The sequence below is a fragment of the Canis lupus genome, chromosome 2 (genome assembly GCF_048164855.1).
Source record: "Canis lupus baileyi chromosome 2, mCanLup2.hap1, whole genome shotgun sequence".
NCBI classification, from domain to species: Eukaryota; Metazoa; Chordata; class Mammalia; order Carnivora; family Canidae; genus Canis; species Canis lupus.
In genome coordinates, this window is record NC_132839.1 from 13522307 (window position 1) to 13594395 (window position 72089).

General features: G+C 34.7%; 1 long non-coding RNA gene and 1 pseudogene across 1 annotated transcript; both read left to right on the forward strand.

The window, feature by feature from the left end:
- The first annotated feature begins 13418 nt into the window (after positions 1 to 13418).
- LOC140612453 (uncharacterized) lies at positions 13419 to 29764 on the forward strand. Its single transcript, XR_012013660.1, has 3 exons — positions 13419 to 13545; positions 20042 to 20093; positions 29498 to 29764. It is a non-coding gene; the product is annotated as an uncharacterized lncRNA (long non-coding RNA).
- On the forward strand, positions 21603 to 23418 carry LOC140610777 (cytochrome b5 pseudogene; annotated as a pseudogene).
- Positions 29765 to 72089: the final 42325 nt, after the last annotated feature.

Below are 72089 nucleotides of genomic sequence, written 5' to 3' on the forward strand. Positions count from 1 at the left end.
CTTCCTTACTCAAGACTAAGTAAATCTTCAACCTCCTCCTTACAGATTGTGCTTCACTAATTACATACTCTCTCCTCCATCCTTTAATTTTCTACTCCTTACTTCACATAAAAGTCCATTTTACAAAACTTTTCTCTGACTTACAGCTGATTCTTTTCCTCTTACTTTCTGTCATCAGGATTCTCAAATCATTCTACTAGTAATTTTCCGAGAATTGCTTTCATCCTCAACCCATGACCACCTGCTTCCAACCCATTTCCAAAGGCGCTGCTTACTAAAGACCTCCTAGTTTCAAAAATAAAGTGAGATGTTCTTCTGTACACAATTTGATATTTCTGTCATATCTGACATTAGTAACTACTGCTTGAAACTCTCCTCTTCCCTGATTTTTATGAACCCAACTATTTTCTGACTTTCATCCTTCCTTTCAGGCCACTTTTCAACAGAATTTTTCTAGGGTCCATCTTCTTTACCCATATCTCTGTAAGTCTGTGCTACCTTTGGCTCTTCCCATTCTTCTTATGCTAGCTATTCTGTGTGGTTGATTTCAATCACATCCTTGGTTTCATCTGGCACACAAACACTGATGACCCCCAAACTATATAACCATCATAGATCCCCATCTCCCTCTTAAGCAGCAGACTTACATATGTGACTGCCTAATGGCTAACCTTCAAATAGTGAATACTATCTATTATGTACTCATCATGCAATTACTTCTTAGTATAGGCACTGTTTCAAATGTTTAAATATATGGATTCATGTATTCTTCACAATAATTCTAAGCAAGTATTGTCATTATCTCTGCTTTATAGATGAGAAAACTGAGACTAAGAGTGGTCACCTCAGTACATATAGCTTAGAAATAAGAAAGCAATCCTAACTACTATACTAAATAGTTTCTAGAGTACCTACAAACACTCAAAGCTGAAAATATTTGAACTTTAGTAAGAATTCCTTACTTATCTCTACTGGTTTGGATGCCCTGCTTCTGTGTTTCCATGGCTCCCTACTTAGTACTCTACGGTAATAGTTGGATTTTTTTTTTCCTTTTCTATCTATCTTACTAGATGATTAGCTGCTTAAGGCCCAGATCATGCCTTTTATTCCTGAACACATAAAACCTAGCATAATGCTTCACATATGATTTAACTTTATTAGTTGAATAAATTAGATTAAAAATATTTACTCTAATATTTTTTCATTGTCTCACTGGCCTCTATAAGAAATTTTCTTAAAAAAAAAAAAGATTTATTTATTTATTTGAGAAAGAGAGAGCATGCTAGCAGCGGGAGGGGCACAGGAAGAGGAAGAAGCAGACTTCCTGCTGGGCAGAGAGCCCAACTCAGGGCTTGATCCCAGGACCCTGGGATCATGACCTGAGCTGAAGATAGATGCCTAACCAACTGAGCCACCTAGGTGCCCCAGAAATTTTCTTAATATGAAATAGAACCAAAAAAGTATTTTTTCATTTTCATTTTCTTTTTCGTTTTTTTTTTTTTTTTCATTTTCTTCCTTAAGACAAACCCTTAGATAATAATACAGGTTTTGCTTGTTTGTTTTGGCTATATATTGAAATCTAGCTTTCTGTTTAATTGATTTAAAACTTTCGATATGCCAAATTCAAAACAGTGTTTCCACCACCACATTTTAGTGGAAAAAATTATGTGAGTGTAAGCACACATATATTACATATGTAGGAGAGAAAGGTGAATGGCAATTCATCTAATTGGCAATGGTAATCATTCCTGGGAAGTAGGACTGGAAGAAATCTATTTCCTACCTTATAAATATTTATACCATTTGCATTTTCCATATGGCACGTATATTCCTTGTATTATAAATTTTATGATATTAAAAAAAGAAATTTTAATGAAAAGCAGAATATCTATTTGCAAAGAGTAAAAGTATTTCATAGTGGAATCTTGCTATAACATGATGAGTATAGTGAAATTCTCCCTTTCAATAAGCAATTAAACTTGCTTAGAGAAACCCAAGATGAACCCACTTTATGTCAAATTCTATGAAAATGCCATAGGCTTCAAATGCATTTATTAAATTTCTGAAAAGGTTACTTCTTTTCACCCTTTGCTCAAAAGCACTAACAAACAATAACTGAAACTAGTATTATAATCCTTTTTTGTGGGGTTGGTGTGGTCATTTAAAAATTGTTAGTGAAAAGCCTCCTTAGGAAGTTTTCTTCCCAGCAATTTCCAGAGAACTTATTCTTAAATCCAAACAGTGGTTTAGGATTGCAAATCAGTTAACAATGTGTGTTTAGACTTAAAAATTAAAATATATTTCAAACTATTTCAAAATCAATTTCATGTTTACTCATCAATTCTTCAGTTTTGAGCTCTGTTTTCCCTGAAACAGTTGACAGTTTTCCTTTTGGGATTAAATAACGTAGATTAGTCTGCCTAAGGGACCATCTGTTCTAGGCCCTGTCATGACAATTCTGAGGACTTCAGAACAGCAACCTGTAGGTAAGAGGAAAAGAAGGGCATTCTCTATCAGGAGCCTAAGCCTCAAAAATGTCTGTTCCAAATGAATCAACACACAGCTCTGATATGTACCAAGCAAGAGAGGATGATTTTGTTTCACTATATGCAAACATTACTTGATGTAAGGGGTTTTTTATTTATTTGTTTTTATTTCATTAGTCTATATTTTATGATACAGATACATTATTAAATGCCTCAAGGGGTTTTCTCCATTTTATTTTATGAGTTACTGCTGATATTCCTGACCAAGCTATAAAACAAAGTCCAATTTATTAAATGTTAACTAATTTTAAGCAATCAGCAATATTTATATCATTTTAAAGCCTCAAAAGAGAAAAGCTGTCTTCCTACCTCAATTTCAAAAGTCCCTTAACAGAGTCTCGAAAAGCTCATGATAATATGAAAGGTACACGCAATGAGGTTGTTACAAATGAGGGTAAACAAATTCCTGCTGATTTAGTATGAATCAGGTTAGTAAGGGAAGGTTAAAGAAACCTTTCCAACAGTCAGGAGTTTTCTACTAAATTGCAAAATAACTTTGTGACATGTATGGCAGAAAGGAATGTGCTGGAAACTATTCCTGGGTCTACTCTGGAACTCCATCTTTTTTAAGAAAAAAACCATATATAGTTAGTTTAAGTAACAGTATGGGGTTTTTTTCGTTTTTTTGTTTTATACTTATTTTTATCTATATGTAATTATTTCATTGCTTCAAAATATAAACCTACTATTAGTATCTTTTTGTCAAATCCTTAAGTATCTATGGTGTATAAGACACATTGATAGGTCATGGGCCATGAAGGTATGGAAAGAGAACAATCATCTACAAGCATCAGAGGGTCAACCAAGATTGAGGATTACCTTCTGAGATACAAAAGAAGACTCAATACGAAAGAGATAAAAATAGTCATCTTCAAAAGTGGCAAACTTTCAAGATTTCTGTAAACGTATTTACAAATGAGACCATAGTAACCTCCAGCCTTGAAGGAGAAGCCCAGGCTGTCTCCAAAATTCAGTCACCTTAACAAATATGCCTTTCAACTTCAACTTAAGTCAACTGATTGATGCAAAGAGCGAATTAAGCAGCTACCAATATTACTATAATGTGCCTGAGATCATTGTCTTATTAAAATAGAAGAGCTGCAAAATCTAGAAAAAAAAAATAGCAAAATAAAAAGTTTGTGTCTATCATGGTCCACATACCCAAAAGATGCAAACTTTGCTTTCCCCAGAAAAACTGTTCAGCTACTAAATAGTTATATTCAATACAGTAAATCACTTCTTTCAAGCTCTCCCCTAGGATGAATGAAACATTTTCCTAAGCCATCACAAATCTTTTGCTCCTATTTTTTAGAGTATCCTTATAATTATTAATTTTATTTCTAATTTCTTTTATGTCTAGAAGGTAATGTCCCAGTTATAAGAGATAGATAGATAGATAGATAGATAGATAGATAGATAGATGATAGATAGATAGATAGATAGAGATAGATAGATATAAAATTAATGTTAGCCCTGCAACTTATAAAACTTTCTGATGAATTCACAGTGTATGACCGACTGATTCAAACACACCCTGGGGAATGTGATCCCTGGGTGGCTCAGCGGTTTAGCACCTGCCTTCAGCCTAGGGCGTGATTCTGGAGTCCCAGGATCAAGTCCTGCATCAGGCTCCCGGCATGAAGCCTGCTCCTCCCTCTACCTGTGTCTCTGCCTCCCTCTGTGTCTCTCACGAATAAATAAATAAAATCATTTAAAACACACACACACACACACACACACACACACACACACACCCAGGAAAAAACAAACAATACTGTTTTCTGATTTTCTGACCTTGAAGTCTGACATCATGAAAGGTAGCCCAAAAGGCCCTGCCTCCACCCCAGGATCTGTGTTTTTATGTCGCCTCTTGATGCCATTTTGCATTCAAAAGTCATCAAGGCAGAGGTCACTTCTCAGAGAGCTCAAACCCTATTACTTAAGGGACTTACGTGTGTATAGTTATTTGCACTGTAACAGAATGATTAGCTTATCGTGTATATTCAAGCACCATGAAAACACCATCAAGGATGAGATAATATTTTACTGAAGGAATAAGAGAAGCTTAATAAAGGAATCAGAAGTCAGTCAAAGAACATTTTTTAGGTAATGTGGCATTCATTGAAAGGAGATTTGTATTTTGACAGAGTGGAAGGGAAGAAAATGCCAAGCTAAAATAAAAAGAGTAAATAAAAATTTACTCATGGGCCATGAGTAAAATGTTGCCCATGCTTAAGTAATTCAGAGATTCAAATTTAACTGATTTTATGATACATAACAAAAGAAGGGGCTATAAAGATAAATTGGGTTTGAATCCTAGTGCAGACCTCGTTTTCTTTGTATACCAAGCTGTTGTCATTATTTTCTAAGTACCTGGAAGAGCAATGGGTTTGAACAGAGATACTACATGCTGGGTCTTCTCTATGCAAAGATCATTCTAGCAGTAAGTAGGAAGAACAGAATTTGTACAGACAAGACAGAAAGCAATGCATTCAGTAGTGAAACTACTGTAATGATTGAGATAGAGGTTAATAAGGACCTGGACTAACATAGTGGCAATACAATAAAAAGAAGGAAAGAGATGGGTCATTATTAAATCTACTTAATAACTCAATTGTTTTACTTTGATGCGCCGTGTGTACTCCAATATTGAAATTAACTACAACTTTGAAAACTGGTTACAAAGAACTGGAAGATAATATCAATCAAAAATAATTTGCTAATGTATGTATATTTTGTAAATTCCATTAACTAGGAACCTCAGAAATACAAGAAAAATCTGTCATCGTGGGTCCTATTATGTACAGATCAGTAATATTACCTGGTTTACAGAGATGTAACTTTAATCACATTAATTTGATTCCCTTTCTTAGTTGAGAAACTTAGTGACACAATTAAATTTCTAGTTAGCTGGAACTGAAGAACAGGAACAACTAACTGTGGTCAATATAAAGATTCCAGGAAGCCTTCTCAGGGCTGTTGAAGAAGAATCTTTCTTTGACAAAAGAGGTGAAATGAGAACATATGCAGTAATCTTCCTAGGAAGATCCATTCATTCACTTATTCATTCACTCACTTGGCCAATATGTAGTGAGCATTCATTATATGCCAAGATAGAATATTGGGTTTTGGGTAAATAGAGATAAAGGAGATAAAGTTGCTGCCTTCAAGGGAGTTCATAGTCTAGTAATGTCAGTGGCCAAAAGAAGTTAAAGCACCTGAGTAATGTGTTACAAATAGAATATAGGGCACATGGAGGCTGTGGACCTGGATGTCAGGAAAGGGAAGATTGGAAGGGGTGGTCAGAAAAGTTTGCCCAGAAAAAAGTATACCTAAATCCTAATGAATGAGAAGTGATAAATTAAGAATGATAAAATATACTCACACTTAGATATTAGGGCTTTGTATGTTTATACTAATAACTAGAGTTATTTTCTCTAAAAGTTTAATATAGGCATATAAGTTAAAGATATTTTAATTTTTCTTTTAATGTAGTCATAAGAAATATGTCTAGCTATTACTTCTAAATTATTATTTCTAAATTAATTGTTTAATTAAAATTTGGTAAAGCACTATTGTAACATTGCATTCTGAAGGGATAAAGATGAAAACATCAGCCTTTTCTATAAAACACTGGTAAATTAAAAATCTGCTTAAAGTCTGTAAAAGGAAAGACTACCGTGGAAAGCCACATACTCTCTAGCCCTCTCCTCCTGGCTCCTAAAATTTATCATGGGCCATTGTTTTCTGGATGGCTATTTAGCAGCAAAGGTGTATTTAATTGAGACTGTTGATATGGAAATTTTCCATAATCAAAATTCTAGTGTTGAAATACTTCTATAGACCATGTAATACAGCCTCCTACTTTTTACGTCTGAAAGTAAATTGAGGCTCAGAGCATTTAAGTGGCCTACAAGTTTATGCATTAAGCTTCTTCAAGAACTAGAAATAAAATCCAGATCTCCTCGAAATACAATTTTCTTTCCCTTTTGTAATTTGCTGATATAATTAGCTGTTATCTTATGGTACAGCTGTTGACTAAAATTTGGCAAGGCTCAGCTATTGCCTGTTCCTCTTTCTGTAGATCCCATCTTGAAAGAAATCATCACCTATCTTGCCAAATATCTGTCATTTTAGGATCCTCTCTCCTATAAATCCAGTTTGTCATCATGTCCTGTTAGTTCTGCTTTTAAATAAGTTTCAGATATGTTCCCTCCTCATTATCCTTCCTACTGTTGATATAATTAGAGCAGTTATTACGTCCAACTCTGACTACATGAATAATTTTCCTACCTTTGGTCTCTGCTCCAATCTAACCTGCTACTTGCACTAGAATAAACTTTTAAGATGGCAATTCTGATCATTTTCTGCCAGTTGGAAGCCCTAGAGTGGCTGCCTACTGCCACAGGACAAAGTCCAAGAGTACCAGATACTACATGACCTGACCCCCAATCATATCTCCCACCATAACCACACTCAAACCCTGCCGGCAGTTTCCTGAAGGTGAAATGCTGTGTCTTGCCTCTATACATGTTGTACCTCTCCTTAGAATACCTGCTTAGCATGTAGCTAACTCATTCGCACCTTTCAAGATATCCTCAAGTGCAACTTTGTCTGGGGAGTCTTTATTGGCATTCCTTCAACGCCTAGAGGTGTTAGGTGTCTCACTTTTAGTTCTCAAAGCATTTTGGGTACAAGTCAATCATAACATTTACCCAACTGCAGTATAACTGTAAATTTACATATCTATCTCTTCCACTAACCTCGAATTTCTTACAGGCAGGGACTCACTTTCATCTCTGCACCACTAGAACCTAGCACAATAATTAACACATAATTTGTACACAATAAATGCTTATTGAATAAGAGAAGAAATTATTAAAACTGAATAAATGAAAGAATGAAAAAGTGAATGTCTATAATGCAAATAAAACAGAATCCATATTTTAAAATATAATTATAGAGATAGGCACCAGAGAAATGATTTTGTTACACAAGTCTTTTTTTTTTTTTTTTTTTAAGATTTTATTTATTTATTCATGATAGTCACAGAGAGAAAGAGAGAGGCAGAGACACAGGCAGAGGGAGAAGCAGGCTCCATGCACCGGGAGCCCGATGTGGGATTCGATCCCGGGTCTCCAGGATCGCGCCCTGGGCCAAAGGCAGGCGCCAAACCGCTGCGCCACCCAGGGATCCCTTGTTACACAAGTCTAATAGATAAAAGAAATATGCAATTTTTAAGTCTATATATTACCTAATGCAAAAAATAAGTATATTTATAGATGAGATTTTTTTTTGTGGGAATATATTCTATAGTTCAACTTCACCTGCATTTTAACTGCTTTAATCTCTTAGCTGAAAGGTCTTTTAAGGGTACTCAAGTCTTCTGTATAAAATTGTTGAGTTTTAAAACTCCTGGTCATGAGATCTTCTTTTTGATCAACTAATGAGATACCACTAGCACCAGATTTCTCATGAATAGACAATGCGGGGGCCTGTCTTCTGTGATTGCTTCCATAGGCTATCATCAGTGCAAGTTCTGTAAAATGTGGGTGCAGAGTATAAACTAATTCTAAATAATAGTAAGAGTACAAATGCAATGGACCTGTACCAAAAGGAAAAGATATATCCCTCACCATTTCAACCTCTGGTTAAATGCCACAACAAGTCTTGCTTTGATCTTTTCTGTGACCTTTTCAAGCACTAATTATTTTTTTAATGATCTATGAATTCAAATACATGTTTGTCATTGCCCTTCCTATGATGCATTACAGGGTATTAGCAAAGCAAAATAAATCTGATATTGAAGGTTTAATTGCACAGCTTTTGCATACACTTTAATAGGTAATGCAAAACCTTCTCAGCAGGTGCACTATGAGATTATGTGATTTTTCATGAATAATTCATTATTTTTTTAAAAGCACTTCTGCTAAGATACAATTTGCAATAATGTTTTTCAAGAGAGATCAGTGAAAATCTGAAGCTGTCATTGCCAATTTGTTTTGGTTCAGATTCAAAAGGTCACCCACTTGACACAATGGAAACTAGAAATGCCCTTTTATTTTTTTATATCAACATGGTATACTTCATATTTTCTATCTAAAATATTTTTGAGATCTGAAACATAAGGACTTAAAAGTACTTATGTACATTGGATATGTACTATCCAATGAAAATTACTTAGAAAACATAAAATTTTATAAAAATTTCCCCATTAAATTAATTTCAATAGAATTCTCTAACAAGGCAGAAATCATCTCAGGATTCGATTTCCTGACATAAAATATGTGGGAGAATTTGAGTAAAAATGCCATCTTACTCTACTATGGACCTGAAAGTCTGTAACTCAAATCATAGCCCTATATAGACTATCATTAAAAATGTCAGTTTTTTTCTCTCAAAAAGAAATAAGCACTTCCCATAATACTATTTCATACCCAATATTATTGTATATAGGAGACAGGTAGATAATAACTTCATTTTTTAAATATTTTATTTATTTATTTGAGAGAGAGAAAGACCAAGCAGGGGAGGAAGGAGGTGCAGAGGGAGAGGGAGAAGCAGACTCCCTACTGAGCAGAGAGCCAGACCTAGGGCTTGATCCCAGGACCCTGATATCATTACCTGAGCCAAAGGTAGATGTTTAACTGACTGAGCCACCCAGAGGCACCCCAATAATTTCATTTTTAAGATGAAAAAAACTGATAGCATGAAAGGTTAAAAGTCATAAAAATTAAACTAAGATTCAGGAATAAAACACTTTTATTAAGTGCTATCATTGCCTAGGATAATAGGAACGTTATTGCCATAGGCATTTTTCTTCATACAAAGCACATTTGAATTATAGGTAATAGACATCATGCTGCATGCAAATGCAATAAGGAATATAGCATATCAAATTTTAGAATTAAAGGACAATATAAATCAGAATTTAAGACAGGTTATAAATACATATTATTATTATTTATCCCCCCAAATAAAATTTGGACGGACTATATTCTTTATCAACATTACACTGTGTTTCTTACCTAACATAAGAATATTTTTCTTAAAAAATACTTTATATCGGGATCCCTGGGTGGCTCAGTGGTTTAGTGCCTGCCTTTGGCCCAAGGCGTGATCCTGGAGTCCCAGGGCCGAATCCCACATCAGGCTCCCTGCATGGAGCCTGCTTCTCCCTCTGCCTGCATCTCTGCCTCTCTCTCTCTCTCTCTCTGTCTCTCTCTGTCTCTCGTGAATAAATAAAATCTTTAAAAAAAAATACTTAAAAAAATACTTTATATCAATACTTTTATCTCCATCATTACTTAAAAACATTTTAAAAATTACCTAAGCTCTATTGCTTTTGGCTAAGCATAGAAGTTAGTATAGGTCACAGATCCAAAAAGGTAAAGAGCCCTTTCTAGGTTTTCAAGAGAGAAAGAGCAGACCTTCATTTTTGTCAGAATTAAAAGAAGAAGGAGGAAGAGGAAGAGGAGGAGGAGGAGAAGGAGAAATAAACTGTTAGAACAGGTTTGGAAATAATGTTTGCTACAACTTTACCTGATTGCTTGATTAAGGCAAGAAATCCCTATGACTCGGAAAAGTTTTCAGAAGCTCTGCTGTTCTAGGGGTTGGGAGGCTGAAGTGGTTGCTAATACTGATAACTGGTGGAAGCAGCAGGGATCGAAACCAGATGTTTTAACCCAAGTTCTGCCTTAATTTCCTGTCATCAGCAACCTCAGATCATAGTGGTTATTTATCTAGGTCCTCCAAGAAGCGTTTCCTCCTCAGCTACCTTTGCTCCAGCTAGACCCCAAGACCTGACCTTTACTGCCCACCTGCTTGTACTTACTTACCTTTGTCTTATATTTTTCCTTAAGCTCTTCTTTCTGGTTTACTCCTTAATTCAGACAAGTGACATCTGAAACCACCCGTCAGGTGAAAATGAATGCCCTGACAAGACCTCCCTCTGGTCCAGACCACCCAGACCATTTGAGCTAAACCCCCAAATTATGCCTGTGCAGATGGACCATGAAGTGGCCCCCCAGAATGGCCAGCAATTACCTTTAGCTCATTATAATATTAATCTCTGCCCAAGGAGGAGCCTCAGTCTCATTTACATAGCATGCTTTGTACATCTAAGGCTTAAGGCACATGTGTGACATTAAGCTGCCTCTATATACGATGACAAGGCTTCCCTATCTAAATATTCATCTTAACCCTAAACAAAAGGTACCCATTCATTTTCCTTCAGGAGTCAAGGCCTTGGACGCTATTCCCAGGGATCTCCCCCCTATTTGCTACAAATAGAGTTGCCTTTGTGGGACAATTCCACAGGGTGTATCTGGAACTCACCACGGAGCAGACTCACGTTGGTTCAGTTACACTTTCATTATCAGGTTCTCTATTTGATAACTTTGCTTTGTTATTCACTTCTCTTACAGCCTCAGAAAGAGAGGGTGCTCTTCCAACACTGACTCCCAAACTCACTGTCCCACTTCTGGGGCACCACGAAAGGTACAATAAATAAACTATGATTTGAAAGCAGGGTCTAGAGTTGTCCCTACCTCTTGTTTTCCAACATCTTCTATTCTGCTCCAGGGTACTCTCTCCTGTGTTTGATTCTTAGGATACATACAAGCAAACAAAAGCAACTACTCAAAAATATATTTGCTAGATCCTCAACTTCCTGTTCATTTACTTCCCTTTTTACCCTTCCTGAATTCAGGCTTCTTGTTAAGAAATCCTTAAAGCTAAGAAAGAGACTTAAAACTCAACAATAAGAAAACAAACAACCCAATTAAAAAATAGACAAAAGAGTTCACCAGAGAAAATAAACAGATGGCAAATAGGCATATGAAAAGATGCTCAACACCATTTTTCATTAGAGAATTACAAACTAAAGCAACAATAATACACCACTAATACTCTATTAGAAGCTAGAATCTTAAAAAGTGACCATACCAAATGCTGCAAGGATGCAGAGCAACAGGGAATTTCATTTGTTGTTAGTGGGAATATAAAATGGGATAGCCTCTTTGGAAGACAGTTTGGCAGTATCTTACAAAGCTGAACGTAGCAACTTTATCACAAAGAAAACAGTCTGATTCAAACATGGCAGAGGATCTGAATAGACATTTTTCCAAAGAAGACGTATAGTATATGAAAAGGTGCTCAACATTACTAAATGTAAGGGAAAGGAAAACCAAACTGCAATGAGATATCACTTCACACCTGTTAGAATGGCTAATATTACAAAGGCAAGAAATAACAAGTATTGATGAGAATGCGGAGGAAAAGGAACCCTCCTGGACTGGTGGTAAGGTTATAAATTGGTGTGGCCACTACAGAAAACAATATGGAAATTCCTCAAAAAATAAAAAAACAGAGTGACAGGGTGGTGCAGTCGGTTAAGCATCCAACTCTTGGTTTCAGCTTAGGTTGTGATTTCAGGGCTGTGAGGTCATCCTCACAGCACAGAGTCCACTAGAAAGTCTCTCTCCCTCTTGCTGCCCTTCTGTGTATATATATACATATTTTTTGAGAGCTACAAAATATATATATTATATATATATATATAAATCTTTTTAGAAAATGAAAAATAGAACTACCACATGATCAAGCAATTCCACTTGATCATCAAAGAAAATGAAAACACTAACTCAAAAAGATATATGCTCTCCTATGTTCATTATGAATAAGGGCCATATTAGGGAAGCAATCTAAGTATCCACTGATGAATACAGAGAATATGGTGTACATACACACACACACACACACACACACACACACACTGAAATATTATACAGGCATAAAAAAGAATGAAATCTTGCCATTTGTGACAACATAGACGGACCTTGAGGGCATTATGCTAAGTGAAATAAGTCAGACAGAGAAAGATAAATACCATATTATTTCACTTATATGTGGAAATCCCTCCACCAAAAAAATTAGCTCAGAGATGCAGAGAACAGATCAGTGGTCACTAGAGGAAGGGGTGGGGGTTGACTAAAATGGGTGAAGGGGGTTAAGAATGCAAATGTCTCGCTATAAAATAAATAAGTTATGGGGATATAATGTACAGTATGGTGAGTATAGTTAATAATACTGTAGCATATATTTGAAAGTTGCTAAGAAAGTAAATCTTAGAAGTCCTTATCACATACACAAAATTTTTTTGTAACTATGTATGGTGATGGATGTTAACTAGACTTATTGTGGTGACCATTTCACAACATATACAGATATCATTATATTGTAAACCTGAAACAAATATAACGTTCTATGCCAATCACAGCTAAACAATTTTTTAAAAAGCTAAACACAGTATTACCACACAATCCAGCAATAACATACCTGGTTACTTACTTAACTGATTTGAAAACACATCCACGCAAAAATGTGCACACAAATGTTTATATCAGTTTATTTCATAATTACTGAAACCTGTAGGTAACCAAGATGCTTTTCATCAAGTGAATGTAAGAAAAACTCTGGTCCATATATACAATAGAATATTACTGAGTAATTTTTTTAAAAAGAGCTAATAAGTCATGAAAAGTCATGGATGAATTTTAAACGTGTGTTGCTATTTGAAAGAAGCCAGTCTGAAAAAGCTACACATATTACAATTTTATTTATGTGACAACATGGGAAAAACAAAATTACAGAGATGATAACCATATCAGTGGTTGCCAGAGGTTCAAGTGGGTGAGGAGCATTAATTAAGTGAAACTACTCAGTATGACATGGTAATGGCGAATACAAGATACTAAGTATTTGTTAAACCTATTTAAACTATTCAGCATAAAAAGTGAACCTTAATATACACAATTTTTTTTGAAAAATCATTTAGGAAGTCAGGCGGTTCCAGAATAGAATGCTGATTGTGACCGAAGAACCTCACTATATTACAAATGTGCGAAAAAAACCTCACTATAAGGGGAAAGAAGAAAGAGGCCAACTGAAGTAACTTTGGAAATGAATGAGTCAGGGAAACCTGGCTCCATTTAGAATGGTAAATTAGAGATAAGCAAGGGGAAGAGTCTAGAATATCCATGTGGCAATGGATTAGAGCCTGAGACAACAGCAGGATCTGGTGTTTAGCTTACTATAGGAATAGATGGTTACACAAAGAAATATTTTATGTGTACATACACAGGTCAGTGCACACACATAAGTATCCTTGCTCTGTCAGTAGAGAGGGCTTAGAAGCAATGATATGCTATTCACCTAGCCTCAGATCTTGCTTCCTAAGAAGTTGATACTACCAACATGTTTTTTTATTTTTAATTATATTTTTGACTTTTTTATTTTAAAATTATATACAGATATGAAAAAAATGAATAACATTTTAAGATAAAATCACTTATAACTACCACCCAGATCATAAAGTAGAATTTTGCAAACCACCCAGAAGCTCCTCCATATAACCCCTCCTCACAAGTTATTTTCCCCCCAAATAAAACCACTATCCTGACATTTATAAAATTACTTCCTTCTGTTTTATTTTTAAAATATATTCTATTATGTATTATGTACATTGTTTATGCTTATTAAAAATATATTTTATCACATACATATTGTTAAATTAATTAAACAAGGAGACCATCAGATCAAAACGACTCGAATGCCAAGGCCTATGAAAGTAGGCAAACCAAAATGCCTAAGTCTGTAAGTGCCTCATGACACTCATGAAATTGAAACCTAAGTACAACCAATCACAACCAACCAGCTATTGAATAATTTCCTTACTTTGCTTCCACCTTTTCTCTATAAAACTCTCACTCCATCACCTATTGATGGATTGCTCTAATTGCTTCCAGTTAAGCAGTGCCCAATTGGAATGGAGTTTTGATCAAATAAATTCTTAAAATTTTTAGTATGTCTCAATTTAACTTTAAATAGTATGTATCCCTATACATCATAGTTTAATCTTGGCCCCCTTTTTAAAAATTTGCTGTGCCTTTTAAGTCTTTTTTAATCTATTGTTCCTCCTTTACCCCTTTCCGCCCTTATAATTTATCTATTAAAAAAACCTGGGGCATTTGACCTGTAGAATATTCCAGTAGGTTCCCTTAGCAGTTTAGTTCTTTCAAGTTTGTTCCTTCAGCTCCCTCAGTGATCCCATGAGGTCCCTGACAACCCTGCATAAATCCTTTTCTGTTTAAACTGGCTAGAGTGAGTCCAAGTGCCTGTAGCTAAGAAGACTGATTACAGTGAGAATAGCATTTTTATTACAAAGTTAATTTCATATATATAATTTTATACTTATGTAAAGTCAAATGTAGGATGAAGATTAAAGTTATCAGTGAGAGAATGCTTATTGAAATTTTTATTACCTTAGGCAAAAACCAAACCCATATCACGAGGAATACTGTTTCATCTCAGTGTGTTAAAGTCGTGTTGACATTTAGATGCCAAATATTTCTAAAGGTGTTTGCCACTTATTAGAACTTCATATAGAAATCTCGGCCAATAGGATTAAAATAAGTAAAGATGTTTGTTAATGTGGATGAAAATTTCCAGACAGAGAAACATGTAATAAGAGACTTGAAGAAAAATTTAGATATATTTCCAACAAAATCCAAATTAGCTCTATCGTTTGAAAATAATATTTAACCTTTAATAGGCATAAACAACATACATAATACTCCCTCTATTAGAGGTAATCATTTATCTTTATATTCAGGTTGAAATTCTTATATAATTTAAATAAAACCAAAACCAAAAGATTCAAAACATGGACAATGTCCTTAACAAAAAGCAAAGTCTGTACGTATGAAATGACTTTAAGTGTAACTACTATTAGATGTAAAGTAGGAACAACCAATCAAGCTTCAGAATTATGACTTGAAGGGAGCCAGGAAACAGCAAGGAAGATTATTTAAAAACATTCACTGTCATTATTCTAATCCAATACCTTTACTGACTATTCTGTAAACATAAAAGAAAAAAATCTGAGGGAAAAAAAAAGCTGGATAATAATTTAATAAACTTACCACATATTTTATATCTTTTCCATTTTACCAGGCAAAGGTCCAGAAGCATAATTACTGTTTTAGTGAAATGTATCTTTGGCATCACCCAGAGTAGTTGAAAGTTCTCCAGGAACAGTGCCTAATAAAAAGATAAGAAAATAGTGCCAAGATATATATAATAGGAATGTATAGGTCATAATATCATGATGACAGAGACATTAGCAGAGATAATGCTAAAAATATATATATTACATACATTATTAATTAACACTAAAAGTGATCTATTCCAAAATACCTTGCTCAAAACAAATAACTATTTGTATCCCAAGTATTTCCTTATTCTGTTATGTTTTACTTAATACCAAAATTCATTTACACACCAACATATGTCTATAAAGCACTAAAAGCCTACAGCAGGAACGGCCAGTGTGTGGCAGGCATGGTACTATTTGTACCAGTCCTATGTTTGTATCAGATATTTCTAATTGATGACAATATACTCTTTCCTGAGGACCTGGGCAAAGACTCGGATTCTTTCTTAACTTAGTGTTCCAGATAGCTACTATTAAAAGAACAAACACAGGTGATCCATGAGATAAAATATATTTGCCCTCCCTGGTCTGGAGTAAATAGGTAAGGAAAAAAGCTTGTATTATTCAGTAAAAGATAAGTCAAGAAACAGCCAGTAATAAATAAGAATATGCATCATTGATAATTTCTAAGAATAATGCTTTATAATGGGAAAAGTTTTTAACTTAGATGTGAAAAGTCATTTCTTCAAGTGGTATGATAGTCAAATGATTTCAGTCCCTTGTCTTTCAAACCATATTGTCTAATCTTCTATACTACAGAGTGCTTATATCCATACTTATAAAAGGGATATTCCATAGAAAGTAATATACTTTGAATATCCTTTACGATGCATGTTTCCAAAGAGAGCACATATATGAAATAGACTAACCATGTTGCATCAAATTTTGATATGTAAATGTATGCTTCTTTGGAAACAAAAAATCAACGTAAAAGATTATTGAACTTCTACTATTGGCAACAGAACTAAAGAAATTACTGTGTAGTGATTCAAAATATGTGCTCTGGAATCTTAACGCTTGGAGTCAAGTCCTGGCCCCACCTCTCACTAGCTGTGTGGTCCTGGGCAAGCAACTTCTCTAAAGTGTGAGTTTCCCCAACTATAAAATAGGGTAGTAGGGGATCCCTGGGTGGCTCAGTGGTTTGGCACCTGCCTTCCACCCAGGGCGTGATCCTGGAGTCCTGGGATCGAGTCCCACATCGGGCTCCCTGCATGGAGCCTGCTTCTCCCTCTGCCTGTGTCTCTACCTCTGTGTGTGTGTGTGTGTGTGTGTGTGTGTGTGTGTGTGTGTCTTATGAATAAATAAATAAAATCTTTAAAAAAAAGTAAGGTAGGGGATCCCTGGGTGGCTCAGCGGTTTAGCACCTGCCCTCGGCCCAGGGCATGATCCTGGAGTCCCGGGATTGAGTCCCATGTCAGGTTCCCTGCATGCAGCCTGCTTCTCCCTCTGCCTGTGTCTCTGCCTCTCTCTCTGTGTGTGCCTATCATGAATAAATAAAGAAAATCTTTTTTAAAAAATAAGGTAAATACATTACCTATGTCACTGTAAGATGTATAAGCTAAAGAAATACAATATTGCAGCACAAACTACAGCATCTACCTCTAGTAAACACTCAACAATATCACTATTATGTTGTTCTTGTTATTATTATAAAAGTTACTATTATTATTATACAAAGACCAATAGGATTCATGATATTCAACTCTTGCTTCAAGAGTCTGGGAGCATGAGTAGGAGGAGTTTGGGAGGTGAAAGGAAGAAGTAGAATACATCTCATAGAATAATACTGGTATAATACATAACAGAATAATATTGGAACATTGATACAAAAACTGTTATATCGATTCCACCTGAATTGTTGGAATACAAGAAAATAGGTAAAAGGATTAAGAAAGGCCTCACTGAGAAGATATAATTTGAGAAAAATCTGGAAAAATAGATGTACATGATTTTAGCAAATAGAAGGATCAACATGAGTAGAACCAGAAAGAAAGCAGAGGATATGTTTGGAGAGTAATGAGCCAAGATAATAGTAGCAAGTAGGGAAAAATGTAGAAAAATAATTTAAAAGACACACTGAGGGGCAGCCCAGGTGGCTCAGTGATTTAGCGCCACCTTCAGCCCAGGGTGTGATCCTGGAGACCTGGGATGGAGTCCCACATTGGGCTCCCTGCATGGAGCCTGCCTCTCCCTCTGCCTGTGTCTCTGCCTCTCTCTCTCTGTGTCTCTCATGAATAATAAATAAAATCTTAAAAAAAAAAAAAAAAGACACTGAGCCATATTTTGAAGGGCCAAGAATGCTGTGCTAAAAGACTGAATTTTGTATTGAAGTATAATCAACATACAATGTTTTATTAGCTTCAGGCATACAATATATTGGTTAAATAATTCTATACATTACTGTAATGTCATTACAATATCATTGACTATATTCCCCACCCTGTACTTTTAATCTCCATAGAAATTAATTTAGAAACTCAGCATGTAATCTGGACCTAGAAATCTGGTGTAATACTAAGCCAAAATCGAGTGCCTTTGTGAGGCAATTATGTCTCCATCCCCAAAACTTAAGAGGTCAATCAAGCATATTTTATTATTTCTTTACTTCAAATTATTTTTTTAAATATTATTTTAATTAACATTTTAGAATTACAGAGAAAGTCTTCTTTCTAATAAATCTAATGTATTTCAGGATTTTCACAATAATACTCAAACCTGCTTTAATTCTCTCTAACCAATAAATACAAGCTATGTAAAAAAAGTTCTCCAAAACTGATATTTTAAGCATATTAACAATACCTGGATAATAACCCATATTAATAGAAACATCTTAAATATAAAAAGATGATCTCCAAATATTTACTTACTTATTATAAAAGTTATTATTGAGCTTTAAATCCTATATTTAGCTAAAAAGCGGTAGGTTTGGTTTTATAACAACTAGAAAATGTGTGTAAAAACTTCTCTCCAAACAAGGTTATCTATTTAAGGAAACAAGATACACATGTTTTACAAAAATAAAATAAACAAGATACACATGTTTTACAAAAATAAAATACCACATTAAGCGGCAAAATAAAGACAAAAGTAGAAGAAGCTAACTTTTTTTGAGAGCTACAAAATATATATCTTATAGCTCATCGAATCCACCCAGCAGGCCTGGTTTTGCAAGTAGAAGTTACCAATAATCCTTGCTCTTGCTAGCACAGAAGGCTGAGACTGGGCTATAGAGCTAGAAGTTCAAATGCTAGTGCTGCCCCTTACAGGCTTTGTGATCTTAGATGATTAAGCCTCTAAGTCTCTCTCTTCATCCATTAAACCAGGAAAGTAACAGCACTTAATACTCAGAGATGTTGTGAAGGAAACCAAGGAAGTACATGTGAAATAATAATGCCCTATGAGAGCATTTATACAAAGTGCTCTCTAAGGAATCCTAGTCCTAGAAAATTGCCTTGACCAGAAAAGTTCTATAGTCTTATATAGACTGATGCTTGAAAAATCCTATATATATAATTTCTACATAAACTATTCTATCATTTGATAGATAATCTCCCAAAACTCACAAGTAGAGAAAAATAGAAATAGATGTACGATATTTAATAAAAGTAGGAGATATCTTCAAACCCAAAATACAATATAAGAAGAAAGTAGACAGTCTAGTAATGCATTTAACAAAATGGTGGCTGTTATATCTCAGAGATTTCCAAAGGTAATAATTGGAAGAGTTTGCTCCACAGATCATGATTATGTTCATGGTTCACCTCACTCAGAGGCGACAGGATTAAATAAGGTGGGGAGGGGTGAATGAAAACAGGAAGATTGGTGGAAAGTCTAAAAAGGAACAGTTAAGTATGGAGGCCCCTACCATTACCTCCGTATCTCTAAGTGAGTAAGTGTAACACCAGCACCGACCACCCTGAGAAACCAGCCTTTTCTGTATCTGTTGAATCAGAGAGGCTAGATTCTGAGACACCAGGCACCATGGTGGATAGAAGGGCCGGGGAGCAAACATGTTGAAAATGGGGTTGCAATATACTACAAATCTCTGAAACAGGAAAAACTGAAATAGCATATTCAAGTTTAAATAAATTTCTCAAGATAATAAACTGAGAACAGTATGAGTACATAATTTTAAAGCATAGAGGTAAATATTTTAAAATAGCTAAGAGTTGAAAGTGTTGCCAACAGGGATTAAAAGAGATGCAACAGAGGACTGCATTTTTAGTTGTACTCCTTTTAACACTATTAGACTTTACTAAGTATCATGCATGTATTTTTTTTTATTTAGAAAGTATTTAAAGATAGGGGGAGATCACAGGAGTCCCCAATCATGTCCTTACTCTCTAGCCTTCGACATTAAAAATTTGATAAAGTGCACTTTCATTTTCTTTCTTTTTTTTAATTGAAGTATAATTGACATATAACATTCTATTACTTTCAGGTGTACGACATAATGATTTGGTATCTGCATATATTGTGAAATGATCACCACAGTAAGTCTAGTTAACATCCATCACCATACGTAGTATAAAAAAAATTTTTTGTGTATGTGATGATGACTTCTAAGAACTACTATCTTAGCAACTTTCAAATATACAATACAGTATTATTAACTATAGTCACCATACTGTACTTTATACCTTCATGACTTATTTATTTTATAACTGGAATTTCATACTTTTTGATCCCCTTTATGCCTTTCACCCACCCCACACTGTCCCACCTCTGGCAACCACCAACCTGTTCTCTGTATCTATGAGCTTGGTTTTTGTACTTGTTTGTTTTGTTTAAATCCCACATACAGCACTTTTATTTTTTTAAGTGGCCCATGAGCACTTTAAGTGACTTCAAATTTAAAATCAGAAAAATACAAACTATGTTAAATATCACTGAACTCCTTAATTATGGCTGGTTTTTGAATACCCACATGTTGCACATTTTACCTACCCACTGTCCAAGTGATGGGCATTCAGGTTTATCTATCTCTACCCGGATAAGAAACATCCAGGGTCCTTCCAACTCAACTCCATGAACATCTCTACAAAGAAAATCCCCATGCATGTCCCCTCAATTCCCCTTAGATATATTCTCAGAAGTAGTATGGTGGTTTTGCACTTACACTTCCTATGAATTAGTCATGCTACATTGTTCTCTAATAACACCAGGAGTCAATAGAGTTCTTATGCCTTTATGTCCCAGTTGCTAGTATCCATCTTTCTAACGTTTGCTAGTCTGGTGATTTAAAGTCATAGCTCAGGGATCCCTGGGTGGCGCAGCGGTTTAGCGCCTGCCTTTGGCCCGGGGCGCGATCCTAGAGACCCGGGATCGAATCCCACGTCGGGCTCCCGGTGCATGGAGCCTGCTTCTCCCTCTGCCTGTGTCTCTGCCTGTATCTATCTCTCTCTCTCTCACTGTGACTATCATAAATAAAATAAAATAAAAATTTAAAAAAAAAAAAATAAAGTCATAGCTCAATGTTGCTTTAATTAGCATTTCTTATATTACTCATTTTCTGTACCATCTTGTCACAGCCTCCTAGTTTTCTAAGTTTGCTCTTCTCTAAATTTTGTGTTAATCTACTTTATCTTTTTTTCTAAGAGTGTATTTTTCTAGTTGATTTGCAAGAGACATTTGCATATTTTCAATATGAAACCCTGGTTATTATTGGATTTTGTAAATATCTTTCCACTTCTCATCAGTTAATTGTCCAAAGAATCACTAAGGAATTATATGCAGCAGCTAGAAGCTACATTAGATGTACAAGTAACAATATGAACAAAAAGAAGACTCAGTTTTAAAAGAAATAGAATGAAAAATATAAGATAATATACTTACATTAATTAAGAATATATGGATATAAAACAATATGCTTTTGGAGGAACATATTCAAAGTAAAATATATAGATTAAAGATATTTAAATAGTTTTCAAAGAGGAGAAAATGAAAGTGCAGTATGAGAGAAAAAAGAGAAAGGAAAGAGAGAGGAAGTGTTGTAAGGACCAATGAAAAAAGTAAGCCATGGACTGAAAAATACAGTTAGTTTAATTAATTGCACTTAAATTTCTAAACAAAGTTGACCCATATAAAATGAAATCCAGAAATCTGATCAAAAGCTACATCAGGGGGCACCTGAGTGGCTCAGTCGTTTAAGCGTCTGTCTCCAGCTCAGGTCATGATCCCAGAGTCTGGAGATGGAGCCCTAATCCCCGAGGGTATTATGCTGGGGCTGCCTGCTCAGCAGGGAGTCTGCTTCTCCTTCTCCCTCTGGTCCTCCCCCTCTCATGCTCTCTCGCTCACTTGCTCGCTCACTCTCTTAAATAAGTAAAATATTTAAAATTTAAAAAAAAAGTCACATCAGTACAAAGGACCAACTCTACCTTAGGATACTTACAGATAAAAATGAAGATCCATAATTACTATAATCAGAATTGAACATTTATTTTCAAATAGATTTTTTATCACTATATGAACACAGATTTCCTTTAAGTGAGTTTTTTAGATTTTTTTCCTTTGTTCAAGGATTTTGAAGAATTATATAATAATTGAATTAGTAGTTCTTAATCCTCTAAGCTTGAAGGACTGGTGAAATTCCACAATTAAATACTTACATGTCTGACGAAGTGTTGCAGACATTTTATTTCATCACATAAGTATATCTTATTAAATCAATGCCAACCACCACCTATTATTACTGTAATTTCTAAATAACAGGACTATGGAAATTTATAGCATTAAGAAAGTATAAACTCAAAATAAAGAATACTTCTTAAATCAAGCACATTCAGATTTTATGCAAAATATACATTATCCTTATTTTTCTCTCTGCATTATGAACTAGTGAAAATGTATTATGGTAGGATGACAATTAGGAAACACTGAGCTAGAAAATATCAATACAATCAAACACTCCAGGAATGTAATTCTACATTATAGTCAGAGAAAGAAGGAAGATATAGCTTGCCTCTGTATTAAGGATTATGCAAAATCCAAAGTATATGCCAAAAACAAATGCTATATCTATCACTAATAATTAAGCAAAATAATCATTAACTTGAATATGTTAGAAAGCAATATAAAGTAAATTGAAATAAAATGAATTGAAATTAATATCTTAATATTTGATCTTCAAAAAATTATTCTGAAATGAAACTTGTCAATATTCTGCTATTCCGCTAAATTGTTCTTTAAAAATGCCAGCAAAATTTCTAGAAAATAGGGCTTTGGGTGTGGGGCCACAGCACAGGGAATGTCCGGGACCCAGCTAGCTGAGATGCATACTGCGCTGCACCAGGCTGGGCTGGTGTCTGCACTGTCTGTGGATTGCTGTGTTCCAAAATGAGTAGTTGGACCAGACTGTCAAGTACTACACCCTGGAAGAGATCTAGAAGCACAACCATAGCAAAAGCACTTGGCTGATCCATACCAATCCAAAATGTACGATTTGACCAAGCTTTTGGAGGAGCATCCTGGCGGGAAGAAGTCTTAAGGGAACAAACTGGAGGGGATGCTACTGAAAACTCTGAGTATGTCGGGCTTCTACAGACACTAGAGAAATGTCCAAAATATAAGTCACTCATCTGGATAGCAGATCGAAGATAAGCAAGCCTTTGGAAACTCTCATTACTGCTATTGATTCTAATTCCAGGTGGTGGACCAGTTGGGTGATCCCAACCATCTCAGCACTGGTGGTTGCACTGATGTATCCCCTCTACACTGTCCAAGACAAACACATTCTTAGAATCCAATGAAAGAAAAGACTGCTTTGGACCAGGGAGAAAGAAGCCAATGTTAACTGTTTCAACGGACAGAAGGAAACGGTCACCTGAAAAATAATTTTAATATTTTTTAAAATTGCGAAACATTCCTTACTATTTAATTCTTTAAAAATTACTTTTGTTGTTAAAGTGAATTGCTGGGAAAAATGCAGCTGTACCACTTATGAAAAAGTCTGTCAGATGGTGCCTAGATGGTACCTAGAATTTATAGTCTTTAACCCCTAGTTATTGACTCATTGGCATAGCCAGATGCAAAGTTTACCAAATGTCAGGCCTCTATAAAATGTGTTAATTCCTGTTTAGTTTCCTGATTATATATAGTTAAAAAAATAACCCTATGTATAACAACCTTAGGTTTTTAGTCACACAAATAGGTGTATGACTATACACATAACAGGCCAAACTTTGGTGTTTATATTTATGTACCTTCGCTAAATGAATATCACAGAAAGTAAATTAAGTTTGTAAAATCATATAGAGTAGAAACTAACTTCTAGGTATTGCCATAAACAATTGTTTCTTATACATAATGGAGAGAACTAGAAGTATGACTTTACTAATATTTTGGACCTTCAATTTTTTTAAAGATTGATTGATTGATTGATTCATGAGAGATTTTAGAATTTAGAATTAAGATTAGGCTTGCCTATGTAGATATATTCTAAAGACAAATATTATAAATAAAAGCATTTAAAAAAAGTTCACAATACCTGATGTTATCAAATTATGCAGATACAGAAAGTGTCTTGGCCTTCTTTGTGGGCAACATTAAAGTGGTTGAAAACTTCTATGCTATGCAGTGCTCATGCGTGATATAAAACACACTCTCAACATTTCAAACTTTTACTTCCTTCTTTTAAGCAGTTTATGGAATTCTCCATCTTTCTTTCCTGGGGATAAACAAAACCTCTTTGCTTCTCTATTTCTTTACTCAGCATACAATGAACTACACTTATTCTTTCTAATGTGTAGGATGGATATTTTAAAAATAATGTTCTGTTTAACACCTGTTCAATTTTATGGATACTGCACATCTAAGGTACTGTATACCTTATAGAAAGCATATTCTGTATCTACTTAGGTGGTTTTTATATTAATATATATATATATATATATTTTGTATTAACAGACTCTTCATCATCAATTATGAGGATTTTGATTTTACTATTTTGCCAAAAAGAAAAAGAAAAAAAGAGAGAGACACACACACAGAAAGAGAGAGAGAGGCAGAGACACAGGCAGAGGGAGAATCAGGCTCCATGAAGGGAGCCCAATGTGGGACTTGATCCCGGGTCTCCAGAGCCAGGCTCTGGAGTGGCGCTAAACTGCTAAGCCACCCGGGCTGCCCTGGACCTTCAATTTTTATTTAAATTCTAGTTAGTTAATATATAGTGTGATGCTGGTTTCAGGAGTAGCATTTAATAATTCATTACTTTCATATAGGACTCAGTGCTCAACACAAGTGCCCTTTTTAATATCCATCACCCACGTAGCCCAACTCCTGCCCACATCCCTCCCTCAATCCTCAGTTTGTTCTTTATAGTTAAAAGTCTCTTATAGTTTACTTGCCTCTCTTTTTTCCCCTTCCCCTATGTTGATCTTTTTGTTTCTTGAATCCCACAAATGCATGAAATCATACATGAAATTTTAATTTCCTTTGACTTATGAAAACAATTTTAATACATGTATTTTTCCTTTTTCCCTACATTAAAACCAAACCAAAAAGACCTCTTCTGTTCTTTCTACTCCTGAACTCTTAGAATATGCCTTTTTGTTCATCAACTTTTTTTGGCGTTCTATCACTACATCATTTACTTATTATAGGTATGATATTTTAGAAATATGTCTGGCTTTTAAAATGCATTTTTAAAAATCTCTAGAAAATGGAATGATAAGGTTAATCATCTTTTAAATTCTGAGTGATCAATGATAGCTTGACAATATTAAAATCTTCTAGCCGGCTAATTCTTAGACTAAATTGACCATTTACTTTGTGTTTTAATTTATTGATGATGATAAATCCCACTGAGAGATTAATCTACTTAATTTCCATTTTGTCTTAAGTAAAGATGAGCTAGATATTCCCCCATTGAAGTCAAAAGGAAAAAAAGTCATTTAAATGGTACTCACAGGTTTTCTGTTTTTTAAAAAACAGTAAATAAATTGTTAAGGCACAAATAATTAATTAAAAACCTTTAAAATGTAAGTCTATTGCTGAAATCTTATTTCTTCTCATAATTATTAAATAATCATTAAGGACAAACTTTATGACAATTTTTTAAGATAGATAGCATATAGATAAACATGATGACAGAGAAAGAAAGAAAGAAAGAAAGAAAGAAAGAAAGAAAGAAAGAAAGAAAGAAAGAAAGAAAAAAGAGAGATACGAATACCTAAGGTATATACATGAATAACAATTTTGTGCAAATATAAATATTGAATTTTGGTCGTTTAAAAATTAGGTTAATGCTTTAAGTCACATTCAAAATTTACATGAAAAGCTATTTTTATTAAAGATTTGAGACACCGATAAACTTTCAATTTGTGTTTTAAATGTTCAAAAATTCCATGTAAAAGTGAAGCTGTCAGAAAAAATATGCAATTAAGTGCGATTGTCAACACAGAAGAGAATTTTTCTTCTACTTTGTATTTCAGGTGTCTTCTTATGAAGTTGAATTTTATAGGTGGCCTACATTCTGCAGTCACCCAGTCTGACTTGTCACAATACAGAATAAAAGTGTTATCCTCATATTTGAGTACTTTATATTCAACATTTATAAGATGAAAGAAATATGCTGCCTAGTATATCTGGCTCAAAAGGAGTGACAACTCAAAGGAAACCTTTTATAAAAATCATGGTATTACATCACTTTGAGTTCCATTTTAACAGGAACTAGTGCCTGGGGCAAAGCTGGCATCCTAGCAAGGAATTCTGAATATACTCTGATCGATATCACATCGTCTCACCTGCAATTGCTTCCCATTTAGCCTTTCTTCATAAATATTTGCCTTCTGTCTATATTCAACATATAACCACAGTAACCAAAACGACATTTGTGAAATCCAAACCAGATATACTTCCTCAGCTTGGAAGTCTGCAGTGATTTCCCATTAGCTTCAGCTAAGATAGTAATGTGTTAGGTTTCATGAAACATGGAAAACAAAAATCCATTTTCTTATTTTCTTTTATCAGTTTTCACAATATAAGAAATCTAACAAACTACAGCATTTCATATGATTACCAATCTTGAGTAATTACTTTCCATGAAAAGGGATATTTGGAAATGTATATCTGAGCTTGGGTTCATTGTGTAATATAATTAATACCCCCAGGGCTGGTCAGATCTGTACTACATTCATTTCACCCAATTTTTCTGTAAAGGATTACAGGACCAGAGTATATTGCAGCAATACATAGACTAAATACTTAATATTCAAAATAGGATTTAACACAGCACAGTTGGTGAAAAGCATCACTACCACTACATATAATAAAATACCTTCTACTAAGTTAAATATGTAAGTATTTTTCATAAAGTCAAGCAATCATACTTCAAATTATAAAACCACATGACATTATGAATTGGACTCTAAAATGAACTTGCTAAATAAGTATTTCAACAGATTAAGAGTAATGAGAATATACAGATTTCAAGGGCCATTGGTTTAGACCAAAATGTCTTAGAAGCAAAAAACAAAAGTCATCACTGGTTGTTCAGGGTCAGTAATTACCCAACTTAAAGTAAAATGTGATATTCCAAATAAACAAACGAAAAAAAAAAAAAAAAAAACAGCCCTCTCTCCTGAGTTACCCTACAGGAAACTTCCTGTCAAGACTACATTTACCTTAAAAAAAAAAAAAAAAATCCCAGTCATACAAAATGAAATATTGTTCATGGTGTAATCACATATATAGACATAGTTTAGTGCCTTAATGTCTAAGTCTATGTTAAGTCTTAGGAGGTCCTAGAAATGTTAATATCGTAAAGATTAGTTCTAATTTACATAGCTCAGACACACTGAGCTCAGGTTGGCTCATATTGTCTCACAAGACCCACCTACACCCATCTCTTCCCATCTCCACTTTCGGTGAGGTCGTATTGGTAACTTCAAATAGGCCATGGAGAAAACTGCCTGGATGGCTTCTATTAAAATGGTGAAATTGATTACATACAATGCAGAAAAATGTTAATAAAGTAAGAAATAGAACCACTGTAGCAACTGAAGTCCACAAGCTATATCCAGTTCATCCATTATAACTCATTTAAAAAATAAAATGCTAATAAATTATGATACTACAAAGTAGGTCCCATATTGGAAACATGTTTTGCAATTTATCTTTCTCTTGCCCACTCCGCTGCTTTATGTAATGGAATCTTCAAACTTTTGGGTGCTTAGGCAAGTAAACTTTGGAATCATCTCTCTCTTTATCTCATGCCCCTATTTCATCTATCAGGAAATTCAGTAGATGTTGCTTCCAAGATATATCCAGAATTCAACTACTTCCCACACTGTCACTGTTAACTGCCCTGGATCAAGCCACTAACAGCTCTTCCTTGCTCTTCCCTGTTCTTAATTCCTGACTAGACTAGCATTCTAGCCCCCTGTTGTCTATTCTTAGGACAGCAGCTCCAGGGACTCATCATTTATGTCATTCCTTTGCTCAAAACCTTGTCATGGTCTCAATCTCATTCCCAGGAAAAGCCAAAATCCTTGCAGTGGCCCACTGATCTGCTTCCATTCTGAACATAGTTTTAGTAACTTCTCCTTTCACTCTCTCTACTGCAGCCACATTGGCTTCTTGGGTGTGTCAGAACTCCCACTTCAGTGCCTTTGAATGAACTGTCTTAGTGGTTAGAATACTCTGCCCCTAAAATCTGTACAACTATCTCTCACTTCCTTCAAGCCTTTGCTTGTCACCTTCTTAATAAGCCCAGTCCTGATCACATTATTTCAAATTTCAATGCCCTTTGTCCATCATCCTTTCCCCCGTCTCAGCATTTCCACTCCCCTTTACTCTCCTCTACTTTCTCTTCACAAAGCACTTAACAACATCCAACATATTTTATTATTTACCTATTTTATGTAGGTAAATATAGATGCTCAAGAAATGTTTGTTAATGAATAAACTAATGGCTATGCCAAACTCTAGAGAATGCTGAATGGCTTCATAATTTCTCCCTTGGTTTTAAAATATTTGACAATGATAACTGGCTCTGAAAGCTACCCAATGGGCTGTGGGTCTGAAAATGTTTTAAATTGCTTAATCATATCTGCAGCTCTGTTCTGTAGACTAAAATCTGTCAGAAATCTAATGCCAGAATCGTTATGGGAATTTTCTTTCTCACTGCACCACTTCCAAGAGCAATTTGAATCATTTCCTGAGACCCTAAAGCCTATAAATATACAATTTGCTTTTAAACTGTAAGGAGACTCTAGATTTGTGAAAAGTTTTTAAGCAGATTTTAGGGAAACAAGGGCTAAACCTTGAGGGCTAAAGCTAACCCCTGGTTTATAGGAGCAGATAAACACATAATTTAAGCACCCAGTGATATTTTATGTTTGTCTACCACATTGCTTTATACCTACACATAAACTACTTTCCATTTTCTCTATAGACTACTAATGAGTGATCAAAGTGTAAATAACAATTCAACATTTAGAAGTGTAAAACTTTTATACCAAAGAACCAATAGAATTAGTGTACTTTGTATTGTTCAATGGTGTAGGTGGGGATGAGAAAATATATCATTATATTTGAATACTGCAATTCCAAAATTTGATGAAATGTTTAAAAATGATATGGACATGAAGCAAATTTCTCAAATGGCCTCCAGATATAATTTCTCCATAGCCACAAAGAGATGTAAGTAACAAAGAGCCTACCTCTGTTTAAGAAAAGGAGTTGCAATGCTATGTATACTTAACAGATGCTTAAAAAGCTTACAGTTCATTACTATGCTACTCACAGCCTTAGCATAAGTTAAAGGAATAGAAAAGAATTTTCACACTAAGTGCAGGAATGGGAAGAGGTAAAAGAAAAACAAATACAAGGGGATACTAACTTCTCCATACCTCTGGAGGTTAAAGAAGTTGTTTGTTTGTTTGTTGCCATCATTTAGAAAGAAAAGCGATGATGCTTGAACCACATTTTCATCTGTCAACTTTTGACAGAAATATCATGATCGATAACCACAGCTATCAGCATTGTACAGTGACGGAAGAAACTGAATAACTGTAGCAACCAAAGTTCATAAGCTCTACCCAGCCCTTCCATATGTAATTCAATGGGTGCTGCTCCCATGGGCAAGATAAGCAGCCTTGGAGAACAAGTGACCACAAGACACAATGGGACCACAGACTTTAAGGTGAATCTTTACTGGTTTGAGAGTTCAAGCTGGAAGCAAGTCAGGTAAAGAGGAAGTATCATTAAGCAATAATGCATATAAATAGCATTGTTTTATTGTTAATTAAGTCCTTAGATATTTATTAAATTTTCTTATTGCTCTATATCCTAGCCTAGGAAAAACATAGACTTCTCTTGCCTCTAGAATCCTTGTTTCACTATGAACAAAATATTTAGGTACATATTTAGATATGGAAATTTTCCATTTTTGCCTTATCTTTCAATTAAGTAACAGATATTTAGTGACCATCTACACTTACAACAATAAATAAAACAGGTAATGTCTGAGATATGTTACAGAGCATAAGCATGTGGCCTTCAATCTTGAACCAGATCGGTCAGTGTATACATTCATGCCTTTATAGACAAAAAAGAACTCAAGTATATTTAAAGCCAGCTACTACTATGAAAGCAGAGCTCAGGAAAGCAAATACCCTAAAGTTTTGCCATAAAAGATAGCAAAAGATAAGGGAAAGACAGGCAAAAATACCCATTGCATATTACACTCAATGCCTCAGGATAATATTTATTTCCACAATAAATTGCAATTAAATCTCATTTTCTGTCCTTTTACTCTCCCACCAACACATCAAATAATCTAACTTAGGAATTCATTGTTCCAATATACTTGTACATGTGTGTAAATGTGTAAATACAAAGATGTTTATTAATATATTATTTGTAATTTTTAAATTACAGAAACAATTTAAATACCTAAAAAGGTGAGAGTAAATAATTATTTGTATAATGGGATATTAGTTAGCTATTAAGAATGTGTCTAATTCACATATACAAGCATAGAACAGTGCCTTGAAGCTTTGGGGTTTGTTTGTTTTTTTAAGATTTTATTTATTTACTTATTTATTTGAGAGAGAGTGAGCAAGAGAGAGAGAGCACACAGAGGGAAAGGGAGAAGCAGACTCCCTGCTGAGTAAAGAGCCTGACACCGTGAGATCCCATGACCCTGACCATGGCCTGAGTCAAAGGTAGGTACTTAACTGACTGAGCCACACAGGGACCCCAGTGCCTCGAAGCGAAAAAAACACAAGAAGCAAATGATGGTCATAGTTACAATGCATCTATGGTTTTCAAAGTATATGCACATAAACATTTATATATAAATAAAATCTATTAGGTAGTATCCAAACTGTTAACGTGGCAGGCAACAGTTTTAAATGTGTACATTTGGTTACTATTTAAAACATTTAAGTGAACATATATTGCTTTTTTAATAAAAGATAATTTTTCATTAGGTAGGTCTCTCTCTTCTTTGTCAATCACCTAATTACTAAGAAATGGCTGTAAACCTAGTAAAATGAACTTAGAAAAATACCAATTATAGAATAAAACCAAACAGAAAATACAGAAAGAATATCTTCCTTGACATAAATCTGAACTCATAGGCCTGTGTCCTACATATCACACAGATACTATTTACAAAGTGCACACACACACACACACACCAGCATGGCATTGCCAGTCTGAATGCACAGGTTGGCCTACTAATAAATAGGGAAATTGGTTCCCAAATTATAAAAACTAATCAGGAAGTGCCTTTAGCAGAAAATTTTCGTCATCTCCCGGTCCACCATGAGAATGACAGCATCATGATGGTACCACAAAATCCAGGCATTCACTATAGCCTGAAGTCTAGTCAAGAACTTGACATTCTTTATCTCTTGTAAGTCTCTTGACAATGACTATGAGGGCAGGGCCTAAGTTTGGGGGGTCTGTCAAAATTATTAAAATGGTCTCCCTAAAGAAGCTGGTTAGAATCACCAGTTCAAAAATTAAATCTGCATATGACCTCACCAACCAGGAATAAGTTTCTCATTTCCCTTAATTGGGTCAAACACTAACCCATCATGATAATAGTACAGAGACAAGAGAGAATGACTGAGTAGACCAGTTCACAGGGACTACTTGGACCCTTCCTTTAACCAGTCTGAAGAATATATGTATGTGTGCCACCTCTTTTTAGGTGAAAAATGGCTGAAAATTTTATTTTTGCTTTCAGCATAACTAAAATTAAAAAAAAGTCACCCTAAATTATCCGATGAGGGGGAAATAAGTCAAATACCAAGACTAGGACTTAATTCCTAAGCAGTCAGTCCGGTGCTAGTAAAGGAGGCCTATGCTTCTCAATATGGACCTCAAATAGATACCTTACAGACTCAGCTTTCAATTCTGTATGAAAAACATTATCAAAATTATTTTCATAAATATATGACATCCTAATTTATTTGGCTGTTATTTATTTAACAAATATTTATTGAGCAACTATTCTGTGCCAAGAATATTCTAGACAGATAAAATACTCTAGACAGGATCTCACTTCAGTGGGACTGTCAAGTAAGCAATATATAAACAAACAGCTGTGAAGGGAATCTTGTCACCTCCCTACACATGCATGGATTTCGTTCTAAAGATTGGAGTACCCCAGAATGCGGTACTTGGATCTGTTTTCTTTTCTATCCACACTCACTTCCAGGGTTTACTTCTCTAGTCTTGTGACCTCACAATTTATACCTCAAGCCTAGAGTTCTTTTTGAACCCCAGATCAACATATCTAACTACTGACTTAACATTTTCATTTGACATGTAGTAGACATCCCTGACCCAACAAACCTGATCTTCCCTCTCAAACCCGAAACTCCATTCATCTATCCAAAAACCTGGGCATCCCTGATGCTCTGCCTACTGTCTGTCACTCAGCTGCCCACCCTACCTCCCCCAATGAATTTTTAGAATATCTTGTTTTCTCTACCTGTAATACAAACTCAGAATTAAACTACTTCTTACCACCTCCACTGCTACCTCCTTATTTCAAGCTATCCTCTTTCAACCTATTCTCCTTCACTGGTGTCCTTGCTTTTACCTTTGCTCCACTCTACCTGTGGCAGATAAAGAGACCAGTAAAAATTTAAGTCAGATAATACCACTCCTGTGCTGAAAACGCTCCTCCTCTCCCCACATTAGGCAACTCAGTGTTCCTTAAATATGGCAGCTCTGCCTTCACCTCAGATTGTTTGTACTCTATTCTCTCTCCCTGGAATGTTCCTTCCCCAAATAACAGCATGACTAGCTCTCATCTCCTTCAAATATTTGCTCAGATGACAGCTTCTTAATGAGGCCTATCCCAGATAACCTTTTGAAAATTGCTAAATACACCCTATCCCTTCACTCTACCCTTTCTTTCTATAGCATTTATCCCTTTTAACTTCCTTTATACAATTATATATTGTATCTTATGTTGATTGCCTGTCTTATACTACTAGAAGAAAAGCCCCTTGCAGGCAGGTATTTTTATGTCTTTTGTTTACCCAAGTATCTACAATGGTGCCTGGCACATAATAAACACTCAAAATTTATTTGTTGAATGAATGCATTAAGTAATGAATTATCCTCTCATCTTCTACAAAACCAATTTTTTTACTGGATTATTTTATCTACAAACTAAACTGGCAAGAGGCGTTGAATTTTTGTACTAAATGTAATGGAAAATCATTGAAGTATTTTAAATATGGGCATGCCATGAGCTTAGCTAAGTTTTAAATAGATTACTCTTGCTTCCTTATAGAGATGAGATTATAAGAAGCCTAGAATAGAAACAGAAAGATGACATTCAGAAGCCATTATTAAATAAGCAGCAGAATTACATGCATAAAACCAAAAATCACTTAGAAAATATATTGATAAAATATATGGTATAGGAAATGTAACTAGTTGCTTTATTGGTATTTAATATCATATCATGTCTTTAACCATGCTCAACAATAATGATACCACAACATTAACACTTGCATTCGGCTATTTCTCATTGTAAATGACCTCAGATACACTCTTCTATGTATTTCTCACCAGAAAGCAAATTATTTCCATAGATACAACTAAAAATGGGGCATATGTTATTCTCATAGTTAGTGATAGCAAAATGTTTTCTAATATTCATAGTGGTGGCATATTCCATGCTTATATGCCTTATTCCATTTAAGCAGGGAAAAAAAGTCCCAATTTAATGAAATGATCATCTATTTTTTTTTAATTTAAGCTTTTGTAAAAGTTAAAAAGATTTTATTTGTTTATTTGAGTGAGAGAAAAAGAGAAAGTGCATAAGTGGGCAAGAGGAGCAGAGGGAGAGGGAGAAGCAGGCTCCCCACTGAGCAGGGAGGCTAATCCTGGGCTCAATCCCACTGGGATCATGATCTGAGCCAAAGGCAGATGCTTAACCAACCAACCCGGTGCCCCTACAATTTCCAAGCTTTTAAAATGTTGAAAATATGAGAAATAGACAAAGCACATTACATTTTATTTCATAACAAAAATTCATGAATCTACTCCCTCAAAAGGAACATGTAAATACTTTATACATTTACCTCAGGGCTGCTTTACAAGTCAGTCTTAATATTTATTTTATTTAAAAATAAAATTTCAATATGGAGAAACTATTTTAAAAATTAAATTATCCTACCTCTCCAAAAGCTTGTATTTAAAAAAAAAAAAAGATCTTTAATGTTGCTATAGCTGATGTCAGAGAAATTACTGCCTATGCTCTCTTCTAGGATTTTTATGGTTTCATGTCTTACACTTAGGTCTTTAATCCATTTTGGTTTTATTTTTGTGTATGGTGTTAGAAAGAGGTCCCATTTCATTCTTTTGCATGAAGCTGTCCAGTTTTCCAAATGCCATTTGTTGAAGAGACAATCTTTTTCCTTTTGCATCTTCTTGTCTCTTTTGTCAAAGATTAGCTGACCATATAATCATGGTTTTTTTTCTGAATTTTCTATCCTATTCTACTGATCTATATGTTTTCTTTTGTACCAGTACCATAGTGCTTTTACTGCTACAGTTTTATAGTATAACCTGAAATGTGGTGTTGTGATACTTCCAGATTTTTTTCTTTTTCAAGGTTGTTTTGGCTATTCCCAGTCTTTTGTGGTTCCATACAAATTTTAGGATTATTTGTTCTAATTCTGTGAAAATGCTGTTAGTATTTTGACAGGCATTGCATTACATCTGTAGATTGCTTTGGGTAACATGAACATTTTAACAATATTTGTTCTCCTAATCCATGAGCATGGAGTATCTTTCCATTTGTTTGTATCATCTTCAATTTCTTGCATCAGTGTTTTATTGTTTACAGAGTACAGATCTTTCCCCTCTTTGGTTAGATTTATTCCTAGGTATCTTATTGTTTTTGGTGCAATTGTAAATGGAATTGCTTTCTTTATTTCTCTTTCTGTTGCTCCATTATTAATGCATAGAAATGTAGCAGATTTTTGTATATTGATTTTGTATCCTATAACCTTACTGAATTTACTTATCAGTTCCAGTAGTTTTTGGTGAAGTCTTTAGGGTTTTCTATGTAAAGTATCATGTCTTCTTCAGTGAAAGTTTTAGTTTTTCTTCACCAATTTGGGTGATTATATAATCACTTTTATTCCTTTTTCTTGTCTGATTGCTCTAAGATTTTAAGCACTATTTTGAATAAAAATGGTAAGAGTGAACATCCTTGTCTTGTTCCTGATCTTAGAAGGAAAGTCCTTGATTTTTTACTATTGAGTATGTTACTCGTGTGTTTTTCATAAATGGACTTTATTATGCTGAGGTATGTTTCTTCCAAACCTACTTTGTTGAGGGTTTTTATCATGAATGGATTTGTACTTTGTCGAATGCTTTTTCTACATTTATTGAAATGATCACAAGGTTTTTATCCTTTTTCTTTTGACATGGTATATAATGTTGATTGATTTGTGAATATTGAACCACCCTTGCATCCCATATGATGCGATGGTGAATGATTTTTTGATGTATTGTTGGATTCACTTTGATAATATTTTGTTGCAGATTTTGCATGTTTGTTCATCAGAGACAGAGGCCTATAGTTTTCTTTTTTTGTAGTATCTTTATCTGGTTTTGGAATCAGGGTAATACAGGCCTCATAATATAAAGTTGGAAGTTTTTATCCCTCCTCTATTTTTTTGGAATAGTTTGAGAAGAACAGATCTTAACTCTTCTTTAAATGTTTGGTAGAGGGGCATCTGGATGACTCAGGGCATGATCTCAGGGTCCTGGGACTGAGTCCCACATAGAACCTTGTGTTGGGTTCCACATTCAGCGGGGAGTCTACTTGTCCCTCTCCCTCTGCCTTTGCTTGTGCGCTCTCTCTCTCTCTCTCAAGCTCTTGCTCTCTTTCTCGCTCTCTCTCTCTTTCTCTCTCTCAAATAAATATATATATAGACAAAATATTTATAAATAAATAATTAATTAATTTTAAAAATTAATGGTAGAATTTACCTGTGAAGTCATCTAGCTCTGGATTTTCATTTGTTAAGAGTTTTTAAATTACTGATTCAACTTCATATATCTCTAGAACCAAGAGAAACAAAAGTAAACTATTAAGACTACATCAAAATAAAAAGTTTCTGCACAGTAAAGGAAACAATCAACAAAACTATAAAGCAATCTATGGAATGAGAGATACTTGCAAACCAAATACCTGATAAAGGGTTAGTATCCAAAATATATAAATAATTTATACAACTCAAATCCAAAAAACTAATAATCCAATTTAAAAATGGGCAGAAGACATGAACATTACTCCAAAGAAGATATACAGGTGGCCAAAAGACACATAAAATACTCAGCATCATTGATCATCAAGGAAATGCAAATCAAAACTGGAGTGAGATATTACCTCACACCTGTCAGGTTAGCCAAAGTAAAAAACACAAGAGACAACAAATGTTGGCAAGGATGTGGAGAAAAATGAATCCTTGTGCACTGGTGGTGGGATGCAGACTGGCGCAGTATGGAGATTCCTCAAAAAATTAAAAATATAACTACCCTATGATCCAGTAATCCTATTACTGGGTATCTATCCCAAAGAATACAAAAATACTAATTCAAAGAGATATATACACCTCTATGTTTCGACTTTAAACTTACCTTAAAAAAAAAAAAAAACTTTATTGCAGGATTATTTACAAAAGCCAAATTATGGAAGGAGCCCAAGTGTCTATTAGTAGATGAATGGATAAAAAAAAGTGGCACACACACACACACACACACACACACACACACTGGAATATTATTCAGGCATTAAAAAAGAATGAACTCCTGCCATTTGCAACAACATGGATAGAACTAGAGAGTACAATGCTAAGCAAAATTAGTCAGAAGACGACCAAATATCATGATTTCACTGGTATGGAATGTAGGAAACAAAACAAAGCATAAAAAAAGAGACAGAGACAAACCAAGAAAGCGACTCTTTTTTTTTTTTTTTTTCTTTTTGAAATAGACTCTTAATAAGAACTGTTGGTTACCAAAGGGAAGGTTGGTGGGAGATGGGTGAAATAGGTGTTGGGGATTTCACTATATTATACACCTGAAACTAATATAACACTGTATGTTAACTATATTGGAATTAACATTTTAAAACCTTATAAATAAATAAATAGCATCTTTTAAAAAGTCTTTAAGTGTGGAAACAAAAGAGTAAAAAAATCAATGCATTTTCTTTAGTTTCTTCCTTATTTTACCTTTTTTGCAGATTGCAGACTTGAATAGGTATTTTAACATTTTTAATGATTCTGGTATAAAATGATCAATACCATTTTTTTCACAGCTGCTAACTATAAAATGATGGTAAGGAATAATATATACACAGGGAATTTGAATTTTCTATTTCAGTATCAAAATATTTCCATAAAATGTGGGGTTTCACATATTATTGTGTATTTTTCCTCATTCATTTACTTCATTGATCTATACTCAAAACCAATGGCAAGAGGAAACAAAGGCAAAAACAGCCCTAGGGACATAGGCAGTCTTAAAATTAAACTGCTGAATGGTCTTTTAGATATGACAGAAACTTTCAAGTTACAAACACATAGAGAATAACAAAACACTCCCTTTGTAACTATATTATTTAGCTGCAGATACACATATGACTAACTCACCTGAGAAAAGAAGGCAGAGTACTTGGAAGGAAAGGTTGATTGGAGCCAGTTGTAAAGGAAGTACCCACAGAGGAGGTCCAACTAGGATATACAAAATTTAAGGTGAAATCTGAATATTGTTATGTGATTAATATTACTATTTTACTAAAAAAAACAATAGTCACTATATAAATCATACATACTGGAAACATACCGAATATACACAAGTCATTTTCTGCCATAATTTACACAGATGTGAGTGTAATATCATTTTTAATTAGGCTCATTTAAAATGGATAAAAAGGCAACCAAGCTATGTTTTTATATTTTTTTAACCCATGCATAGGGAATTTCTTTATACAATAGCACTTTCCCTTGAAACTTAGAGGGGTTAAGAAGGAGTTAACCTAAAATCTTGTCTACAACAAAGGACTTTGTCATGTGCTTATTTTTGTGACTTTGTTTTCTGATTTTGTTTATAAAAATTCATTATGCAACAATTTTTCTAGCAAAGGTAAGATGCACTTTCAAAAGAGTGACAACATTAGGAAGCACAGTTTCACATCTAGGATTACAACTAATTATTGTCCGTCCTGGAAGAAAAAGATGTTCTTGTTGTCTCTTGCCTGGGTGTTCCAAAGCCACCTTATTGATTCCCCTGACTTTGATCTTTTATCTTTCCAATTCATATTTCATAGTATCCTTCTGGGCCAGTTCACTCATAATAATCAAAAAGTATTAAGGGACCCCTGAGTGGCTCAACGGTTTAGCTCCTGCCTTCAACCCAGGGCTTGATCCTGGAATCCCGGAATCGAGTCCCACATCGGGCTCCCTGCATGGAGCCTGCTTCTCCCTTTGCCTGTGTCTCTGCCTCTGTGTGTGTGTGTGTGTGTGTGTGTGTGTGTGTGTGTGTGTGTCTCATGAATAAATAAAATCTTTTTTAAAAAAGTATTAAAATTCTGCCCCTCAACGCTGCCAAATTTCACTGAGCCTCATTCTGAAGGACATTGGAATTTGATTGCCTTGAAAATGTTGGGGGAAAATTAGTATATCATCACAGCCACGAGATTAGCAGCAAATGAACACATGAAAAGAAAACAAGAAACTCGATAGGATTTTTAACAATGTATATTTAAAGGAAAAATATAAATTAAAATAAATTTTCTTTCTAGGTCATCAATTATTGTTCATACATATTCCACAAAATATGTGATGTGTAGCCCTGAAGTAAAGCATCAATATCAAGCATTCCCAGAGCTAATCAATCTTTACTAGGCTTGCCTTCAATTAAAAGGAAACTGTTAAGAGAAAGTTTGACTTATCCAAAATGTATGTTGGTATGTGTTTTTTTCTACAGAAATATTTCATCTTAATATAGCTTAGTAATCCCTATTATATCATCAAGATAGCTTAGTAAAATTGTTACTGGATAAATACACAGTTCTACCCATTTTTATAATTTATTCCTAAGTAGTCTATTTCCTATCTGATTATTTGCTTTCCAAGTGTAATATATCAGCCAATGTATACCTATACTTCACCCAGTAATTACCTCAACATTTATTTTCATTCAGGAAGGAGGACTAAGTAAAAAATGCCATCCTAGCTGTGCTTCTAAATGAAATGAAACAGTTTAATGTGGATCTTTCCTTCTTTCTAGATCACAAAGTCATTTTAAAGATAATGTGGAAAATAAAAAGAAAAATAGAATATATGGTTCAACATAGAAACTTCTATTTGTTAATCTTGTTAAAATTAATTTTCTTATAGTGATACTGGAGTATTATTATAAATCTTTTAGTCATCAAGCTATGTAGAAATTATTACACCCACAAAACAGAGGATTATTTTTAAATGAGCTGCTTCTTACTAAATAATGTCTGATTCCAATCATTTCACTCCAAAATCTACAAAGATAGTGATTTATATGTTTCTTCTATTTCATCCATTTACTTCATTTATCCACACCCACATTCAGTACTTCTCAGTTGAGATATGTAACAAGCCTTAACTCTTTTTATAAAATCTCTCTCCTTTCTAATACATTTCACCCTGAGGTTTAATTAAATATCAAGCATGTCTTGTATTGAGCAAATCTGCTGATTATGTCCCTCTCCCCAAATTCATATGTTAAACCTTAATCCCCAGTGTGATGGTATTTAGAGGTAGGGCCTTTGGGGGTGATTAGGTTGGGAGGGTGGAACCATCATCAGTGGGATTAGTGCCTTTATAACGTAGGCCCTGACAGCTCCCTTGTCCCTGCCACCATATGAGGACAGAGTGAGAAGATGGCCACCTATGAACCAGAAAGTGGGTTCTCACCAGATACCAAATCTGCTGGCACCCTGATCTTGGGCTTCCAGCCTCCAGAAGTGAAAGAAATAAATTTCTGTTCTTTAAAAGCCACCCAGTCTAAGCTTTTCCATTATGGCCACCAAACAGACTTGGACAATACTATTCCCACATTCAAATCAACTTCTATGTTCCTCAGTATCTTTAAAACAAAAGTCTAAATTTCGTAAGGTATACAAATCCCATGCAAATTTATTCTGACTCAGTTTCCAGCCATATTCCTCTTACGAAATCTCTGAACTCAGATCAGGCCAGACAGACCATTTCCCAAACACATCTTTGCCTATTTTTGTACAGTGCTTTCATTTGTATAATGTGCCTGGCTGCTTTTACTATAATGCCATATACTCTAGCCCATTTAAGCCTTTAACCTAAAATGCCACCTTTCCTAAGAAGGATAACCCAATCTGGATTAATCTTTCCTTCTATGTTACCAAACATTCTTCTTCTCCAAATCCATGCCATATTCAAAGCTTGTTTTGCAATAAAAATAACTGTTTTTCAAAAATAGATTCTCAACACGTTTGTGAATTAATTATGCATACCGGCAATGGTTCATAGATTCTAAAAAAAAAAAAAAAGTGTCCAACCAAAATTTTAGTAAAACAAAGCCTGATGATTCTAATAAAAATACAACCCTCACTTCTCATTTTTTGACATTCCATATCAAAAGCCTAGTAGAAAGTTAATTTGATTCTATTTCAATTTTAACTTAAAAATTGGATTTAAATAAGCATAAAAATACTTTCATATGAAATTATATCCATGTATTGTATTGAACAAACACAAGTGGTAATAAAAACACTATCTTTTTGTTTATTTTTATTTTTAAGAATATTTTCTTAAAATTTTCAAATACATATAAAAGCAGAGAGAGAATTATAATGAACACCCAGGTACTCACCACCCATATCCACTAGTTATCAAGATTTTGCCAGGCTTTCTTGGACTATTCCTTTTCCTTCCCTTTCAAAATGTATTCAGCGGAAATAATATTGCCTATCCCTGGATGAAACTATAGCAAACTCCTGGAGTCTTCAGCTCATTCCTAAGCAATGGACAATTCTGTAGTTGCAAACAATCTCAGTGAGTCTCAATTTAGAAAATAGGTCAGGTCAAGGTTTTAATCAATTGTACCTAAGATCTCCTCTTTCCTGGCTCTATTCTGTTTCAGAGCGAGATGTACAGAAGGGAATGTTCCTTTCCATTCCCCCTCCCCCCACCAGTCTACATTCCCAGCTGGACAACCACTTTTGCAGTCCCTCTCTGGTAGCAAGTGGAAAGAGAAACTAATACTACCTTAGGCTAGTTTTGCATTCCCTGGAAACTGGTGGATAAAAACCTTTTTGTATCATGTGATGCTTTCAGAAGCTTGCCTGAAGTGTCTTGCAGGACCCCTTTTTCTTAAGTAACCTGCAACCATGCAGAAACACCTCTATGACAGGTGGTCATGTACTACTCCATCTTCAGTCTCCAGACAGTAACCTCCCAGCTTTTTCTGGCTGCAGTAGTCCTTCTACCACACGAGGAAAACCTGGATGACTGTATATGTTCTCTCCTGCAAGACCCATGTCAGCTCTATATGACCATTCTTGTATGTCTTGACTGGACAAACTCTCAAAGTAGGAACAGATCCCAACAAGCAGCACTCTCCAGGCTTGACTCCTGAAGCAGTTTGCCATCCCAACTTCACCTTTCAGGTTTCCAGGCAGAGTCAGTCCCCAGCACACCAGTTATAGGAGTGACATCTTCAAATCTCCACTTAGCCTTTTGAAAAGATTCTTCTAAAAGTTAGGAGTTAGAATTAATCTCATTCTCCAGGGATGGGAACTCAAAGAAAGGCATCAGCTATCTATAAGAAAAAAAAAAAATCCCATTCTTTCTCCTCCACTTACTCACAGGTGACTTTGAGTGAAGTAGTTCAAAGGCCATGAGGCATTTCCTTTCAATATCACAAATTGTTTCATCTCACTTCTTAATTTCACATCTATTGTATTTTAATACATAATTGAAACTTTTAATTTCCTTCAATATAAATATCTTGTCACAAACACACATACACACACACACACACACACACACCACACACAAACAGGATTAACTATGAATGTGGTCATCCATAGTTTACATCATCCAGAGAAGACAACAATTCATTTACTGAAGGGAAACTATTGGAAAATATTAAATTTTTGTACAAGGTAGATACTGATAGAAATTTCTTTGGAGGATATAGGATTCCATGATAAGCTGAAATGAATTCCAGTCATATTTAGTAATTATTAATGTTCCTACACAATCTATTTTGCCTATTTAATAACATTTAATGAATAACATTTATATTGGCTGAGTACCATCAGTATATTAGGTTTTATAGTGAACATACAGAAGACTAAGTCCCATTTTTGTATCTATTTAATAAATATTGACTTCTTGTTTAGAAATTTGACAAGATTTATTGACATGGCAATTCCATATTTTCTGAGAAAGATTAAAATTTTTATTAGGCCCCAAAAGTAGAAGGTAATGTCAATACTGGTCTAGGTTACATGCATTTATCATGACATTCATTCAAACACAGATTGAGGTTTCCATAAAATTGTTAACCCTGTTTCTTTTTTCACATAATTAGGAAAGACAGAGCCATTCAAACATCCCTTTTCAAACCGGGAATGAACAAAGGGCCCCCAAGACTAGATGCAATGCTGAATCTAATAATAGTGCCCCTGAAACTAATCAGACTCCTCAAAAGAGTGAAGGTGAGAAAAGGAAGGCACATCAGTAGTGCAGTCACTGTACAGTCAAGTGAGAATAAGAACCATCATCACTGTCTAGCCCACTGTTATATTATCAAGGAGGAAAATACTAAATTGATTTGCATATTTAAAGATGTTCTCTGGACTTTCATGAGATTCTCATTTAAGGAATAATAAAGGACACTATTAAGGAATTTTTTTAGTTTATTTGTTTTTAATCTCCCACTTAACATAGAACAAAAGGAAAAAAATCTAAGAAAGCCTTGAAATATAATGTCAAACAATAACTAACAACTGGATTGCCAAGAGAAAATAAGGGTCTAAAGATAAGTGTACCTGAAAACAATGGAATCACCTTGGACTTTTGCTTATTTGTTTGAGATGATATATGCAAAGTTTTTAAATGGTGCCCAGCACATATTAAATATTTAATAAATGACAACAGTCATTATTATCACTTATATTATTATAACTAATTTCTAGCAAAGAGATACTTACAAAGCAAATACTCTTGATAAAGGCATTATAAGCAAGAACGTTCCGAGAAAAAGTGACTTTTCCTCATTGAAACAGTTTTTATAATTTTCTGTTATTGAAAGGGAAGAGAAAGATGGGAGACAAATCATATGACTAGAATAATATATTATGTATATAGTATAAACTTGGATTAAGCTAGAAATAACCTGGCAATTTTTATTATTTAATAATTATAGGCTTTACCAATGCCAGTACTAAATATTAAGTAATATACACATAATTTATAAATATAAAATGACATATATTATATACAAACTTCATATATATTACATATAGATATGTTTGACTTTATATGCTCCAGATTTCCATTATCATTCAATTCAGAAACTAAAAATAGATATAATTATTATGTAGTCAGCAATTCCATCATGGCCTTAATCTCAGAAAGATAAATCTTACAGACAACTCAAAAGCAAGTAGTTTGATTCTCCTGTTACCAAACCCAACAGGTACTTTTATATACACAAACAAAATAATGACTTACCAGTAGAGAGTAACTGCTAAGTAAATATTTGTCAAAATATTGAATAAGCCATGGGAATAACATAATTGCATTTTGCCAATGATCGATTAATATATTCTTTTTTGCCAGGAATAATTCTGTTTAAATGTAAAAGCTGTGAAGCCAGTCAATGAGAAGATCCTAATATAGTTTCTAGAAGACACTAACCTTGAGAAATCAGATGGTATTTAACTCTGGTTTGTTTTGTGATATGAACAGAAGAATTAAAACAACTTTACAAAACTCTCCATGAGAACACCATTGGCTCATTTCCTTCTCACCAAATCAAGTCTTAATTCATGCTGTCACTAAGATCACTTTTTGTATTGTGGAAAATTTTACATAAACACTTACAGGAAAGGTGACATGGTTAAATGCTTAATCCTGAAAACTACTCAAAAGACACCACCCTTGAAAAACATAGCTAGTGAAAAAGATTGCTTTCATTCAGTTCACTATCTGTGTGTCAGCCCAAGGAAAATAGATTTTTAGGTGTTTGAGGGAAAATGCTATTTGCTTACAAAGGTATTTTTCAGATGATAAGTTATGTTAAAATTTAAATTTTTTTCCAAACTCTGTCATTTACTCACTTGAAAAATTCACTTGAAATCTAGGTTGCCATTTTCTACAAATAAAATAAGGTTAACACTTACCTATGTCAGTGTGACATATCAAAAACTTAACAATCCTCAGAATATGACAATGTAAGTATATATAATTTAACTGGAAGAATACATTAGCAAGTAATTCAGAGCAATTTAAAATCTAAATGGTGGTTTTAGGTTAGATAAATGAAAAGAATCAAGCTTATTTTTTCTTCAAAAATATCTTTAATGTCTTTAGTGAGGTCAAATCCATTTCACATAGATAATCTATCATTCAAATTATAGAGTGATAATTTTGGCCTGAAGAAAATAGAAATTTGAATTTGAAAAGCATGTCCCTTTTCTGGAAGAACTGCTTCTATGTCTCTTTTAAGAGAAAGACAAATATACCAAGATCAGATAAAAAAATCTTAAGGTCATTACAAAACAACATACATCCAAGATTACTTTCTCTTAAGAGAGTTAGAAACTAAATCATAAGAATAAAATCCCTTATATTTGAATTTCACCTAGAAGAAAATATATCAGAATCTCCAGAAGAGGAAAAGGGGGGTTATTTTGAAAATATTCTCTAAGTGATACTGATAAATTCTCCAACGAATTGGCTGATAAGACCAACCAACTAACCTCATAATCCTATACAGTCACAAAAAAATAATGATAATAATAGTCTTTTCATAATTCATTTGGGTATCAGGTATTTCCATCTCAATGTCTAGTCATGGTCTTAAAATGCACATATTAAGCTATTTTCTTCCTTTCCCATCATTAGTCTATTCTTCCTCATATACTTTTATCAGAGTTAACAGCAGTCTTTCTCAAAGACACCTTTCCCCAAAAACCTTTCTCATACTGGTATGTCCTTTTACTTCTATCCCTAAAATTACTCTAATATCAGACTGACCTTTTGGACTCCATATTTACTTAAAATTGCTTCATCATATCTCAATGAGACTAATACAATAGTCTCCTAAGTGCTGTTCCTGCCAGCTCTTGCTTCCACTTTGCTCCCAAATGCTCCCATAATTCCCTTTATTAGAAATAATTTATTATATAATCACGTCTCTTCGTTTAAAAACTTCTTCAGGTCACTATGGTCTTCAAGAAAAGATTTCAAAATCTTTAGCATGTCACACATTATTCTTCAAATCCAATTCAATTTTTATTTCCTCTGAGAAATTTTCCCCAGTTCTTTCAGCATGGGACACTTTACAGAGTTTCCACTAAAAGAAAGAAGTTCACTATGAAAAAAGACATGGGATTGTAGAGACAGGGGAATTAAAATTCAAGAGAAGCGAAAGAAATTCCTAGGCAAATGATGAAAGGAATTTCCTGGAAGACATTTACACAGTAAGTTGGGAGAACAACCAACCATCTAGAAAACAGAAAGATGGACATTCTGAGAAGGCAAAAGAAAAGAATTTCCAGGTGTTTTGACCTAATGAGGAATATTTCACAGGTTTTTTTTTTTTTTTTTTAGAGAATTTGCAAGAGATAGTGATCAGTGATAAACATCTAGATTCCTCCCCCCCAAATGAGACTATTGTTTCCATTAAGATAAATTAAAACCTGTATAAGAAAGACAATGTGATCAATTTCTATGTGACTGAGCTCTGAACAATAATTACTAAATAAAGGAATATAATCTCTAAATCTTGAATAAGCCAGAATTTGTGATATATTTAAATTGGTCAACTTTTGTATGAATTTTAGTCTTCATCTTCCATAAGGAGGTTCAATAATAATTAAATCTGAAAAATCAAGAAATAGATATATAAACTTATTCTTTAGATATATAGAGGCAAAGGCCAGAAGAAATTGCAAAAGTGTTGAAATTACTTGCTCTTAGAATCGATGAAGGCGTGTGTTCCTCAACTACTGGGGCAACACTATGTGCCTTGTGAGTGGTGCCCAAGACCTGACAGAAAAAAACAAGCAAGAACTAGACTCCCAGCATTCAATACAATTGAAGGTAGTATGACCAAAGTGTAGTGTATAGGTCCAATATTAGAGATACTATAAAACAAAAACAATAAGTAAAATTAGAAGAAACAAAAAGATGGAAACAGTTAACTTTTAAAATTTTGTTTGTATGAGTAGTCAGAAAGTAGGATGAAAATAATCTAATAGCTTTCAAACAAGAATAGAAATTATAAGCTAGATATGCTATAAAAATTATCAAAGGGTTTGTGATATGCAGAGGACAGAGTTAATGTGCCAAAATAAGCTATCCTTCCCTAATATTCATTTTATTTAGTCATTTTAATACAATGAGAAGTTTAAAGTCAGAAATTTAATTTTGTTTTAACAAAATAAGGCATAGTTTAAGGGAATTTTCATTGCACTGAAAAAAGATTTTTTTTTTGAAATCTACTACAGTATTATGTAATTCTAAAAGTGAATTTATACACATGAATATTTTTAAGTCATAATATATGTATAAATATATATACTATGAGCAACTCTCCAACAAACACTAAATACTAAATTTTAATAAATGATTTTTAAAACTACTTTTCTTCATATGTTTTCATTTTCTCCATGTAAAATAAAGTTCAAGAGAATCAATGAGTAAAGTATTATAGCTATAATACAAATCCATCCAAGCTGGCACAAAAATCACTATGTTGTTGTTATTATTATTATTATTATTATTCTAAAGCAGAAATAGTGCATTAGAAAATGTAATATTAGTTTATGCAACACATTTTGAGAGCATACCATGTATCAGGTTCTATCTGTATAATAGAATACAGCACTGACTAGAGAGAGAAAAATATCTGCCTTCTTGAAGCTTACACTATACTTAAAAAACAGAAATAACAGTAATAATAGGAAAAAGAAAATGTCTAATTCACCATAGCAACAAAACTATGAAGTACCTAGCAATAGACAAAAAAAAAAGTAAGAAGTCTATAGAGAAAATTATGAAAAAAATTGAAAAGTATAACTCCTAAATAAATGGGGAAATATACCATGTTCATGGATTGAGACAGTATCATAAATGTCACTTGTTCTGTAAATAATATAAATTGAATACAATTTGGATTAAAATTAAAATACAATAATTCTTTGGGGAAAAGGGCTTTTAAAATTCATGTGGAATATTTGAAATAGCCAAAAAATAAAACTGTTTTAAGAACAAAGGAGATGGGCAGCCCCGGTGCCTCAGCGGTTTAGCGCCGCCTTCAGCTCAGGGTGTGATCCTGGAGTCTCAGGATTGAGTCCCATGTCGGGCTCCCTGCATGGAGCCTGCTTCCCCCTCTGCCGGAGTCTCTGCCTCTCTCTCTCTCTATCTCTCTCTCTCTCATGAATAAACAAATACAATCTTTAAAAAAAAAAAAAAAAAGAACAAAGGAGGTAAGCCAACGGAAACCAAACTTTATAGTTAAAAAGACAAAAAGCGTTGCAGTAGTCAGGGATTAAAAGAAAGTAAATCAATAGAGTAAATCAATAGAGAATAGAAAGCTGAGAGATAAACTCATGCATACTTAATATATGACTCAGGTTATATAAAAATCAGTGGCAGGAGGATTCGGTATTCAATAAATGGATCCAGGTGAAATAAACTCACTATATGGAAAAATATATATATAAGTCATATTTTTATGATCTGGGTGTAGGAAAAGATTTCTCATACAAAATACTAATTAAGTACACACAACAAAATATTTGATACTCTTCATTAAAATTACAAATTTGAGCACATTATAAAAAGGTAAAGAAAAAAAGAAATAAAGTCTACCTGCTGTGAAAAATCATTTAAAGTGCACACAATCTTTAAATCCTTAGCATGCAGGAAACTTTAAGTACTCCCACAAGTCAAATAATAGACCATCTTATGAGAAAATGAGCAGATGTAAAGAGATCATTTTCAGAAGAATATGAATATTCTTAGAATATTCATATTGGAATATGGATATTCCAAGAAATGGAATATGGTGAAATAGACATTTTCTATGAATCTTGGAATTTCCTTTCCAATAAAAGGAAAAATGTTCATATTCACTAGTAGAGGAACTCAAAAGAAAATAATTCATCAGGTTGACAACAACAAAAAAATTTAAGTATATCAATATTAAGTGCTGGTGAGGATATGAAGCAATAGAAATCTCCATAGTATGTGGTTGGAGTATATATTTTTTTAATTACTTTGCAGAGAAATTTGATATTATCTAGTAATGCTAAAAATCTTCATCACCCAAAACTTCTAATTCTAAATTTAGAAACTAGGAAAACGGGCAGCTCTGGTGGCTCAGCGGTTTAGTGCGCCTTTGGCCAGGGACCTGATCCTGGAGACCCGGATCCAGTCCCACACGTCGGGCTCCCTGCATGGAGCCTGCTTCTCCCTCTGCCTGTGTCTCTGCCGCGCGCGCTCTCTCTCTCTCTCTGAAAGAAAGAAAGAAAGAAAGAAAGAAAGAAAGAAAGAAAGAAAGAAAGAAATTAAAAGAAACTAAGAAAACTGTCACAGAGGATATAAGGAAATATGTATAAGAATCATCAATTCACCATTGTTTATTTTCTTTTACAAACTTAGCTCACTTGAAAAGTTTAAGTTTAGGTATCCCAATCCAACAAGTGTATGAAATTCATTAAGATTAAATTTTCAAGCTTTTGAAATGTGTCATTTGAGGTAAGAGATTTTGATTAGAGATTACTTGATGCCAGTAGTAATAATATGTTCAAAAAAATATAAACAGGAATAAGGAGCACCCGGATGGCTCCGTCAGTTAAGCATCTGCCTTTAGCTCAAGTGATGATCCCAGGGTCCTGGGATGGAGCCCTGAGTCAGGATCCCTGCTCAGCAGGGAGTCTGCTTCTCCCTCCATCTCTGCCCCTGCCTTCCTGCCGTCCCCCAGCTCATGCTCTTCTTGCTTTCTCTCAAATAAATAAATAAAAACTTTAAAAAAAGAAGAAGAAAAATTTTTCAGGAATAAATAATAAAGAATTTTTACATAGTTTTGATAATTAAATCTTCATTTTAAAATAAAGTTCTCAAAATAAAATTGATCAGAACTTTAATCACTGCAGCCACCAAGTGGAAAAAGCTTCATATTACATCATAAACTGTCAAAACTATTTACTCCAGTACTCAAATATTGTAAACAGACATGACCAAATGATGTATAAGTCTTGAAAACTAAAAAATTAAAAGAAGATTTAAATGAGACAAAAACTCATCCTAATTAAGTAACATGCCATTTGTTTCCACTATTCAAAATATTTGCTCATTTCACTTTCTTAACCCAAACTAGCTCAGGACTCTCTCAATTTTAGATTAATGAGGTTAGTCTGCCTGTGGCATGCGGAATATAGCTGCTAATACATCCTTATCTATTCCAAAAGAGCACTGATAAACTGTTCAAGATACCATTTTCTTCTTAGCTATCTTCCCACCATCTAGAGGGCCTTTTTTTTCCTCTCCTCTCTTTGGAATTAACTTAAAAAAAAAAAAAAAAAGTAAGTCATTTATTTAAGAGAGTGAGCATGTGGACAAGAGGAGGGACAGAAGGAAAGGGAGAGAGAATCTCAAGCAAACTCATGCTGAGCCTGACATGAAGCTGATCTCCCCCCACCCTGAGATCATGACCTGAGTTGAAACCAGGAGTCTGATGCTTAACCTGCTGTGCCACCCAGGTACCCCTCCTTGGAATTAACTTTTAAAATGAATGCTCTTAAGGCTGGTCAACTTTGTTCCTAATAACTCTAGTATGGGTCTCACTCCAAATGGTCAATAGGCATGTACCACCTAGTTCTTTTAAGGGCATGAGACATCTAAACTTTCTCTCACTTTAAAATCATAGAGCATACAAAAATTTGAGTTTAAAAAAAATTAAAAGGATTTCTTATTTCACTATACACGTATTTCTGTTAAAGTTAAGCTTTAACCAAAAAGTCATACAATCTTAAGACAAGTCTCAAAGTTTAGATTAGGAGATTGTATAAAAATGCTGTATCTCATCAACTTTACAATGACTTTTTTCACATTTTAACAATTCAAAATTAGGATGAGACTTTCAAACTAAGGTATGTCATGGTTTACCTGGTGATGTTTTTTCTTACTTGGAGGTACATAAATTAATAGTGAAATTTATAATCCATAACATGTTAGATTTAATCAAATATAGTAGCATTAAGCATCTTTATATTTCCCTATTCTTTGTACAAAAAAAGTTTATTTCAAAAATAAAACCCCCACAATATCAATAAAGAAAAGAAGTATCTGACCGTTTCTTTGCAGTTTACTTTGTAGGCCCCAGTACATTTCAACACTTTTTTTACTTCAGATAAGGCAACAGGAATTTCACAAGTTGGGTTTTTCTAGCCAATGAAGAATTTCTTTTTGTAAAATAGGTAGAAAGACATTACATTCTCAGCATAATGTGTACTTCAAAGGTTAAGCTAGTAACTATAAAACAATGTTTTCTGAGCAATTTAATTAGAAGGAGAATAAATTTCAAAATGATAAAGCTCTGTTTTGCTTTAGATAAAACTCAGCTTTGGGACCTCTGGGTGGCTTAGTGGTTGAGTATCTGCCTTCAGCTCAGGGGTCCTGCAATCAAGTCCTGCATCAGGCTTCCCAGAGGGAGCCTGCTTCTCTCTCTGCCTGTGTCTACCTCTCTCTGTGTGTCTCTCATGAATAAATAAAGTTTGAAAAAAAAAAAAAAAAACCTCAGCTTTTAAGTTCCTTTCTGAATGTTTCCTAAAACAACAAAATATTGATGACAAACCTATATTAAGTAAAAACTATAAATTTCAGGTGGCTTAAATTAAGTCAAGTCATTTGAGTTAAAAATTAAATAAGAACAATTTAACACATTTTAGAAATAGAAGCTTACAGACCTTATGAAATAATTTTCTAAGATTGGTTGTATAAGTTTACATCTTTAACAAGTATGTATACATAGCTCTGCTATTAAAAAAACTCTTCAAGTATAAAAGCTTCAGAAACCACATGTCTCTCTGAAAACTGAGGTCCATCTGGGGATAGGCAAATAAAGTGGAATTTTATCTCCACTTAGGTACAATGACTGTTATAATTCTGCACTGAAAAGTGGAATACATCATCTTTTCCAAAATTTCTACCTATTTTTTAGTAAGGAAGTCTCAAGCAATTCATAATAGAGGCGCCTATATTCTTAAAATCTTTTGTGTGGGACTTTCCAGTTCAACCTAAAATGTACAGAAATACATTGGAAAACCAACCTAACATTATTGCAGTGAATTCGCTCTATACACATAGCTAATGCCAGATTCTCTAATGATTTGGCAAATACATTTCATTTCCATTAATGTAGAAAGGGTGAGCATCTCTTAAAGTATACAGAATTTGGAAGAAACTAAAACAATGTAAGAATAAAAGTTCTCAACCCTCTCCAGAATTTACCCTTTTAATGCAGTTCTAGTTAAACTAGAGATGATTTAAGGTGGCAGAAACTGTAAATATTTTGGAACAAAGGATTTTCAAACATGTAAATATCCTCTTAATGAAGAAAAATTGTATGCTGTAAAATAAACAAATGAATTTTCTCCTGGTCAGTATCAAAGCAAGAATTTGGCTATTGTGGTAATAAATAAAGTAGGCAAAAATGAGATGAAGCACTTAGAAATTTGGAGGAGTGAGTACTCCATGCAAAATAAGGTCATTATTCCAATCTGTCCAGTACAGATTAGGACTTTTCAGAAGAAAGCAAGTTGGATAATGCTCTGACACAGGGATAAGAATGATCAAATGGTTCAAGACCTAAGAAGATAGGATAAAAGAGCTTTTTTTGTTCAGTGATGAATGAATATCAAGAGATTCTATTCACTACACACTTTATATGAATTACTTGAACAAGACATTTGTTTGGAAAAGGTGTCATTGAACTACATATTCTTTCTCAATACATACACTTATAAAAAGTAAGTGGGAATATGCTAAAGTTTAAAGATACATTTCTATTTGTTGTAAAGGAAGGAATAATGGAATTTTCTGTGTATCAATTTAGAGACTACAAACTGTTTAAAAGTAAAAGCATCTTGGGGTACTTGGGTAGCTATGTCAGTTGAGTGTCCAACTCTTGATTTTAGCTCAGGTCATGGTCTCAGGGTCATGGAATCTGGTACCACATGGAGCTCCACACTGGGCATGGAGCCTGCTTGAGATTCTGTCTCTCCCTCTCCCCCAACCTCTCTCTCTGCTTGCACTCTCTCTATTTCTCTCTTTCTAAAATAAATAAATAAAATCTTAAAAATAAAAAAGTATAAGCATCTTACAAATTGTAAGACATAAAGGACATAGGATATAAATAATACTAATTTTTAAGGTTTATATATGAGTTTTTATTCAGTAACCACGTGATGATATCTGATTATTCATCTTACTCTAAAATAGATTGATTTCTAGAACTATTTATTTTCTCTCCATCTATGTCACAAATGGAACGCTTTGGCAAAAATAATTTTACTTAAAGAATCTTATCTATATAAGTTGTAATTTATACTTAACTCCTCAGCTGAATTTAGTCATAGAGAGAGAATATTTAGAAGAGGACAGTAAATCATATTAGATTAAGTTACACAATTTTTCCAAGCATGTTTTTAAATTTTCTGTTACTAGCCTACTGAATGAAGAAATGTGTATTTCTATTTCTAAATTGCTTACTAAATGTATTAATGAACATAGTGAAAGTTGGAAAAGTTTAGTTTTTGGAAATGCAGAGCTTCAGTGCAATAATCTCAGAAAAGTTTATTAGATCTTAGTTGAGATAATGTACCATAATAAATGTGCAATATATTAACCAAAGTATCTGGGTTGATGTCTAGGTTACCAATGAGAAAGGAGCTGCAATAATCCTTATATGTAGAAAACTCTTTTAGTCTCTTAGGGGGAATATGCTTTCATGAAGAAGGCTCTGTTACTTTGTGGTTAAAAGCAGGAGTCAAAGAGTTAGATGTCAAATCTTGCATTCATTCCTTTCCAGAAAATGTAATGTTTCTGGACTTCAAATGTGTTGGCTACAAAATAGAATAATAGAAACTTCCTCATATTTTTGTGAGAATTAAATGAGATAACATTCACATAATTCACTTAGCACAGTGTTTAGTATATAGTAAACAATTAGTGTTAGCTAATAATTTACAATGAAACAATTACTATAATTATTGATAAGCCTTTAGTGGAGAGTACTTTTTTCTATGCTGTCATTTTTTTCTTATTTTATTAAAGTGCAAATTATACTTTAATAATATTGTTAATGACACAATTTATTTATATGTTCACGTCTGAACAACAGCACTTTCCCCTCTACTTGTACTAGTCAGGTAAAGCTTCATAAAGAAAGAAGTTGATCTGGGAGTTGAGAGCTAAGAATAGAGGAAACCAGCCAAGTAGTAAGAACTATGTGAGGTAAAAGCACAGTAGTGGGAATGGTGGGAATGAGGCAGGCATGTTCATAGAATAGTGAGTGAAAAGACCAATTTAACTAAAAAAGACCAATGTAATGGTGTCTGGTGGGATAACGCTGGATACATTGAAATGATGTTAGGTAAGCCGTAAATAATGTTGGCTACATGAATTGATGGAGATCCTTGTGTTGAATTACACAAAGAGATCAGGTCTTTCCAGGGAACCCAAATGAAAGTAACCATAGAGTCTTTTCTTCATGTTTATGATGAAAATAGTACTGCAAGATAATTGGTCTGATGGTGGGACACAGATTTCATTGGAAGAAGTAAAAATTTAGAGTAAAAGAAACCAGCTAGCCTCTGTGCTATCCATGATAGCAGCCACTAGTTATATGTAGCTATTGAGCACTGGAAATGTGCTAGTCTCACTTGAGATGTACTCTAAGTATAAAACACAAACTGGATTCCAAAGAAGAGGAAAAATACATTAAAAATCTCATAAATAATTTTTATGTTAATCACATTTTGAAATGCTATTTTGGATATAATGGGATAAATAAAATATATTGATAAATTTCACTTTTTCATGTTGTTAAATGCTACAACCAGACAATTTAAAATTATATATATGGGGGCACCCGGGTCAGTTGGTTAAGTGTTCAACTCTTGATTTTGGCTCAGGTCATGATCTCAGGGTTGTGAGATGGGCCCAGTGTTGGGCTCTGAGCTCAATGGGGAGTCTGCTTGAGATTCTCTCTCTTCCTCTCCCTCTGTTCCTCATCTCACCACATTCTCTCTCTCTCTTTCTCTCTAAAATAAATAAATAAATATTTTTTTAAAATATGTGTCTCGGGATCCCTGGGTGGCGCAGCGGTTTGGCGCCTGTCTTTGGCCCAGGGCGCGATCCTGGAGACCCAGGATCAAATCCCACGTCGGGCTCCCGGTGCATGGAGCTTGCTTCTCCCTCTGCCTGTGTCTCTGCCTCTCTCTCTCTCTCTCTGTATGACTATCATAAAAAAAAAAAAAAAAGTACACTTAAAAAAAAAATAAAATAAAATAAAATATGTGTCTCATATTTCATTAGACAACTAGAAGTTTATTGCAAATATACATCAGTGAAACGACTAGGGTGATAACTGTGCATATGGTACAGAATGAAAGTAAATATTGCAAACGAAAAACCAAATAGATCAGTGGATAAGGAAAGGGATCATAAACTCAAGGATCTGAGATTGGGTTACTAGTTCTACAATTGGTAGAAAGAAGTTCATAGGTGGAATATTGATGTGAAAAGAATATAAGAGTATTTAGTTTTAGACACGCTGAGTTTGAGATGATGGTAGGATATGCAAAAGGAGAGAGAGAGTAAGGAAAATACAAAAAAGAAAGGCACTGAATATAGCAAGAAGTATACGTGGATATGGTAAGTAAATAATTTCAGTAAAATTATGAAGACAAGAGCCAGATTATAAAGGGTTGAGGAATAAAGAAAAGCAATGGAGTATATATCACTTTTTTAGAGATTGTCACTGAACTTAAAATAAAATTAGAACAACAGCCAAGAGTAAGCATTGTCAAGGAATGGACTTTGGTTTTGGTTTCCAAGAGGGAATGGAATCTGCATGCTTATCTTTTCATTCAGTCTGTCAGTTAGTTAATCAGTCTTTCAGAAACCACATGATAAAACAACTCAAGTATTAAGCACCCAAGTCCTTCAAGCTCTATGATGGAAGTTGGAACACGCACAAAGAAAGAAATGGTAATGGAAAAAGATGTTCAAGAAGTGGAATAAACAAAGGTGCAAAAATAACCCAGCCTTTTAGCGGAAGGGAAAGCACCTGGATGGCAGAAGCAAGGACCAAGAGTTCTGGATGGAGAAGGCAGAGAAACCAGCCCAGAGAGAAACTCTTCCACAGTGAAAATATTTGCACTTCATTCTCAGAATCAGGGTGAGCCATTAAAGAGTTTTAAATAAGGAATGACATGACCAGGCCTGTACTTTTTTAATGACTTTGCCAACAGATTGTGGGCTAGACTGCAGAAGGCAGAAAGCAGAAATACCAGTTAGGAAACTATCCCAGTCGTCCTCATGCAAGATAATGAAAGCCTTAATTTGCCTTGGGAGGAGTTTCTTCCCAGTCAGAACTTCATCAGCTTGTTCTAGCCAGCCATGGTCACTCCCTTACTCTTCGTAAGTCAAAAGGATGCAGAAAAGGTTTGTATATATAAAGAAACTGAAGCATAGAGTGATCTCAGCCATACCAAATTAACCCCTTGAGTCAGATTCTTAAATTTTAAAGAATATGATGAAACAGGCATGGAATGTACAAATACAAGTCATTTTGAAAACTGCTTTAGGTAGACCCAGAAGCCTGTCAATGCATTTCAATTCAATTCAATTCAATTCAATTCAATTCAATTCAATAACTATGTACTAGGTTCTGTATGGGTGTATTTAGAGCATAGGGTAGGAAAGGGGTGGTAAAAGATAACAGATTGCACAGATGTTTGTAATGAACTTGGACTTCAGCCTAAAGGACGTAGGAGCCACTAAAAGGGTTTTAAGAATAACCTTGTCAGATTCTCATTTTACTATGTAACAAACTGATTAGAACTGTGAACACTACAGACAGAGAATCAATTAGGATATTTTTGGCATAAACCAGGAGAGATATCAGCCCTCTAACCTAAACCGGTTGCAACAGAGATAAAAGGAACACACATATTCTAGAAAATATTTAGAAGGTAGAATTAACAGGCTTTTGTGACTGATAGGAAATGAATGAGTCAAAGGAGTCTAGGAAATCCCCAGATTTCTGGCTTGGCCAGAGGAGTTGACACAGTAAGACAGGAAATGCAGGAGGGGAGTAGTTTGAGAGTTACAAAAAGAGGGTGAACTCAGTGATGATTATTTTGAGATTCTAATGCCTGTGGCACATCAATGGGGGAAAACGTTCAAAAGAGTTCTGGATTGAAGATAATGATTTTGGAGCAAGTATGGAGATGGTAACTGGTGCCATGACAATAAGTAAGATCAGATCATACAGGAAAAGTACAGAATATTAGAAGAAAAAGGAACCTAAGAAAGATTAAAGAAAGGAAAAGATGGAAGGAAGGGAAAAGGAGACAAAGGATAAGCAACCAGATAGGAAGAAAACAAAACAAAACAAAACAAAACAAAGCATGGTACCAAGAAAATGAAGTATTTGGAAAAGGTGGGAATAGTCAACATAGTCCAATGCTGCTGAAAGGCCAAGTAAATAAGAATTGAAAAGTGTCCACTGGACTCTAACTACAGGTATTTAGGCTAATTGAACTTGTCCCACAGTTTGCTGACATTCTGTTTGTTTTCTTGATGTTATTTCATTTCTCTGTGTTCTTGTTTCAAACATTTCAATTGCCATGTTTTCAAATTTTACTAATTTTTTTGTACTGAATGTCTCATCTATTGTTAATCTCTGGGACAGTTAATTTTATGTGTTAACTTTGCTGAGTTCTTTGGTGAAACACCAGTCTAGATATTATTGTGAAGATATTTTTTAGATGTGATTAACATTTAAATTTTTAGACTTTGAGTAAGGCAAAATTTTAGACTTTGAGTGCAATAAAGTATATTACCCTCCATAATGTAAGTGGATCTCATTCCATTAGTTGAAGACCTAAAGAGAAAAAAACTGAATTCCCCCAAGCAGAAAGGAATTCTGTCTCTAGATTGCCTCTGGAGTTAACAATGGAACATCAATTATTACTGGAATTTCCCAGCTGACCGGCCTGTCATGATAATTCAGGTTTGCTAGCCCCCACAATCATGAATAATTCCTTAAAACAAATTATAAATAAATATATTATATAAATATATTATAATTATATACATAATATTATATATTATTATATGTTTTAAATAAATACTATATATATTTACACACATCCTATTGATCCTGTTTCTCAAGAGAACCCTAAAACACCAAATTTTGTGCTTTTCATTAGATATTGTTTTCATCTCTAGAAGTTCTACTAGATCTTTCCTAAACCTTTTATCTACTTAACTTTTTGAATGTATGAAATGCAGTTATACTAATGGTGTTAATGTCCTACTAGTATAATATCTATATCAGTTCTGAACTGGCTTCAGCTGATTGATTTTACTTCTCATTATGCGTCCTCTCTCATTATGCGTCCTCTCTTTCTGTTTCTGTGCATACCTGGTCATCTCTGACTGGATACTACTTTGTGAGTTTTGCCTTGTTGAGCACTTAATATTTGTGTATGCTTATAGATATTGAGTCTTGTTCTGGGATGAGTCTTGTTCTTGTCAGGTTTCTTGGAAATAACTTGATTCTTTCAGGTCTTTTTTTTTTTTAGATTTTATTTATTTATTCATGAAAGACACAGAAAGAGGCAGAGACACAGGCAGAGGGAGAAGTAGGATCCATACAGGAAGCCCGAAGTGGGACTCGATCCTGGAACCCTGGGATCACGCCCTGAGCTGAAGGCAGACACTCAAGTGCTGAGCCACCCAGGTGTCCCATTTTAGGTCTTACTTTTAAGATGTGATAGCTGGGATCAAAGCAATACTCAGTCTAGAAGCAAATATGATGGCATTTGGTAATTGATTTGAATTTGAGACAAGGGAGTAAAAATGGTCACATGACCCTGAAGTTCTAGACAAAAACAAGTGGAAAATAGAAGAGCCAGAAACAGGTTAAGGACCATCATATCGGGGGGGCGGGGGGGGATGGAGTTTAGCTATGATAAAGTGCAACAAGAAAATAGGAAAAAAAATAATAAAATCTGTATGCTTATGATGAAATTGAAAATATCCCTCCTCCTTCCAAGACTCCATAGGTAAACTTTGCTGTTTCTGTTTGGGTCTTTCTGGTAGTTAGTCCCACAATTCTAAATAATATGTGTATTTCTCTTCTTCTTGATTTACCAGATTTAGGTGCCATCCACTGACTTTGGTATGAAAAAAATGCTTTGGCTCACTTACACAAAATCTCTGCCTTCCTGTGTCCCAAAATTTGATAACTACATTATTATTCTTAGCTCTTCCACCAGTTATCTCAGTAACTTTTCAATGAGTCCAATGTAACTACTTCTGGGTTTCTCAAAAGAAAGTGTTCCTAACACCACAGTAAAATGTATTTTCTTTTCTTCCATTATATCGAGTACTTAAAATCAAGCCACATAATTAGCTTCATATTTGGAGTATAGCTCAATTTTTCAGCCATTTGTTTTTTCCTAGAGTTTCTGAATGCCTTTCATTTTTCTTAAAAAAGGAAATGGGGGGATATATAAAGGAAATTATATCCTTACATTTATCTTGCCTTCCTTTCAATTCTACTTTGTTACATAGAGTTTACTTTTCCACTGGAGATATTCATTCCAGGATTTTTTGCTTTCTTGCTTCAATATGGCTGAGTTTCTACTTTAATCTGCTACAGTCAGGAACTTCCTTATGTTTTTAGTTTTGGCACAGTATTTCCTGGATCCTACATATTCCTCTTTCTTAGTTTTCCCCAATGCTCAAGTTTCTCTTTTATACTTAATCCTCTACCCATATGGGATTTTTCTTCAGTGTCTGAACATGCCGTGTTCTCTCTTATATTCAGTGTTCATGCCTCCATCAGAACACCCTCTCATCCACTTTAGCTAAATCCATCTCTACATGCGATCTGCAAAGGAACACTTGCTTTGGGATGTTTTATAATCCTCTTCTCCTGCCATGTCCATGCCATTTAGACTCTGCCCCTCTTCTGTGGAAACTACAAAACTCTTCATTTTTCCCTGTCATGACATTTTTCAGTGTGTATTACAATTACTTATAAACTCAAAAGAGGCTAGAAACTACGTTTACCTTATTTACAGAGGTGCTGCCTTATAATCATGGACTTAATAGACAACTAATATTTTTAAATAAATGACTTAATGAATGAACAAAAGATATTCTACAACCAAAGAATAGTGAAATAATCAAGGTTAGACCATGTTAATGGAATATTCTACACATTAATATGATAATTTTAAAGGGATACATGATCAAAATGTACATATGTCAAAAGTGTAAAAAGAATATACTTTGAAATCATATAAAATAGTTGGCAACTTTAGGAGTATATTCCACTTTTCACCTCAACCTTTCTTTAAATTAATGCTTTGAAGTGCAGTTTCAATACTTTTAATGTTAACAAGCAATTATAAATTAGATAATATCATACACTGTGAATTCTTAAATAGTTAAAATATTTGTAAATATCAAAATATTATAAAAAATTATGCAAGCTAGGACTTTTCTCTTAAATCTTCATAATTTTTGTTGGACCGCAATTACAGAAGTGGTTTTAAAGTAGCCATTTTGAGAGTTCTTCTGTAATATAAACACTATCCTAACCACTATGATAGGTGGAAATGTTTCAGTATTCTTCTAGTTCAAATCTTCCTGAAATTTCTAAGAAGAAAGAAAAGAAGGAAGGGAAAAGGAAAGAAGGGAGGGATAAAGAAAGGAGGGAGGAAAAGAAAATAGGAAGAAAAGAGGAAATAAATACAGCAGGTTCAAATTCTTTAAAAAAAATAATGTAAATAAGTATCATTCTGTGATTAAGCACTGAATTTTTTGAATACTAAAGAATATTTAAGACACCTTCCTTTATAGTGACTTTTTAGCCATGTAGCGCTTGACTCTGTCAGACAAGCACTAAGCTTTGGGTTAAGAGTAGCTCACCACAAAGGCAAGAATGCCAGACATGCACTTGCAATGCTGTGTGCAGTTTAGCCCATAAAAAGGGGTGAAAGGCAATAGACTACATCAGAATGGTGGGCAAGGGTGAGGGGTGTAGCAAACATAGCCTAAGCATAGAGCCAAGTTGGCTGAATGGTCTGAGAAAAAGGCCAAATTGGAAATGAAACTCAAAGCTGAGCTCTCAAGTCGGAATCAGAACCAAGTCAGGCATGAAGAAAGCATCAGCTGAAGACTTGTGTACAACATGGGCAAGCCTGGCCTACCCTCCTTCCCTTGTGAAAAGATGTGGTCCTTTGCCTTGTCCATGGACAAGTCCAGCTTGAACAGTACATGTGAGTAACTTAGATGTTATAAGCCTACAATCTAGTAGCTGGTCCACCTACTTACTTCAGGAAGAAAACTCAAATCTTACACACTTAAGCATAATGTTACATTTATGTATAGCTTCATTTCAAGGAAAAGATATGAAAACTATTAAAACACTGAGCTGTTCTCTAAAGTCATAATATAAGTCAAAGTTGAATAACAGCATAAGATCCACTTCCTCACTCCTAGCATCATTACATCTGCCTGTTATGCTATTACCCATCAAAATGATTTAAGGATATTCTTTTTTTCACCTAAGGCTATGCTCCAATGATGCCAGATAAATCTCAAGGTAATATTAGAGTTATATTTCTTTTCAGAATGTAAAGGCAATCTCTAGTTGATAGCAGATAAAAAATAATATTAAATGAAGTAGGTTTTTTTAACTTAAAGAGATAAGTGCTATATATTACTCACCTCATATCAGAAAAATATACAGCTTTTATAACTATGAGCCACAAAACATGAGAGATACCTAACTCTGGGAAATGAACAAGGGGTGGTGGAAGGGGAAGTGGGCGGGGGGGTTGGGGTGACTGGGTGATGGGCAATGAGGGAGGCACTTGGTGGGATGAGCACTGGGTGTTATGCTATATGTTGGCAAATTGAACTCCAATAAAAATTTTTTTTAAAAAACTATGAGCCAAGTCTTAGCAGCAATATAGTATGGCTCCTTATATACATGCAAACTCATATAGTGGTGACAGCATATGGATTAACACTGGACATTAAAGTCAAACATACAAATGTTTTAGTCACAATTCTAACAAGCCATGTGATCTTGGGCAAAGTCCTAACTTCTTCACTCATAAAGCGGGGATAACAATTATAACTCCCTCCGAGGGCAGTTCTGAGGATTAAATTTAAAAATCACTTAAAGGCTTAGCACAATTCCTAGCTCTACAGTTAGTGTTTAATTAATGTGTGCTAATAATAGTAGTAATAGTACCCCCTCGGATTTATGTCAGGAAGCTCACAAAATGGAGTTAAGGCCCTCCTTTAAGCTCTTCTGTTATGCTGGCATCCATGACATGAAACTTATGTCATATTTGAGAGCATGTCAGGGAGGATGGCATGCCTCCCAGTGTTTTCCAGGAGCACTGGTGTTGCACCACACACACAGCTCTGAAAATCTAAGCAGATTTCAAAGTTGCTTAAATAGCTTTCTTGGCCAAGAGTCATGTAAGTCGCCAACTGGCAATGAAATGATTTTCCACTCAAACTTGGCAGCAGCAGGATTTAAACAGAAAACTGGGGGAGGGCAAGGGGAAGTAATATGCTTCCTTCCTCAGGGTAGTTTTAGACTCTGGCACCACGGAGAAAAATTGTAAAGAACTGCATGAGTATTGCAATAGTTTTGAATGTATCAAAAATAAATTGCTACCTACCATCAGAACCCTCCTTCTACTGTTTTTTCATATTCTGCAAACTCTTTTCCTGAAAACATAATAATTACTTCATTTGGCTGCTCTCATTTAAGTAGAGTGAATCTGGATATTTTGAGTCAAATAAGAGACATTTTTACTTTAGTAAAATCCTGCATAAGTTCTTCTCTTCTTTGAAAATATAAAATAAGGGTACCTGGGTGGCTCAGTGACTGAGTATCTGCCTTTGACTCAGGTAATAATCCCGGGTTCCTGGGGTTAAGTCCTGCATCAGGCTCCCCACAGGAAGTCTGCTTCTCCCTCTGCCTATGTCTCTGCCTCTCTCTCTTTGTCTCTCATGAATAACTAAATAAAATCTTTAAAAATAAATAAATAATAGAATAGAATATAACATAATATAATATAATATAAAATAGAACCCAACAAGAAAATAAGTCAATTCATATTTCCATTATTCTTAAGAGGAGAGGAAGAGGAATCAAGGTAAATACCAATGGATGTTTAAATCTTGTCTAAGCAGAATTCCAACTCAAAGTATTCTGATGACATTTTAACCAAATTATGAAACTTGCAAGGATAAAGGTTCTATATGTTTCCTCAGAAAACACTACTCCAAAGTACAAACAGGAAATATTTTCTTATTTATGTATACATAAATTCTAAAAAAGATTTAAGGTAAGGTATAGAGACATATACAGTATATTGAGATGGAAAAAAACATAAATGAAGAAACCAGGAAAAAATACAAGCAAATGCAAAAATAAATAATAAAAACACCAATGCTAAATATGGGCCATAAACTTGTTCTAAGCATCCTAGTAGTCAAGTACAAAGAGGTCAGTTATATTATTGGATATCTGTAAGATCAACAAAAACAATGATCATTTGCTCAAGAAAAATTACTTTTACCAATATATTCCTCCTACTAGAGTTTGCAACAAATTTCTTATACTTACTTGGAAAAAGAAACACTGTTATTTGGGCTATAGAGGAGAATCCTCTTATATTTCAGAGATTTCTGCTACTATATTTGGGGAGAAGATGTTATGATATCAGCAAAAATAAATAAATATATCTAGTTGAGAGAGAGATCACCCAGTAACATATTCTATAATAATATTCCCTTGTTTAATTTTTAGCAGTTGATGTTCCTTAAAAAAAAAATCTGTAGGAAAGATTGTTTCATTTTCAGTGATGAAATTGATTTACCAGATGATGCTTTAGATCAGAGACTAATAGTCCCATACTTCATGGAACTCTATGTCTGTAGTAAACAGAATAATGGCCCTCCAAAGATGTCTACCTCCTAATCCTGGAAACATGTAAATGTTATCTTACATGCAAAAGTTACTTTGCAGGAGCACCTGGGTGGCTAAATTGGTTAAGACTCTGACTCTTGATTTTGGCTAGGGTTGTGATCTCAGGCTCATGGGGTCAAGCTGTGTTCTCAGCAGGAAGTCTGTTCAGGATTCTCTCTCCTCTCCCTCTGCCCCTCAACTCCTGCTCTCACTAAAATAAATTTTAAAATCTTAAAAAAACAAAAGTGACTTTACAAATGTGATTAAGTTAAGGACCTTGAAATAATCCAGAAAATATTGTGGATTATCCAGATGTGTTCAATATAATCACAAGAGTTCTCATCAGAGAGAAACAGGAGGGTCAGAGTCACAGTGAGGAAGGGTGATGACAGATGCAGAGGCTGGAATGAGACACAAAAGAACCACTAGCCAAGGAATCCACGTGACCTCTAGAAGCAGAAAAAAGGCACGGAAATTGTTTCATCCTCAAAAGAAATGTAGCCCTACAGATAACCTTGATTTTAGGACTTCTGAGCTGCAGAACTGTAAGATACTAACTTTTTTTTTTAATTTTTTTTAATTTTTATTTATTTATGAGAGAGAGAGAGAGAGAGAGAGAGAGAGGCAGAGACACAGGCAGAGGGAGAAGCAGGCTCCATGCACCGGGAGCGTGATGTGGGATTCGATCCTGGGTCTCTAGGATCACACCCTGGGCCAAAGGCAGGCGCCAAACCACTGCACCACCCAGGGATCCCTGCAAGATACTAACTTTATGTTGTTTTAAGCCTCCAAATCTATGGTAATTTGTTAAAGCAGCTTTAGAAAATTCAATAATTATGAACTAAATATTTTACTTATCAATCTCATGAATTTCTATGTGTCAAAAGTAAGCAAAAATAAAAAAATAATAATAATAAATAAATTTATAAATAAATAAATAAATAAATATATAAATAAATTTAAAAAGTAAGCAAAGATGTATATATTTGGGGGAACCTGGGTGGCTCAATTAAGTGCCTGCCTCTTGATTTCAGCTCAGGTCATGATTTCAAAGTTGTGGGATAGAGCCCTGTCTTGGACTCCATGCTGGGTGTGGAGCTTGCTTAGGATTCTCTGTCCTTCTCCCCCTGCCCTTTCCCCCTCTAAAAAGAAAAAGATGAAGGCATAGTAGAATAAATGTACTAATTGTAAGATGTAAGTTTCATTCCAGACTTAGAAAGTCTTGCTTATCAACCCTCTTCACAATTTCATACTCCTTAGCACTTGCCCATGCAGCCCCCTCTGTCATCCCTGCTCAAGCACAAAGCCTGTTCAGCAAATAGACTCTTGGATAACATGCCACTAACTTTGATCATGGGAGCTCGCTTAGACTTTTATTTGGAGAAATGACACCAGGACTACTTACCAATCAAAGTGAAAAAAGTAAGCTATTTATCTCACTTATTTAACCTACCACCTTACAACTCACTCACCCAACATATGCCACCCTCCCTCATTCAATTCTCTCCAGAAATAGAGGGAAAGAAACTGATCAAGAATATTAGTGGACCACAAACCTCAAACACGGACATTGCTTAAGTTTCACACCTACCTCTAAATAACATGATTTCAACAGGCTCAAAGTTCCTCAGGCACAGAAAAATGACTTCAAAGATTATCAATAAGAGTCCAACTTGCTCTCTTACAAAAATGCTACACTAAAAACTTTAACAGGTTTATTCACTGGAAAACTAATGACTACCATGAATCCTTGAGAAAAGGAAAACTATACAGAGTTTTTTCACACATTTATAACCCAGGAACTTTCTTCTCTGGAACATCTACAGAACATCTAGAAAAAAATTTGCTAAATATGAAATTTCCTACAAATTGGTCAACACTTTTGAGGATTAACATGTGGTGCGGGGGGGAGGGAAGCAAGCATAAAAAATTCTATGTGGGGATGCCTGGGTAGCTCAGTCGATTAAGTGACTGACTTTTAGTTTGGGCTCAGGTCATGGTCTCAGCATTGTGAGATAGAGCCCCATGTTAGGCTCAGGGAGAAGTCTGAGTCTGCTTGTCCCTCTCCCCCACCCCCCCCACTGTTCCTCTCCCCATGTTCCCTCTCTCTCTCTCCCTCAAATAAATAAATAAAATCTTTTTAAAAAATTCCATGTGGGCAAATTGAGAACTCATTTTGGCCAAATTACATGATAAATTAAAGAAGCTGTTTCTAGATATCAGGGAGGAGGTTTTTTTGTTTTCTGTTTGTTTATGTTTGGGTTTTTAACTGCAGAACAGCTATAACCAGGTTAATTGGAATTAGAATAGACTAGAGATGCCCAATTGTCAGACATGCTATTAAATCAGAAATTGAGGTCAATAGGCCAAGATAAGATCAAAACCAAGGAGGTCAACATATGGCATGAAATCACAGATAATAGAAAGACAGGTCACACGAAGTCACCCTTACCTGCCAACTCAAACATGAAGCACAGAAGGTAAAATAACATGATTGAAAATGAGTGCCTCAGTAATACCCCAAGTACTAAAAGTTAAAACTTAGGAGAAAATAAAAATATTTCAGGCAAAATAAATGATATCTTGAGATATAACTGTCACTATTTTTGAAAATCATTGAGAATACCCATATACATCTGATTAGCAATTATTCATCAACTGGGAATCCCATAGGCTGTAGGCCCAGAATAATTTTCTTACATGTGATTCCCTTGTTTTTCTTAAGAATCAAAAAAAAAAAAAAAAAAAAGGGGAAAAAAAGCTACTTTTGAGATCTTTCTAAAAAATAACATAAGAATCAACCATTAACTTTTTTCCACAAAAAGTTATCAATTAAACTTTTTATGCCAAAACATTTTTAAAGTTATTTATCAAATTTTTATATTCCAGGAAGAAAAACATGTCATAAACAGTTTTTTAACGTGAAAAACCTATAAACACCTACAACTACACATACTAACATACAAAACCGAAATTAGTGGAACACAGTATAGACTCTTGGAGAGAAACTTCACAGCACATGGTAGCCACGTGTGAATTTATTTTTTAGTGAACTTGTCTTTTGTTCATCATGATGATATAATTAATTTTGAAAACAAAAGATGTATATCCAGCTTATATTACTTACACTTGCACAAAGCAAACTTTATCACAATAATTAATTTCTCATTAAAACTCATTCATGTATCCAACAGATATTTATTTAATGCTTTCTCTACATGTCAGATAACAATGGTGAGTACTAATCTGTGTGCCTATCTTATAATTTCATGCACTGAATTCCTCTTACGACAAACATAAAATAACTTGTAACCAAAAAAAATTTATATGTATGTATATCTGTATCTATATCTATATCTATATCTATATCTATATCTATCTACATCTTCAGACCTTATGGAAATCCCTAAAGGAAGATAATTTTTCTAAATCCCAAAAAATGGAATAATCTTTTTAAAAACTGTATTCTGGGGATCCCTGGGTGGCGCAGCGGTTTAGCGCCTGCCTTTGGCCCGGGGCGTGATCCTGGAGATCCAGGATCGAATCCCACGTCGGGCTCCCGGTGCATGGAGCCTGCTTCTCTCTCTGCCTGTGTCTCTGCTTCTCTCTCTCTGTGTGTGACTATAATAAATAAATAAAAATTTATTAAAAAAAAAAAACTGTATTCTGGGAAGTTTACTGTGTTTTAATACAATGTTGGATGGCATGCTTTTTTAAAATATTAAATCAGTTTAACTTTTTCCTAGGTTTATAAATAGCACATAATTCGGTCATGTATTTTGTGACTAAAGAAAATAATTTGGCAGCCCTGGTGGCGCAGTGGTTTAGCGCCACCTGCAGCCCAGGGTGTGATCCTGGAGACCCAGGATGGAGTCTCACGTCCGGCTCCCCGCAGGGAGCCTGCTTCTCCCTCTGCCTGTGTCTCTGCCTCTCTCTCTCTCCGTGTGTCTCTCATGAATAAATACATAAAATCTTAAAAAAGAAAGAAAAGAAAATTTCAAAGAGAAAAAAAGTCTTACTACATGCTTTCTTAGTAAGAAACTCTATTTTTAAAATCTAGGCATTTGTTTCTTAAGAATCAAACTAAATTTGCTGAGGTTTTATGCCTATTTTCACTTAAAGTTTGATAGCATTTCCACTTGATAAAGTATTTTAGCAGAAACACTTACCATAAAAGTAGCCGTGAAAACTGAAATGACATACTGTAACCTGGAATATTTTAAAAGAAAATTGTCTAAACAAAAGATTTTCTAATAACTAGACAAGCAGCTATATTGGTAAAAATAATTTCCCAAAGAAGTAATAGGAATGAGCTCTAATTTATTACATCTGCAAATTACTTTTTCAAAAGTGTTGGTGGTCTTGACCCTAATATGATGATTAGACTCAATACTTCTTAGAAAATATTATAACTGTTGAATTAGTAGAATCATGATTTCTACAACCATTTATGCAATGTCTTATATTACATAATAATCTCAGTACACAAAGAAGGAGCAATGTCACTGTTTGTAAGAGCAGTTAGGGGCAGCCCAGGTGGCTCAGCAGTTTAGCACAACCTTAAGCCCAGGGCCTGATCCTAGAGACCTAGGATCGAATCCCATGTCAGGCTCCCTGCATGGAGCCTGCTTCTCCCTCTTCCTGTGTCTCTGCCTCTCTCTCTCTCTCTCTCTCTCTCTCTCTGTGTGTGTCTCTCATGAATAAATAAATAAAATCTTTAAAAAAAAAAGTAGTTAAAAATTATATTATATAATTTAAGCATCGTTTTCAGGCAATTTTATTACTGACCAACACAGCTATTTTTCACTATGTAATCAACATTCCATTACAGATGAAAATATTATCTATTCTCCTGTGAATACTAAGTACTAAGGAGGTAAAATGCAAGTTTTGGTTTAATTTTGTTTTTTTTTTTTTTAGTATGTCAGCTCTGAGAAAGTTTTATTTTTTTATATTTTGAATAAGCAAAATTATCTTAATTCTGAAATTACTGTGAAGAACCAGGTGCATTAATAGTGATTTCTTTAAAAATAAAGTTATTTGGACATAGAATATGTGTAGAGAAAGTGGATCATACATACAGTTCATTCAGTCTAGTAATCTGCAAACAATATAACATGCTATGGGGAAAGGATATAATTTTTCTCAACACTATTATTCATATCATACAGATGATCAAAGTGAGATTGAGAGATATCAAGTAACTAGCCCATGATCATGCAGTTTATGAATGGCAATACTGGGCCTCAACCACCACATACAGCTAAGACAACTACATAGGCCTTTCCAACAGATTGGGACCACAAAAATTGCCTGTTTTACCACACACTGAAGTTCTACTTTTAGTAGTATTCTGAAAACAAAAGTATAGAATGCATTCTATAAACCAGCTATGCTCAACCTTGTTTTCTCATGCCAGAAAAACCTTCCATAATTCATTTAATTTTGATTTTAATATATTATTTGATGCATAAATTTTCTTTTAGGAAAAATATATACACATCCTAATTCAAGTGCATAGGATAGGCAAATTAAGAGAACTAACCATGTATCCCCCCAAATCTTCTGGGGATAGAATCTCTAGTCCCATTTTTAGGCCTCCCTTAAGACACATCAGCCTCTCATATCCAACCATGGTTCTCATACCTACTGAATGATATCCTTCCCAAGTCAAACCTCTTGGTCATATATCATGGTCATGGCGGCAAGCTCAAGGATCCCACACAGGGGAAAAACCCCCATTAGTAATATTCTTCACTGATTTTTTTTTTTAATTAAACAGAAAAGAAGGGCATTCTATAAAGAAAAAATTTCCTTTCCTTTTTATTCAGAAGTTTGTCATACTTACTCCAAGTATAAATTAATAAGCATTCCCGTTATAAAATATTTAGGGCTTCATTTAAAATTCTTTTTTGTGGTTCTAGTAATTCATATTCAGGCAGTTTCTAGGCCCTTAAAACAGAATGAACTCATTTTTGAACCAATTTCCTTGTTCTGCGAAAAGTCAGAAAAGGTCCAAACTGCTCATGTAATGAGATTTTTATCATTAATAAAGGCTTTTTAAATAAATAAAATCTACTTGTGTTTTCCTAGTAATCTTAACACTTTTAATATAATGGTAACTTAAATTTCTAGAGTGATACAAATGTTACCGTGGGCGCATCAACCTACCCTGGCTTCCTTTTTACCTGGTTAGATTCTCCTATTTTTTAAAGACTAAACCTTCTCATCAAAACCCCTCAAAGGCCTCTGCTATGTGGCATAGGTGTATTTCCAAACTGCCACCACAGTATCCTAGGATAAAACTCTGTATTATCATACTATACTGTAATAATATCTATACGTTTATCCCCACTTCCAGAAGTAAACCTCTGAAAGGAAGTAACTTTATCTTATTTTCTTTTTAACTTTATAACAAATATGTTTGAAAGAAAAGATACAAAAAAATCAAATATAGCTAGCCTTTTCCCTTCTCCTTTCCTCTTCTTTCATTTCCAAACAATTCAGATCATTAGTATGTGGGACAGAACAAGATAGGCATCTAGTAGCAAAACCCCAAGCAGGGTGAGCAAGGTGTCCAGGTAGGAGGGCTGGTCAGGCTACTCAGTACCTGAGTGAAGTTAAGTGGGTGACCTGGGACAGGAAGTCAGAAGCTAACTGGGATGACAACAGGGGTACCTGCAGGAGGTTCAACCCAAGGTAGGATATCAGAGCCAAAGCAGGGTGAGAAAGGAATTCATGGATTATGGCATCCCAGTGTGAAGAATCAGACCTCAAAGAGAGTAAAGGGAGCATTCACCAAACTCAGAGTGTCAGAACCCTAGCTGGATAAGAGGGTACCCTGGCATGGAGTGTCAGAGCCCAGGCAGAGTGAGGAGGGTATCCCTGTAGAGGGTGTGAGCCCCACCTGTTGTGATGAAGACATCTGTACAAGAGTGGTGGCCTGGTATGGAGATCAGAGCACCTAAATCAGTGAGCAGGGCAAAAGGGGTGGCAATCGGGCACAGGGGTTCTGAGCCTGAGCAGGGACAGGTGAGGCTACCAAGCAGGGAGCTTGATTTGAGGTGCTGCCTGAGGGGTTGAGGAGTGCTGGCCAGGCCCGCTCAGTTCTGGACACGAAGCCCTGGCCTCAAGAGTTGGAACATGGATGTGATGAGCAAGGAATCCATATAGAAGGCAGTGACATTGGTTATATCCAGAGGGAGTGAACAAACTGAACAAAGATATAGTAATTATAATAGGAGTCAACTCTCTCACTGCCAGTGAAAAGTAACAAATACAGAAAAGGCCAAAACTCAAGTGAACCCTGAGGAATTTTGTTTTGGAATCTAAATTCACCTGCAAGAACAAATGGGAAAGTATAGCTTAAAATTGTTCTAAATTTTAAAATAATCTGGAATGCCTGGGTGTCTCAGCAGTTGAGCATCTGCCTTCACCCAGGGCATGATCCTGGGGTCCTGGGATCGAGGCCTATATTGGGCTCCCCACAGGGAGGGTGCTTCTCTCTCTGCCTGTGTCTCTGCCTCTCTCTGTGTGTCTCTCATGAATGAATAAATAAAATCTTAAAAAAAATTTTAATAATCTGAGGAACTGATTATTAGCATACCTTAAATATATTATAGTATATTTTAAATAATATAAAATTTAAATATTACATGGTATATTAATCTCAGTATATTTAATATTTTGATAGATAAAGATTTTAAAAAACCAGTGGGGAGAGAGGACAATTCACTAAAGGTAGTAGGTCCTGACTTTAGGAGGTCTGGGTGGTTCTACTTTGTTCCAGCTCCCTCTCCTCCCTGCCCCACACCCTGCCCCTGTAGTACAGGGCACTTGTATCAAGCGGGTTCCCTCACTACCTGAGTCTCCTCAAACAGCAGACCACCTTCTGATGAGGCACTAGAAGGGTGGCATAAGCCCATCCACTTGCCATGGTGTCCAGTTGCCCCACAAAATGCTCACATATCACTACCACTCCAAGCCACAGGAAAACAGGCTGATTCCTACAGTCTCCTGTCTGCCCATTGTCTCTCCCTGCTCAAATAGGATGCAGGAAATCAGCCAGTCAGCTGCAAGCCAACTGTTCTGGCACGTTCTCTCTCTCTCCCTCTCTCTCTCTAGCTATGTTCATATATATATATATATATATATATATATATATATATATATATCCTCCCTCCCTAGAGTTCTTTTATATACACTGGAGGAGCATAGAGTTTAAAAGGAGGGTCTGGCATGTGGTTGGGAACTGCAGGTCTGGTTTGAGCCTTGGAGGGACTGTCACACTCCAGCTCCCTTTAGAATATGAGATACTGGCTGTCCAATATGTCCTTGGTTTTTTCCCTAGTCCAGAGCAACAGGAAAAGTTCTACACTCAAAAACCTAACACATATGTTAATGGAAAGAAAAATGTCAGGAAATTTATACACAAACTT